The sequence below is a fragment of the Cannabis sativa genome, chromosome X (genome assembly GCF_029168945.1).
Source record: "Cannabis sativa cultivar Pink pepper isolate KNU-18-1 chromosome X, ASM2916894v1, whole genome shotgun sequence".
NCBI lineage: Eukaryota > Viridiplantae > Streptophyta > Magnoliopsida > Rosales > Cannabaceae > Cannabis > Cannabis sativa.
The window spans coordinates 10,176,320-10,248,408 of NC_083610.1; the positions used below are offsets into that span (position 1 = coordinate 10,176,320).

Consider the following 72,089-nt stretch of genomic DNA (forward strand, 5'->3'; position numbering starts at 1 on the left):
GTGGGCTGGCCTCCTCTTGGTGAAGTTACATGGGGGTCTGGCAGGAGCATGGCCTGCCAGACCCTGGCATGAACATGGGTAGCCAGGATTAACCTGGCAAGACTATGTACTGCCCAAAACATGGACAACAAGTCATGGGCTGCGAATTGGGCCCTAAAAGCCCAACAGAATGGCTGAATAATATCTTAATTCAAGGGCACTTTCGTGTAATGTAATTGCCTAACAACGTATGCAAATATCTAGGGATTTAATCTGTTATCTAGGGTTTTGGGCCTCCTATAATAAGGTCCTAACCCTAGCCTAGAAACCTAAGTTATTTAGCCTCCAAATTTCTCTAAGTCTTAAAGCCCTATTCTCTCTCTCTCTCTCTCTCTCTCTCTCTCTCTCTCTCTCTCTCTCTCTCTCTCTCTCTCTCTCTCTCTCTCTCTCTCTCTCTCTCCTCTCTTCATCTATCTCATGCACCTCTAAGGCAATCTCACTATCTCATTAGAGATCTGCCTACTGATTCATATTTTTTATCTTATAGAGAGTTATATCAGATCCCACCTATAATGATCTGAATAGTATTATCTCTAGGTATCAATACAACGAACTGGGAAGTAGGTCATTACCCGCTATCACAAAGGGGTCGAACCTCTATAAAAAATCTATGTGTTTACTAATTTTCATTCATGTTTGTGTAACACGTGGCAAGCACCAGATATATATGACATCCCTGTCAGTTGATCACTTTTTGAGGTCAACAGTTTGGTGCTTTCATTGAGAGCAAGAATATCGTATCTGATCAAATGTCATGGTTAACACAAGAAGAACTCATGTCACACCATTTGCATCTTTGGGTCTCCTTCAAGACCGATAGATTGCAGATCTAGATACTCAAGTTCCAATCACAACTGGAATCTGTTGGGTTTTATGCCCTAAATAAAACTCTTTACAATCTGATTAGTTATCAATATAAGAAATTTGAAGTGATTTATGTTTGCATGAATTTTACATGCTAATGGTTTAATATGTTTATTACATTTACACACAAAATCAGTTAAATCCATATCATATGTTTATTCACAATTACAGTATCGTCAACACAGTGGAATGTGATTGTGATCATATGAATCAAAAGACTAAGTCCCTGTTTCATCAGTGTTTTGGATTTACAATAATGTGATAATCAGCGATGATGTGTACTTGCACTTGGAGTAAGTGTTATGTTCTTTCCAGGACATTAGTAAAGTATATTAGTTTCGAATGTATGGAGTATACATTGGACTAGACCGATATTGCAACTTAGTTAAGATATTATAAACTTACCGTCATATCTTTCGAAGTCAATATCAGTAGTTGATCTTAAGATTAAAAGAATCTAAATCCTGATATGCTTAGGCTCAACTCAGGAGTACCATTCATGTTCTTTGATTTATTAGTTAAGCCTACTTTTGGATCAGGGTGATACGTATATTATGGGAACATGATAGTATGATTGAGTGGGAGTGCTGAACATAAATATGGAATCTATAGCTTCTAATGGTGTATAGAAGTTAAGTGATGATTCCCTTCGAGCTTAGCTAAATAGAAGTAAATGGATGAGCTCTTGTTTAAGTGACTAATTCTTAGATCACTAAACATCATTTACAGGTAGCTAAATGTTTTAAGGGGCAAAATACGTTGAGGGGTGAGAACGGTAAAATTATCCCGTCTCGATGTAAATCATCTATATAGAGGATCTTTGATCACAATAAGATTATAACAATGGTTAAATGAGATAGCATATTTATATCGTGGAACATATAATATGCTCTATATAAGTCTGAGAGTGCAATTCTAAGTTCTAAGAGTGGATTCAACGAAGAATTAATAAGTAGGAATTTACTTAGTAAATTCGGTTCACTTATTGGAAACTCAGCATATAGATCCATGGTCCCCATTCTAGTTGAGAATATACTGCTTGTAAGACTCAATAATTGATTTGTGATTAATCAATTATAATTCTAAAGTTAGACTATGTCTAATTTGTGAATTTTCACTAAGCAGGGGCGAAATTGTAAAGAAAAGAGATTCTAGGTTTATTTATTTATTAATAGACTTTATATGTCTAATTAATAATTAAATTAAATGACAATATTATTTAATAATCTATTTTCGTTATTAAATAATTAGTTTTGACATTTAAAGGGTTAGAATTGGAAAATTAGCGTTTTTGAGAAAATAGAAATAAAATTTGTGAAAACTGCAAAACCAAGTGGGGCCCATTACACACACCATGGCCGGCCACTTAAAGTGGATTTTCAAATTGATATTTTCATTATTTTAATGTCAAATAATTCCTAACCTGATCCTAGTAGTTGCCTATAAATAGAAAGTGATGGCTCAGTCAAATCACATGTTTTGAATAACCTTTTCTGTCAGAAAATTCTCTCTTCAGAAAAAATGAGCCTTCCCTTTCTCTTCTTTGGCCGAAATCACTCTTTCTCTTTTCTTCTTCTAAAATTTCGAACCTTAGTGATAGAGTAAGTGCCCACACACAGCAAATGGTAACTTAATCATAGATTGGAAGACTGTGAAGGATCACACACAAAGAGAAGGACATTCGGGCTCAGATCTTGATAATACTCTGTGACAGAAAGGATACAAGGGTTAGAGATCTGAGTGGAAGGAGACATTAATTCCGCTGCATCAATGTAAGGTTTTCTTAACTTTATATGTGTTTATTTTATCGTTTTAGAAAGTTCATATATAGGGTGTCAAACAACATACTTGTGAGTAGATCTAAGTTCCTGGTAAAATAATTCCCAACAACTGGTATCAGAGCCATGGTAATTGATTTTCTTGCAAGAAATTTAGACTTTCAAACGATTGTTTGTTATTTGGATGGTTTCATGTTGTATTGAGTGTTATATGATGATTGATTGATGTTTGTGAATTTTCGTAAAAAATAATTGAAATTCTGTTTCTGGAATTATTTTTATTGGATAGTATGGAAAAAATTAAGCAATTTACTTTTTTACAGAACTTAATTTCGATTAAATTTGAATTAGTTATGATTTTTTGAAGTTTCAAAAAATATCGGGATGCAGCCTCATCCACGCGCGCGCGGAACCGAGTGCACCTCGGTCATACGCGTGTTCGGACAAGATTTTGTCCGAGCAACACGCACAGGGTGTCTGAACACACCCCATCCGCGCGCGTATATGCTGTAAATCCCCCCTGCGCCGAGTTTTCTCGGCAGGCAAGCTCAACGTGCGCGCGCGGACAGTATGCTCAGCATACTGTCCGTACAGCTCGCATTTTTTTTTTGTTTTTCTTCGATATTTCATGCTATTTCATGGATTTAACTTCCGATTTTTTGTGTAGTTTTCTATTTAGACATTTACTATTCCTATTTCAATTATAATTATCATAATTAAATTAATTAATATTTTTTTTAATTTAATTCATGATATTAGTGTAATTTGAATTTGAAAATAGAAAATATCGATCTTTTTGCTTAATTATCTATCTTATTTTTAAATTTGATTATATCTTATCTTATTTTTAAACTTAAGGTCATATATTAAATTTTTAAATTAAATATTTTTTAAAATAATTTGACCTTATTTAAATTTAAAATAAGATAACTATAATCATGATATTTTAAATAGATGTAAGATATTTTGCTAACTTTTAAATTTTGTCATTTTATTTATTTAAATTAAATTATAAAATCTGAAAAAGATATTTATTTATCTTTTTTAATTTTTTATTTATAAAATAACATTTAATTTTTAAAAGTAGTTAGCAAATTTTGAAATGATATTTAGGTTAGTTGAAACTTAATTTTTCAAAATTGTAAGTTTAATTTTAAATTTTTTATTATTAATTTCGAAATATAATATATATTATTTAAATTTAATTTTTTTTCGAAAATTAAATATTATTTTTATTATTTAATTATTTTTTCAAAATTTAATTATTTAAAATTAAATAAATCCTACATCCAACTATCCAGCTAACCTTGTTGCAGGAGTATGTGTTTTAGCTTGTTTGTAAGTTTTTTAAAACCTTTTATTGCTTGATTGCAAATAGCCATGGTTAACTTGTTGACAGATCCAATGATCTGATTTTAACTCATGGCTCCCTTGGTCAAGTAAATAATTTGTAACAGGTAATTTTCACAATCTTCTTTCATCGGTGTATGACCTAGCAACATGATAGGATCCATCTAAATGTGTGTCTGTGTGAGCCTATATGTTTATTTTATTATATAGATGCATATAGGTTGTTGTTGCTAAATAAAATGTCACACCCTGATAGATTTTATTTAGGTCCATTTAGTTTTTGGACCTATTCAATTAATAACAGTTATTTATTTTAAGGTTAAATTCCTCTCTTTTGGGCCTTGTGTGAGAGTTGGGGGCCAATAGAAGTGGGTACGACATACTGAACCCAGCTCCCCCTCACATGAACTACCCCAATTGTGAAGGCCCATTTGCCTGATTTGAATAACTGTGCTAGGTTAATTAAATTAGTTTAACCTAATAAAATTGAATTAGCAACATAATTAACTTTTAAAATATATGAAATTTATTTTCATTTAAATATTTTAAAGTTAATTTTAAGAAAAATACTTTTAGTTTTAGATATTTTTCTAGACAAACTATTTGTATTTTTCTTGTATTTAATTAAATAAAGAATTTTAACTAACTAGATTCCTTCTGGAGCTTATTTAATTAAATATTCCTATTTAAGTTATAAATTAGTTATTTTAACTAATTTTTCATATCTAACTTAAATTTGAATATTTTATTTAAATCTAAAATTAAGTTGAGGAATCCTAGGCATTAGTTATTAAAGATTCTTAAGATATTTTTTAAGTTAGTTTTAAACTTAAAATGGAATATTTTTCAAATTAAGTGGTTACAACTTAATTTTTGATATTTAATTAAATTTAAATTTGAAAATATTTAAGTTCTAGATTTTTTCTATAACAACTTAAATAAGATACTTTTTCAAATTTTTTGAAAAGATACTTAGTCAAATAAGATATTTTCTAGATAGTTATTTTTAGACTACTTATTATTTCTAATATTTAAATAGGAAAATGTTATACATTGTGAAATTAATTATTTAAATAATTAATTTTGGTACAATTTATTTAAGTATATTTTTTCCTAGTATTAAACTAGAAATTAATAATTAAGCTTTCTCTACACTTAATTATTTATTTCTTGAATTTAATACATTTAATTAAATTGAAAAATTTAAATATCTAAGTTGATTCTCATCATGATACTTAAATATTTATTTTTCATGACACTTAATTAAATAGAAAATTATTTTTTAGTTGAAATTTAATTTTTTCAACTTTAATTTAAATAATTTTCAAAATATATTTTTTTCTTTATTTTATTAATCAATTTCGAAATTGCATTTTAATTATGCAAGGTGATTTTGAATTTATCTTGAAAAATAGATTAAGTTGTAAATTAATTATTTATTTTAATTAATTCTTGGACCAACTTAAATCAATGATTTTTTCATTTATTGATTAATTTAAAATAAATGAATTAAAATATATTATTAGAAATTGAATTAATTAGTCAAATGAAAATCTAGATAGGTGATATTTTTGCTTAAAGTATTTTTTTTTTCTAAGTATTTATTATTTTCGAAAAATTAGTATAATTTTATACTTTCTTTTTCAAAATACAATAAATATATTCTCATGAAAATTTATTTGAGTTGCAATTTAATTTAAATTAATACAACTTAAATTAATTTTCTTAATATTTATATTCAAAATTATTTCTAAGATGGAAATAATTCATTTTATTTCAATCACCATCTAAGTATAATTTTATAAATATTAAATTAAATTCTAAATTAGAAATTTTTATTCTAAATTTGAATTTAATGAATATATTTTATTAGAATAATAAAGAAAATATATTTTAAAGAATGAGCTTTATTATTATTAAGATATTCGATCTCCATTGTTGGTTTTACATCGCGTTTGTTTTAGTGAGTAATCCTCCCTAATGGAGGAACGTTCATTAGCAATTTCGCACCGTTTAATCTCGAAAGATAAGTAGTTTGTAAGTGTTTTATATGGTATGGATCACCCTAATGGTGGCGACCATATTTGACTTGAAAATTATGAAACAATGGTAGAAGCTCATAAGATAGAATAGCCTTGACTCTCGCTACGTTGGATTCCAATCTTGATCGAATAAAAGGTTGCTAGAATGTTTAACATTTTAGATGAGCTAACAACTCTATTCAATAGATGGTAGCTTTGACTCTCGCCTAAAAGGGACACTGATATCAGTTTGTTGAAAAACCTTGGAAATTATTTAGGATTGTATTTTTTAGTATTTTCTCTTATCATTCCTACATGCTATGTGCTTATAATTTCTGAATTGATTTTGTGTTAAACCATTATTGATGTCTATTTATTATTTTGTAGTATCCTGTATAACCGTGATGAATTCCATGTTATCACTGTTGACTGAAAATAAGCTAAATGGATCTAACTTTCCTAAATGGAATGAGAACATTAATATTGCTCTCGTAGGAGAAAGTGCGTTGTTTGTGTTAACTGAGCCATCTCCAGAAGTGCCGGGAGATAATGCATCCAAAGCTGTGAAAGAAAAGTATGAGCGTTGGCAGAAAGCAAATGACAAAGCTCTATACTTTATGCTTTCCAGCATGGTTGACACCCTTAAAACTCGGTTTTCTAAAACCGAAAAGGCTGCTGAAGTAATGACGAAGTTAACTGAGCTATTCGGTAGGGCATCTCTTTAGTCTCGCTTCGACGCGACTAAGAAATACATCAATGCACGGATGGAACCCCATCAAAACATGCGTGATCATGTTCTCCTCATGGCAAGTTATTTCCAAGAAGCCCAGGATCATGGTGCTGAAATGGATCACACTACTCAAGTAAGTCTTATCTTGAATAGTCTGACTCCAGCATTTCTGCCATATACATCAAATTATGTCATGAATAAAAAGGACATAGACTTTCATGAGTTAGTCAATGACCTTCAGACATATGAAAATTTGATTGGAGGACCCAAAAAGAAAGGGAGTAAGCCTCAAAATTCAGGGAATGGTAATGGGACGGTCAAACCTGAAGCAAATGTTGCCTCTGCTTCTAAGCCCAAATCGAAGAAGAAGTGGAAAAACACCAAGAAGCGTGCAAAAGCCATGAAAAACAAAAAGGTTACCGCTTTTGGTGATGCTACACTCAAAGGAAAGTGTTTCTACTGCAATGAGAAAGGTCATTGGAAACCCCAGTGTCCTAAACTTCTTGCAAAGAAACAAGGTATTTCTTTCTATAAACTTTAAGAGTTTTAGTGAATTATTATCCAATTGGATTTATGATTCTGGACTAACTTTGTTTATTTGTTTCTTCTTCTTATAGGCCAAGCTACTTGAACTCAGATGTTATCTTCATGAGGTGGATCGGAAAGCTGTACCAAGGGTGAAGCCGTCCAAGTTGAAGATAAAGCTCAATTATCTAATTTTGAATTAATTGTTTTAGTTTAAAGACAATTTGGATTTCAAATTTTAGTTAGGGATTTTTATCCCTGTTGTTGTTACTAGAATTTCACAACACCAAGAAGTGTAATTTAGCTGGTAAAAGATAGAATTATTTGAAAGATGATAAATGCGAGTATTCAAATAGGAATGCGAGAACAAACAACAAAGCTGGAAAAAATACAGAAGACAATGAAATATAGTGGTTCAGTCAGATTTTGTTCTGCTTAGTCCACTGTAGCAAGGGATTCGTAGGTGCATTTTCACGGTGGATCACCCCTTTATATACAAAGCAGGTGCCCAATCGGTTACATGAGGATCACATTTATTGTTAATCCATTATTTACACATTAAATTGTCATGATTAAACTCAGACAACGTTAACATTAATAAGTATATGACAGTTACTGAACTCATCAACGTATGCGTCCTTCGCATCTGCGAGTTGACCGTTCGTGTTCCGTCTGTTGAGTTCGTAGGGTCGCACGTACGTTTGGAACGTCTGCGTCCTTAGGTGATCGCTCGTTACAGACGTCGCATGCTGAAGTTGGTAGCATCTCGGACATGCGAACTCACATTGGTCCGTTAGGGCTATTGGGTCATTGGGACCAAAACCGCATCATAGGGCATTGGCCTCTATACTCACCGCGGAGGTATAGAGGGAGTGCGCCGCACATGTTCTGACATATGCGAGTTGGGTCTACCCTGTATGATGAGGATTACGGTTATGCGGTGTGAATTAAGTCGCATCCGCGATACCTCGCTGGTTTTATCCTGGGCGAGGTCTAAACTTCGAGAAGCCTCTCCTGGACATTTCAGCCTTCACTGGAAGTCTGGATACACATGTCCTTCAAAGAGGGGTCTGGTCTCGAGTTTCTAGGTGAGAGAAATCTCACTATAACACATGCCCCTAGTTTCGCGATGTGACTTCGGGAATGGTCACCGAGGGAAACTGCTCGCTCGAGAGACGGTGAAAGGTTGTCACGAGGAGGTGACCTTTTGGTTGTCCCATCGAGGGTTTCGAAAAATGACGGCTGTAATGATTAATTTTCATTATCTCTAGGATGCCACGTCACGAAACTCTTCGGTTTTCGTGTAGGCGTGGCCATGGCTGGCCGTTAGATTGGGTGACCTTAGGCATTCTGATTGCCACGTGTCACAATCCCAATAAATAAGGGATATGGGTATTTAAACGCTTTGATACAAATCAAATATCCCATTTTTCCCTCCTTTCTCTTAACTTCTCCCCAGTATATACACCCCAGAAAAAAGAAATTCATTCCAACTTTTCTGTCATTTTCCACAGAATTTTCATTCTCAGAAGTGATCGAGAACATCCGCAGGAATCGAAACTAAAGGTTAGCTTCTAAATCCCTGCATTTTCGAGTTTCTGTTTTTTTGGGGAAAATGTGCTTTCTTTCTGGTTTTGGGTGCTTATGGAAAACTCTTTTAGGAGGGTATGCTAGTGGGTATTTATGTGTTTTGGTTAATGATACTGGGTAATACTCATAGTGTAGGGCCTGTAAATTGACATAACCGCAAAAAACTGATCACTACTGATTCACGTCTTCGAATGCTCGCGGATATTCGGATGAACAATTTGAATACTCGCGAGGGTTCGGTTGAACAACTTGAATAATCGCATGTTTCCAAACTTATTTCTGTTTAACTGTTGATTAGACCTTTTAGGATCTTTTCGTGTCGCGGGCTGAGTGGTAAGAGTATTAACTGCCATTTCAAATGGTGGGTGTGTCACAGTATTCTAATGGCCATATACGCGATTATATGTCCCTTGAGATACTGTGATACGCCCAGCCATTTGTTGACGTGCGTTAATGCTCGAATGATCGTACTTTTTGGTTGGTAGGTTGTCTCGAAACGGTGGGTGTCTCCCAGTAACTTCAGGGTTATGCTCGAAAATGCATACTTCTTGAGTCACTGGGAAACGCCCAGCCGTTTCTGGAGGTATACCGCACAACCGAGGATGCGTGAATTACTCGCCCAAAGATAGTTACATTTCTTCTCGCATATCGATAGAAGGGTCAGTTTTCGCACAGAGTCTGACTTTCTTGCTGAATGCGACTTTTATAGTTTACTACGGGTGAGATCACTTATCTTTATTTTTTCACACATTCATCACGCTGAAAAGATCTTGTATCTTTCAGATGAGCGATCTATCGGATAGCCAGCAGCTCGGATCAGGAGGTCGCGCCTTTGACGGGGAATCGGACCAGGAGAGGGACAGTTTTCTCCCTACGGACATCTCCGAAATGGAGGCTGCGGAGATAGAGTTAGGTCCGATGTCTTCTGTGGAGATCGAGAAGATGGTACAGGAGCTTACTGAACCTGGGGCAATCGATATCCGAGATAGCGAATCCACAGTGTCAGCACGCGACTATCTCATCCGTACGAGGCAGGCTCCTGACATCGAGGTCGAGGAGGTGGAGGAGGGATGGACTACTCCAGCCCGCGAGTCAGGTGGGGAAGAAGAGGAAGCGGAAGGGAGCGGGACGGACTCGGTTGACGACTCCCAACTGAACGAGCCTTTCTCATGCGAAGACCTAGTCTCGAGAGTCGTAAAATCTGACTTCACCACTTTCGTGAGGTTAAATCTGTTGCGGCTTGCGTTTCAAAGTCCCAAACCCTCCCAGAGAGCGCATCTTCCGTTCACCAACCCTGCGATCATCCCCACAGAGGACGTGGTCATCTCAATACCCATTCTTCGATGTGGTGTATCAGTCCCATTTCATCCTTTCGTCGCAGCCATTCTTAGACGCTATGACGTATCGCCTTTTCAGCTAACACCCAACAGTTATCGCACTGTTCTAGCCTTTTATGCGATGTACATGGAGTACGCCCATAGAGCTCCGTCAGTAGAGGAATTTAGTTATTTTTATGATATAAAGAGCGTGGGCCTTCATAACGGCTTCTTTTGCTTTAGTAAATGGGCGACTTCTGAAATCAACGGGGTTGAGGGGATGGTTTCGATAATGGGTGACTGGAAGTCAAAATGGTTTTACGTTTTTAAGGTTCCTAGGATCAGAACCGACTTTAATCGCAGACCCAGTATGTCGCATATTTGTTGACTTAGATAAAGTTTGTTACTCTGTTTTTCGAGATCTTTTGCTAACTCGTTCTTTTGTTGTCATCGCAGATAGACCAGCTCGACCAACGCTTAGCGCTCATAAGAAGGGGGTAGCTGAAATTCTTGGGAGTCTTCCGGTACAAGATCGCGACTAGCGATTGCTGTGTACGACTGCTAAATTGCGAGAACACAAACTGATCCCCGAGAACGCGAGTCTTCAACGGGAGCCAGTATATAAAGAACCATCTGAGAGACAGCAGGAGCGGATAGATAAACGGCTTTCCAAGCAAACTCCTCGAGAAACTTCAGGTAACTCGTCCTTTTGCTATAACGTGATGGGTAGAGTCGTGATTTTTACTTATCTGTCCTTTATGCTTGTAGACATGACTTTCCTGAAGTCTGCCCCTGTCCTGAAGATCAAGCAAAAGGGTGGGACACCGGCATCTTCACCAGTCGTCGCCCAGAAGAGGAAGAGCGATGTGATGACTTCGCTCGCTGCAGATTCCTCCAAGAAGTTGGCCAAGACCACTCAGGATAAGGGGAAGAAGGTTGTCATTGATTCTCCGGTTCGCCCTCGCGACTTCCTGGCCATGCAGGAAAAATTACTGGCCGAGATTCCTTATGAGGAACTTGTTTCTCGATCTACTGAACTGGCCGTACAATCTGTGGCCTTGTTTATGAAAGCCGCGGCCACGCCTTCGAAGGAACTTGACTCGCTGAAGAGGCAGAACGCCCATTTTCAAGAAAACATAAAGAGGCTGAAGCAGGAGGTGGCCAAGATGGAGGAACTTCACAAGGAGCTCGAGGAAGTCAACCGGGCCAAAGAACAGTTGGAGCTCGAGCTCAAGAAGTCGCAGGACACAATCGCTGAGATGGCTCGCGACTTGGAGGCTGAGAAAGAGAGTGGGAAAAAACAGTATGATCAGGCTGTGTCTGATTACATTTATACTACTCTCTCCAAGGTCCCTGACTTCGACTTCTCGCTGCTTGGAGATGAAGCTGCTGAAATGGCTGAAGCCTTTCGCTCGATGTCTCCTACCCGGACTCAAGGCAACCTTCCAGATGAAATCGAGGGAGTGCAGGCTGAGGAGGTCGAGAATGAAGTTGTGAGCAAGATCGTGGATGAGGCTGCTCCTGATGAGACTACTCCCGCTGCTTGATTATTTTCTATCTTAGTTTCACTCTTTTTTTTTTTATATATGCGGTACACGGGTACTCGCACTTTTGTACTTAAAGAATTTTATCTTACTTTTTGGACAAATTTCTATCCTCGCGGGGATAGTATGCATTTTAATATTTACGCAGTACATGGGTACTTGCGATTTTATTTTCAACTTTGATCACAACTTGGTGTGACCGCGATTATATATATATATATGCGACTTTAATTACAAATTGGTGTAACAAAGTAGAAAAAACTTAACAGGCACTTTTATTCAAACAATCAGTAATACATGCGGGTATACATGCCCCTATACTTAGGAATTATGTTGAATAATAAATGTCTAAGTATAAGTACTCGAATCAAAGGACGCGAATATTACTGATAATAGAATTTCAAGCTCTCGCTATTCCATGCTCGTGGGATCGCGGTCCCATCGAGTGTTGCGAGTCGATAAGTGGCATCACCAATTTGATCTGTGATCATGTACGGTCCTTCCCAATTGTCTCCGAAGACTCCGTGGGATTGGACTTTGGTGTTTGGCATTACTTTTCTTAGGACCAGGTCCCCTACTCGCAGAGGTTTTATCTTAACTTTCGCTAAGTATTCTCCACTAAGTATTCTCCACTTACTTGACATACCACGATTTGAGAGTCGCTAAATGCTTGTAGGTATTCGACTTTCATCTCGAGGGCCAATTTCAGACCTGCGATTAAAGCCTCATACTCGGCCTCATTGTTAGATGCAGAGAATTCGAAACGTAGAGCAGCGTGTACCTTGAAATTGTTGGGACTGATTAACAATATCCCACTACCAGAACCTTCATTATTTGAGGCCCCATCGACATACAATGTCCATATGTCCTTGCCTGTCATGACGACGTCATTTCCACCGTCTACAACCGCTATCTCTGTTCTCGGTAGCTCAAGTATAAAATCCGCGAGGGCTTGCCCCTTGATCGCAGTTCTTGGTTTATACCTGATATCGAACTGACTCAATTCCACGGCCCACTTTAATATTCTCCCCGATGCCTCTGGCTTCGCTAAAACTTGCCTTAAGGGGAAGTTTGTCAGAACTTCAATGCTGTGAGCCTGGAAATAAGGTCGCAATTTTCTTGACGATATTATTAAGGCAAAGGCTAGTTTCTCCATCTGAGGGTAACGTGTCTCGGCGTCTAGTAATCGCTTACTGACGTAGTACACAGGGTGTTGATGTCCTTGGTCCTCGCGGACAAGTACCGAACTGACCGCATACTCGGAGACGGCTAAATAAATTGACAAGACCTCGCCGGGCAACGGTTTTGATAGAATTGGAGGTTGCCCCAGATGCGTCTTTAACGCCTGAAAAGCCTGCTCGCACTTCTCATCCCATTGGAACCTCTTGTTACCCTTCAAGATCTGAAAAAACTCTTTACACTTGTCAGAGGATCTGGATATGAAGCGGTTTAGAGCCGCGACTTTGCCTGTGAGGCTCTGAACCTCCTTTGGCTTAGTCGGTGATGGCATTTCTACCAACGCTTTAATCTTCGCAGGATTGGCTTCTATTCCTCGTTGATTTACCATAAAACCGAGGAACTTTCCGGAACCCACTCCAAAGACGCATTTTAAAGGGTTTAGACGCATCTTATATCTTCGCAATATGCCGAACATGGCTTGTAGGTGCGTGACATGATCCTTCGCATAGGAATGCGAGTATTCAAATAGGAATGCGAGAACAAACAACAAAGCTGGAAAAAATACAGAAGACAATGAAATATAGTGGTTCAGTCAGATTTTGTTCTGCTTAGTCCACTGTAGCAAGGGATTCGTAGGTGCATTTTCACGGTGGATCACCCCTTTATATACAAAGCAGGTGCCCAATCGGTTACATGAGGATCACATTTATTGTTAATCCATTATTTACACATTAAATTGTCATGATTAAACTCAGACAACGTTAACATTAATAAGTATATGACAGTTACTGAACTCATCAACGTATGCGTCCTTCGCATCTGCGAGTTGACCGTTCGTGTTCCGTCTGTTGAGTTCGTAGGGTCGCACGTACGTTTGGAACGTCTGCGTCCTTAGGTGATCGCTCGTTACAGACGTCGCATGCTGAAGTTGGTAGCATCTGGACATGCGAACTCACATTGGTCCGTTAGGGCTATTGGGTCATTGGGACCAAAACTGCATCATAGGGCATTGGCCTCTATACTAACCGCGGAGGTATAGAGGGAGGCAGTCGCACATGTTCTGACATATGCGAGTTGGGTCTACCCTGTATGATGAGGATTACGGTTATGCGGTGTGAATTAAGTCGCATCCGCGATACCTCGCTGGTTTTATCCTGGGCGAGGTCTAAACTTCGAGAAGCCTCTCCTGGACATTTCAGCCTTCACTGGAAGTCTGGATACACATGTCCTTCAAAGAGGGGTCTGGTCTCGAGTTTCTAGGTGAGAGAAATCTCACTATAACACCTGTTTTTCTCATATTGTTGCAATATTTTATTTATTAATAAAGTTTATTCTATTTTTCTATTCAGACAAATTGCAATTTCTGAGATTGAGCTTCATTTACTTTATCTTTCAACACAATTACCACATTATATCTATATGTTTGTATGTGTAAGTGTTTTTATTATTGATGCAAATTCTATAATATTTACAACTCTTCATAGAGTTATATTAAATAAACACTAGAAATTACTTCTATGTTTATTAATAATTGTTATTCCTAATACAATTATTAAGAATTTGTTTAATAAAAGGATCTTTTGATCTGATAGGGGTGGAGAAAAGTTAAGAAAACTATGCAGTTCAACGATCTTTTATATCTAATGAACTCTAGATTGTTTTTTAACTCCACAAAAATTCTATAACACTTAGAGAATCATGATCTTTACAACCTTTAGAGGTGGATCATAATCTCTATATACTTAGGGGTGGAGTTTATCCACACTACCCTATATGTATACACTTAGGGGTGGAGTTTACTCCATAATACCCTATGTAACACATATTTTCTTTAAACATGGTAGTAATATAATGACTTAGCTATTATTAATATAAATCCTTGATCTTGATTGTATGTTCCAATTCGTTTTACTGTTGTAGTAAAAATTGATACCTATAAAAGTTCTTTGATAATGTTTCACACTACCTTAATTGAGTGGGAGAATTTTAAAATTCTATACCCATCTTCATTAGGTTGATACTTGTGATAGGAACTTAAGAACACTACTGAAAAGCAAATCTAACCATTCATGTGGATAGATATAACTTATCAGAATTATGAGAATTAGATAATAGAACTCTAGTTCAGTCTATTCGAATGACTTGAACTATGAATTCTTAATCCTCATAAAATTTTATGGTGTCTTAATTTTGATTACTTAATCTCTAGCAAGTATTTTTCACTTCAAATACTAATATGCTATGTTGATGACTTAGTATTAAAAGAAACTTAATGTTTTGGACTAATACAATAAGTCACAACTAGATAACTCTGCAAACAATAAAGAGGTTAAAAGTATCATTTAACCAGACATCTGCTATTGAGTGGGAGCTATCTGAGATGTAATCCAATATGGAACATTAGAAGATATTCAAGAAAGATTTATGAAAGTGATCTATATGTTAGATATTAAGGAACTGTATATCAGTTATCCTTGTATCTTCACCAACTCATTCGAAATTATGAGATGGTGGTTACTTTGGGGGTGGAGGAATTATTCTATAATAATTCAAGCTCTACCAGAGAAGAATTATAACTTTGTAAATTCGAAATTACCAGAAAGTTATATTACTGAAGAAAAGTCTACACTGTATTATCTCAATTCCATATTTTAAAATATGAGAGATATGTCTTCTGTTCATTCAGATGTACTTTAAAACAGTAAAGGATTTCAGTATCCCTTGATGAGTAATGCATATAGTAAAGGATGTTTCATAAATGTTTTTATGAACTAGTTTCCAGAAGTTTGGGTGGATTCAAATATACTGCACTTGATCTAAAGATCAAGACATCAGATTGACTTATTTGCACACTTTGTTTTATGTTAGTGCAAGTGGGAGTTTGTTGGGTTTTATGCCCTAAATAAAACTCTTTACAATCTGATTAGTTATCAATATAAGAAATTTGAAGTGATTTATGTTTGCATGAATTTTACATGCTAATGGTTTAATATGTTTATTACATTTACACACAAAATCAGTTAAATCCAGATCATATGTTTATTCACAATTACAGTATCGTCAACACAGTGGAATGTGATTGTGATCATATGAATCAAAAGACTAAGTCCCTGTTTCATCAGTGTTTTGGATTTACACTAATGTGATAATCAGCGATGATGTGTACTTACACTTGGAGTAAGTGTTATGTTCTTTCCAGGACATTAGTAAAGTATACTAGTTTCGAATGTATGGAGTATACATTGGACTGGACCGATATTGCAACTTAGTTAAGATATTATAAATTTACCGTCATATCTTTCCAAGTCAATATCAGTAGTTGATCTTAAGATTAAAAGAATCTAAATCCTGATATGCTTAGGCTCAACTCGGGAGTACTATTCATGTTCTTTGATTTATTAGTTAAGCCTACTTTTGGATCAGGGTGATACGTATATTTTGGGAACATGATAGTATGATTGAGTGGGAGTGCTGAACATAAATATGGAATCTATAGCTTCTAATGGTGTATAGAAGTTAAGTAATGATTCCCTTCGAGCTTAGATAAATAGAAGTAAATGGATGAGCTCTTGTTTAAGTGACTAATTCTTAGATCACTAAACATCATTTACAGGTAGCTAAGTGTTTTAAGGGGCAAAATACGTTGAGGGGTGAGAACGGTAAAATTATCCCATCTCGATGTAAATCATCTATATAGAGGATCTTTGATCACAATAAGATTATAACAATGGTTAAATGAGATAGCATATCTATATCGTGGAACATATAATATGCTCTATATAAGTCTGAGAGTGCAATTCTAAGTTCTAAGAGTGGATTCAACGAAGAATTAATAAGTAGGAATTTACTTAGTAAATTCGGTTCACTTATTGGAAGCTCAGCATATAGATCCATGGTCCCCATTCTAGTTGAGAATATACTGCTTGTAAGACTCAATAATTGATTTGTGATTAATCAATTATAATTCTAAAGTTAGACTATGTCTAATTTGTGAATTTTCACTAAGTAGGGGCGAAACTGTAAAGAAAAGGGATTCTAGGTTTATTTATTTATTAATAGACTTTATATGTCTAATTAATAATTAAATTAAATGACAATATTATTTAATAATCTATTTTAGTTATTAAATAATTAGTTTTGGCATTTAAATGGTTAGAATTGAAAAATTGGCATTTTTGAGAAAATAGAAATAAAATTTGTGAAAACTGCAAAACCAAGTGGGGCCCATTACACACACCATGGTCGGCCACTTAAAGTGGATTTTCAAATTGATATTTTCATTATTTTAATGCCAAATAATTCCTAACCTGAACCTAGTAGTTGCCTATAAATAGAAAGTGATAGCTCAGTCAAATCACATGTTTTGAATAACCTTTTCTGTCAAAAAATTCTCTCTTCAGAAAAACTGAGCTTTCCCTTTCTCTTCTTTGGCCGAAATCACTCTCTCTCTTTTCTTCTTCTAAAATTTCGAACCATAGTGATAGAGTAAGTGCCCACACACAGCAAGTGGTAACTCAATCATAGATTGGAAGACTGTGAAGGATCACACACAAAGAGAAGGACATTCCGGCTCAGATCTTGATAATACTCTGCGACAGAAAGGATACAAGGGTTAGAGATCTGAGTGGAAGGAGACATTAATTCCGATGCATCAATGTAAGGTTTTCTTAACTTTATATGTGTTTATTTTATCGTTTTAGAAAGTTCATATTTAGGGTGTTAAACAACATACTTGTGAGTAGATCTAAGTTCCTGGTAAAATAATTCTCAACAGAATCCCATGAACACTGCAGATGTAGTGAGTCATGTCACCACAACAGGCGCCACAAGTCTAGCCTCTCTCTTGGTGGAGCTATAGTGACCTGCCAGGTCCTACAGGCCTTGGCCTGCAGATCCTGTAGGCCTTGACCTGACAGATGCTGCAGACCATGGGTGGCCAGAGCTCCCCTGTTGTTGCGATATTTAGCATACATAAATCAATTCAATTACTAGAAAATTACCTAATATGATTCTATGTTCTTTTAAGTATAAAATAAAAATTAGTCAAGAATGTAATATCACCAAGCACATTGAGTTTCGAAAAAAATAAATAAACTTTTCAAATCATGCTGCCTACCTACTTTCAAATTGACTCACATTAAGCAAATTGACTGACAACAATAAAAAACTAAAAATTGAAAATTAAAAGACATAAAACTTAAAAACTCAAAATAAAAATTAAGTCACTCCTCCCCCAAACTAAAGTGACACGTTGTCCCCAATGTGAAATTAAAGAAAAAGGAAAGGAAACTTACCTGGGTGCCACATTAATAAGCGGTTGACGCCCATAATAAGCATCATGCAAGACAACTTGAAAATTGTTATTGTACTTGCCTTCAAGCTTGGCAAGCGATGAGTTTGAACCAAAGTTAGCACCAACAACATAAGACTTTGGATGATGTGCTTGGGGAGAAGCCTTTCGTAGCTCGCAGAGGATATAATATGGTGTTGATGAAATATATGGATTCAGTGGTTGTTTATTTGTCAATATCATTGATGAAGTCGAATAAATGATGCCATGTTCTTCCTCATCCTCCAATGTCACAGTATTTACACTTTCATCTAACAACCTTTCTTCTTGTTGCTCACTCTCCACTTGGCTATCCATAACCTTGCTTGTGATTTCATGTTCAATGAGTTCCTCTTCACAAGGATCTTGATCTTCAATTGTAGGCTCATTATCTTCCTTGTATTCAACTAATGACCCTTCTTCATTGTAGCAATAACTCTCATAACTTTCATTATTGGAGTTATTACATTCTGAATCATGAGCCACTGAATTATCACATAAGGATCTCACCATGTCTGTTAAGCGATTAATCTCTCCTGGAAGTGATTGCATAAGTGCTAGTAGTTGCTCCTCTTCTTCAGATTGTTGGGATGAATTTGGGCAATAAGGTGGGTATTGGTGACTCCAACCCTGAAGTGATGGATCCCAATGCCAGTCGTAATCAAAATCTGCCATGTTATTCAACAGATTTATTACATCATAGCCTCTCATTAATAGAGGTGCTCCAGTTGCCTCTGCTCCATAATCAACCCAGCTTCTTGTTTCATTATTAAGTCCATTATAAAAGAGCCACGTAAAACACCCACTTGAGAAAGTGGGATAACATCTCTCTCCATACTCTTTAAATCTCCTCCAAGCAGAATAGAATGGTTCATTGTGTTGTTGGACAAAATCCTCAAGATATAGCATCTGGATTTATCTTGCAGGTCAAGCTCATCAATAAAACATTAGTAAAATAAAAAAAATAAAATAAAACTAAATTAGTACTAAAAAGATAAAAATTAGAAACAAAAAAAAAAACTAATACTAAAACTAAAAAGAAAAAGAAAAACCAAATTAGAACAAAATTTAATTTTTAATAATATTAACTATCACTCCCCGGCAACGGCGCTAAAAACTTGTTGCGATATTTAGCATACATAAATCAATTCAATTACTAGAAAATTACCTAATATGATTCTATGTTCTTTTAAGTATAAAATAAAAATTAGTCAAGAATGTAATATCACCAAGCACATGGATTTTCGAAAAAAATAAATAAACTTTTCAAATCATGCTGCCTACCTACTTTCAAATTGACTCACATTAAGCAAATTGACTCACAACAATTAAAAACTAAAAATTAAAAATTAAAAGACATAAAACTTAAAAACTCAAAATAAAAATTAATCATATTAAACCATAAACAATGTTAAACAATATCCATCTAACCCTAATTAAAGTGTTTAGCTACACATGTTCATTGAAGCACAAATACGCATATTAACTGATAGAAAAGAGATGAAAAATAGAGAAGAGAAGAAAAGAAGAATGCTGAAAATCCTGAGCAGTATGTCTCCAGTATTGCAGTTGATCTCTCTACTCTGTATCTGAACTCTCACTTTTTTTTTTCTCTCTAAAATTGCTTGCTGAAATCAACTCCCTTCTTCCATTTATATAGGCATTGAAGGCCTAAAAAGATGGAAAAAACGCACATGTTTAAATTCCAATTCGAATTTAATTTTTTGGGAAACCTCAAACGAGATATTTTTTCTGCTGCGTCGACTGATAGTATTTTGGTCATAACTCTCTCGATATTGCTTGGAATTGGACGATTAAAGATGTTCCGGAAAGATAAAAGAGAGATATAGAACTTTTATGTTTCGACCTTTTCCAAAATCTAATCAAAACATCGTCGAATTCAGGCTTGAAGTTTCGGCTTTATTTCCTTGCACAATTTTCTCTATTTTAAATATCATGATATTTTTATCTTTTTCCCATCTTTTTCTCTGATATTTTTCTAATCTTCTTCTATTTTAAATCTGCAAAAATAAAAGATTCATAGCGTAAAAATGCTCCAAACACGATTAAAACTAAATTAAAAATATACTAAAATTAATCTAAAATTAATACTAAAAATAACCTAACACCTGTAAGTCTATGGGCGGCCAGGATTACTTGGCAGGACTTTATAGTGGCCAGACTGATACAGGTATCCCGGTGGATCCAAGTGGCAGGCTCCTGCCTCCAAGGGAGGATCCTCCACAGGCGTCTCCAACTGAAGGAAGAATCCTTGGGAGAAGATCTCAAGTTAGCCAAACTTAGAGAGGTCGTCTGCCAATCCATCCTAATTGAAGAACCACGCGCTGCTGACTGCAATGTATTCGCTCAATAGATATGTGAATTCCTTAGAGAGCCACACATTGTTGATTGTGATGTGCTCGCTCAGCACAAATGCACAAACCAAGAAACCCAAGAACGTAAGAACTCCGATCACTTGATTTAATGGTGGATCTAGGACCCTGAACCTTCTCTCTCACTCCACTAGTCTCTCTCTCTCTGCTCTCTCTTCCTGTCGATGATGGCAAGCAAGGCAAAAATCCTTCTTGTCGACGATAGCTCAGGTGGAGCCCAAGTGGTTTAGGCTTTCAGATCTTTTTTTTTTTTTGGTATTTTGGTTTATTTTTTGCAATTTCAAATGCAGAATCGAATGTAGATTTTTATTTCTGTTTAGGGGTTTCGATTTGTGAAGAAAATTTTAGATCTAGTATTTTTTTTTTTTTAGTTTTTGTTTGATTTAGGATAGTGGTGGTGGTGGTGGTGGGAAAAGTGGGATAGTGGTGGTGGTAGTGGTTTAATGGTGGACACAAAAAGAGAAAGAAGAAGGAAAAGAACGAAGAAGAAAAAGAAAAAAAAAATAAAAAAATGAAAGGAAACAAAATAATTATAATTATTATTATTATTTTAATTTTTTTTATAATTTTGAAATTCAGATTTTTTTTATTTTAATTTTTAATTATTAAAATTAGGTGGACCAATAAAATTTCACTACGTGTACACTTGTATACACTGTGGCAGTCTACTTTGGCACTTAACAGACCAAAGTAGACGAAAGGAGTAGAGAGCAAAATGATTGCAGAGGTTGGGGAGTATAGCCATAATTTTCCCAACATGGGGTTAGATCATACCAAACTTAAAAATCTAGAGAGTTTGGTTGCAAATTGCCCTTTTCAAAAACTTGTTTTAAAAAATTTGACCAAACAAACCTCTATTAGTTTTTAAAAGTTGTATTCTGTTTTTGTAAAAAATTAGAAAAAAAATTTAAGTTTTAAAGCCAAACAACCCCTAAACTTTCTTCTTTAATAAAAATGAAAAAGAAGCCCTAAACTTTCTATATAAGCATAAAATAAGAAAAAAATGTGCATAAGCAAACTTTGATTGAGATAATAAAGCTTTAAACTTCTCTGGGTGCTTTTGGCACCCCCTAAAAAAAAGCTTTAAACTTCTTCTTCATTTTCCAAATGCTATCTGTTTATTTTTAGCTAGTAAAGTTCCATACATAACGAGTAACAAGCTATCTACCTTATTTCTGCATGTTATGGTTTGTTGTCTATCAAAAAATCAGATTTGGAAAAAAAAAAAAAATTATTGTCGTTGTGGTTTTAATTAAAAAAAAAAAAAAGGTTATAGGAAAGTATAAGCAAGAGTCTAGTTTTAAACTTTCTACATGATTTTCTAACTTTTGATAAGATAAAATACTATGTAGATAAAATACTATGTGGGATATGCAAGTACTAAACATCACAATTCACTAACAAGCTCTTCACTTCATTTGCACATGTGCTGTTTGCAAGATATGAGAAGGCCTTCTTGCTCTGGTGGCTTGTTCAAAACCATGAGAAATCTCAATCAACTTAGGCTCGGTACCCTCTAATCCCCTAAATATAACCCGAATGGCATTTCATTGCTTGATTCGAACCCAGCCGGAACAGAAATTACAGGGTAACCTCCAATTGCCAGTACCGTAGAAGCAGCCCAGCCTAGTGTCACCATGGCATCCAACTCACTCTCCTTCATCAGTTTCTCAAATCCATCTTCTGACAGATGCTTTAAAGCCTCTATTGCCTTCAATGCATCTTCTCCTAAGGCGCTTGTCATATCTACCATAACAAACTGCTCCTGCCCATATTTCTTAGTCATTTCCTAATATGATCAGCAAGAAGTGAAAACCATGTCAAACAATTGGAAATGAAACAGAAAAAAGACAGCCTTTGAGAGTGTTACATAAGATAAATTACCAAATCAAGGTTGTCTGAATTAAAAGCAATAATGTCTGCAAGAGATCTCACAGGAGAATCTATTAGCTCCTCGAGGTATTTTTTATCTCTAGCTTGAACTCAGTTACTAGTGCAAATGCTTCGCCACTTTTGAAAGGATCCAGAATGATATCCTTATTCGCTACTTCTAAATGATCAATTATGGTTGCACCTCCATGCCTTGAAATTCCATATCAGATAGCTCATGGTAAGATAGAGATGAAGTTTATTAGCTTAAACATAATTAGTTCTTTCTTCCCCATACCTTAAAGTGCTAAGGTGAGTCTCAAAAATTGAAATAGCAGAAGATCCATTATAAAAGGCTAAAAATGCATTCCTTACAACTCCCAATCTCTTTCCTTTTAGCCCATCATTTTTTAAGAACTGTTTGTAACCACCTTTGGGAATGAACTTAGCTGCAGCTTCTATTGCATTATGGTCTCTCGAATCATAGCCCACAATTGCATCAAAGACATAGACCGCATCAGATATTGTCCTGCCCATTGGCCTGCAATATCCCGGGGACAGACTATTATATGCCAATGCAAATTGCTTGAAACAGAATTGGCATGAAAATGAAAAAAGGCCAATAGCAGCATGGACTGAAGTTTGTTACCCAATTGAGTCCTGACGTGGGGAGATTGGGACAACACCGACGCGACTAGTGAGGCCAACGGTGGGTTTGATTTCGACGACTGAGTTATGATCAGCAAGGCAGATTAGGGAACCATATGTCTCGGTTCCAAGGGACACTGCTACCATGTTTGATGCAACGGATATGGCAGGTCCACTGCTTGATCCACATGGGTCTCCCGACTCATTGTATGGGTTCTGTTTACGATTTCTAAAATAATTAATTAGGCCATAATTTATTGCAAGTTTTCTTAGGATGAACTTGATTATACTTATATGCATTCATGTCAAAAGTTTTTTGACAAATTGCTTGAGCGCAGCTGCATCCAAATGAAAAGTTACGTTTTCAGTAAATGATTGTGATCTTTTATGGGGTGTTTCAAAATAATTTCGTGAAGAAACTTATTTTTTTTAATAATAATAGTAATAATAACAATAATTTTTTTTTTTTTTAAAAAAAAAAGAACAAATAATACCTATTTGAAAACACATGTAGAATATGTTAAGAAAATAGCAAGTTTTTTTTACAGAGATCAACTTGGACTATTCCCGAAAATGTTTTGTGATTCCCTACTTCGTTTCTTTGTTCCCAGTGATTGGTCTGCCAGAGGGGGACAGGCCATGGTTCGCTCACTTTCACCTTTCTATTTTCTTTCCTTATTAGTTCAAAATACGTTAACAAATTTGTTAACGTATTTTGAACTAATAAGGAAAGAAAATAGAAAGGTGAAAGTGAGCGAACCATGGCCTGTCCCCCTCTGGCAGACCAATCATTGGGAATCAAGGAAGAGCGAGTACGGTACCATTCCGTGAGAGTAGCCTTACCCAAAATAACAGTCGCGGCGCCTCTCAACCTCTCCAGGACAGTGGCATCCCTCTGCACCTTCGAACCCAATAGCGCATAAGACCCCGCCGTTGTGTTCAGCGCGTCCTTAGTCGATATATTGTCCTTGAGCAGCACCGGTACTCCATGGAGCTCACCCAGCGACGACCTCCCGTCGCGCCACCTAGCTTCCTTCCTCGCCTCGCCAGCCTTGTCCGCCTGACACCGCGCATCCGGGTTGACTTCAAGTACATCGTGGAGTTGGATCGAGCCTTGAGATCCGGTCAATGTAATAGTCAACTAGCTGCTGGGAAGTCAGTCTTCCGTCGGCAAAGGCGCGTTGGATATCAGCAATGGTGGCCTCTTTGATCGAGAAATTTGAGCCATTAAATCTGTTGACGAAGCTTAAGAGTAGTAAGATCAACGGCGAGGAGAGTAGTTTTGTTGAAAGGTTGGCCCGCATTTTCTCTTAACCATATTCCAAAAGCCAAACTTTCTATAATATATTTGGTAAGTATTGGAAATAGTGACACCAATGCATGTGTTTATCTATTCAAGTGGCCAAACCACTAAGGCTAACTTAGTGGTGAGGGAGGGATGGGAAAAAATGGGAGGTCATGGGTTCGAACTCAGGACCCTTAAGTTATTAAGCTAATGTATGATTGTAAAAATACCATTACGCTACACTCAAAAAAAAAAAATCTATTCAAGTGGCCAATTTTATGTCCTAATTAATTGTGTTTGAAAAAGGTAAGCTTTACATGATTTAATAATTGTGTTAGATCTATACTTGTTTTTCTTTTTATTTTAACATTGCCAAGCATTTGATATTGAACAAATTGACCACTATAAAGTTATAAACTTCTTCATTGCATTTACATTGGTCCCATTCGCACGATTGGAGGTGGCCTTCGAACCATGGTAGCTTGTTCAAAAGCATAAGCGATTTCAATCAACTTAGGCTCAGTACCTTTCAATCCACCAAAACATATCCCAAATGGCATTTTACTGCTTAATTCATACCCAGCCGGGACTGAAATTGCAGGATAACCTCCAATAGCCAGTACAGTCGAAGCTCCCCAGCCTAGTGTCACCATAGCATCCAACTCATTCTCCTTCATCAATTTCTCAAATCCATTTTCTGACAGTTTCTTCATGGTGTCCACTGCTTTGAACACATCTTCTCCAATACCATTTGTCATCTCCGCTGCAATTAACTGCTCTTGTCCATATTTCGTCATCAATTCCTGAGATTCGGCAAGAGAAACCTTGTCAAAATAATGAAGCAAAAAAAATGATGCGATGATATGCTTACCAGTTCAGGGTTCTCTAAGTTGAAAGCAATGATATCTGCAAGGGATTTCACTGGAGAGTTTACTAAGTCGTGGAGATATTTATTCAACTCGACCTTGAACTCTGTTGTTAAAGCAATTCCTTCGCCGCTCTGGTTAGCGTCATTAATGATATCAATATTTTCTATCTCCAAATGATCAATTACGGTTGCACCTCCTTGCCTTGAGTTTCCAGATCAGAGTCAGATCATTAAGAATTTCGAGTACTAATAAGTGAAAAAGTTTTCATGTTTGTTTTAGTTCACACCTTAATGTCTTAAGGTGACACTCGAAGGTTGAAATAGCAGAAGACCCATTATAAATGTCCAAAAATGGATTCCTTACAACTCCAAGTCTCTTTCCTTTGAGCCCTTTTTCCTTTAGAAATTGTTTGTAACCACCTAGAGGAATGAATTTTGCAGCAGCATTTGTTGCTTCATGATCTCTTGGATCATATCCCACAATTGCATCAAGCACATAAACCGCATCTGACACTGTCCTGCATATGGGCCTAAATATACAGTAGAAACTTGGACCATTCATTAACTTTTGCATGGCCAAGTATTTTAACAGGTTCTTCTCAATATATACAAGTAAAGTTACCCGATTGTGTCCTGACGTGGGGACACAGGGACAACGCCGGCATTTGGTGAGACCAACGGTGGGTTTGATACCGACGACGGAATTGTGATTAGCTGGGCAGATTATGGAAGCATCGATCTCGGTTCCCGGTGACACGCCACCATGCTTGCCGCAACCGATATAGGCCCGATCCACTGCTTGATCCACACGGATCCCCTAACTCAACGTAAGGGTTCTGCATATATATTGTACACACAAACTTCCCACTTCATTATTTTAGACTTAAGATCTATTAGTTGAAAGAAAAGATTTATGTGTTTTATTCAGAAGAATTAAATGGTCGATGGTAATGAAGCTAACAAAATAGACTTTCTCTAACTGAAGTGAATCAAATTCTCTATTAAATTCGCAATATTAAGATGGATGATGAGAACCCAGCTTAGTTTTCTCTCAATTGTATTTCTATAACTCTCACTAGGTTTTGAAGAGCCCTAGACAATCAGACTATCATAATATCATCAATTCAATAAATGGGAAAACTAGTATTAGAAATTAGTCATACCCCCAACCAAAAACTCATTATCGACTCCAAAGTTTTAAACCTGCTTAAAATTGTTTATCCAAATTGAACCTTTTAGCATGTGTTACGTGTTGTGTTACAAAATATCAAATAGACAAAGTGACAAACCAACCACGCCTTGCCCACCCCTCCCACACCAACCGTACGGAATCAACCAAGAACGAGCCCCATACCACTCACTGAGACTAGCCTTCCCCATGATCACAGCCCCAGCCCTTCTCAACCTCTCCACGACGGTGGCATCCCTCGGCGACACCGACCCAAGTAGCGTGTAAGACCCCATCGTCGTGTTCAGCGCGTCCTTAGTCGCTATGCTGTCCTTGAGCAGCACCGGAACGCCGTGTAGCTCTCCCAGCAACGATTTTCCGTCGCGCCACGTGGTGCTCTCCCTCTCCCAGTCCGCCTCGTCGGCTAGAGACCGCGCGTCTGGGTTGATTTCCAGCACGCTACGAAGCAGGGGATTGAGCCTCTCAATCTGGTCGATGTAAAAGTCAACTAACTGCCTCGACGTCAGCCTCCCGTCTGCGAAGGCGAGTTGAATATGTTAGAGATTTTATAACAATGGAAGAAAATCAAGATTTATTACAACTCTATTGTAATACAATACAAGGACCAACAAAGAGATTAAATAAATGTTACAACAACATAATATACAATATATATATATACTATATATGTTATATATATAAGAAAGGTAGAAGAAGATAGATTACAACACATATAAAATAATATATATATATATATATATATAACAAGAGAATAATATATATAACAAGAGAATAATATATATATATACTCACTCACAACCTTGAGTGTAGAATAGTGGGGATCACCATGACTTGAACAAGGTATTACACCTTTGTCCAAAAGCTTATTTCCCCCTATCTCTAAGCACTAAGGGAACTCTCTAGGAAATAGCTTTGGGAATTATCAAGCCTTAGGGTTTTCTAGCAAAGTGCTTTCTTGGTAGAAAACTTCATCTCTCAATGAGCACATTAGACTCCTTTATATAGTGTTTAGGTGATCACTCTTAGGATTCAAACACACCATCTCATTTCTCTCATAAAATGAGCATTAATATAGTTTGTAACAACTATATTTCAAACCATTTGAATCCTATCATCAAATTGTGTAACATCTCTTTTATTACACAATATTATGATCAACCAAAAGAAGTTACAAAAGCAATTAACTTTGTAACTCTTCTCCATGTTATAAAGTGTAGGTTACAATTTTAGGTTAAATAAATTATATGTTACACAATTTATTTACCAAACACCTAATACATATTATTCACATAATAATATATATTACTACATTTTAATCTACACTTATTATATTATAAAATAATATAACAATCCCCCACTAGATTAAAATGTGTAACACACTTGTAACATTTATTTAATCAATCAAAATATTATATCAAAATATAACATTCCCCCACTTTGATTGAATAAATACACACTTTCAAAGAAGTCTTGCTTAGCTGCATTAGGTAAAATGTCTTTCGACTTGAATTTTACCTTAGTGTAGTTACCACAAAGTTTGATGAAATTTTGGTTGCCGTAGCATTGAACCACTATTTCTTTAGTACAAACCGGTGATAACACACACACCCTCGCTAATGCTCACTTGAGACCGCGTGTCTCGCTCTTGCACCGTTAATGGCCATGTGCAAAATTCCAATTCATAGACTCTCTAGAGAATACTCCCAATTCTCATAAGAGGCGGCACCACCTCTAGTCCATATAGGTGGAGTTTTAGTGTCTCACCACTCGTTAGACACTTCTTAAGCTTAAGTGAGTTTTCTTAAGCTTAAGCTCCATTAAAAAACCTTTTGGTTTTAACCCTCAATTTTACAACATGTACTCATCCATAGATGGGACAATTGAGTACCACATTCACTCTATTGACTTGTTATTACCTATTGAACTTAAGACTAGATTTTTACTAGTGTTAAGATAGGTTACCATCAATGAGCAAAACGCTAAGGGAGTTTAGGTCCCATCCCTCGAAAATTCATGCTTTAATCTTGTACGGAGATTAAGCGATTTGTTATAACCTCTCACTATTGATTCCATGTGAGTCATGCATGCCAAAAATATAGTGTTCACTTTGTGACCACTTTTCTCCTTAAGTACTTAAGCTTTGAAAATTCAATCATAAAAGATTAATTTTCGCACAAATTCTCAATAATTTTGATACCAAGCATATCAAAATTAAACACTAATTTAAACACCAAACATGTCTAAATTACACTTTATTTTGAGACACTAAACATGTCTCAAAAATACACATTTTAGTTTTAGACACCAAGTATGTCTAAACTTTCTCATATTGGAGTATGCACCCCCACACTTTTACATTTCATTATCAAGACAATATCTTGATTTTAAAATATAGAAGACCACTTTGTCTCTATAATTTTTTTTTTTAAAAATTTAATTTTCTTCTTGAAATTATTTTTACCAAAAATATTTGACACCAAATATGTCAATATTTTCACTTATGCATAGCCAACTTGATTTAGAATTTGAATTCAAAATCAAATAAATTAATCAACAATGTCTCAACACATTTTGATTAAATTTGTGGTTCACCCCCACATTTTTAGCATAAAGTGTATATAAAATATCACTTTTGTGTATTTCCTCTTGAAATGACTTTTTAAGGTCACTTTAAATACCATTTGATATTTTAGTTTTCTCAACAAAATTATAATATCAAACTCACATCACCCCTTACAAAATAATGTGATTATTCTTACTCATAATTTTAAGGTTATCTCCTCATTGAGATTAGCCCAAAATTATACAAAAGTTAACAAAATTCTCATCAATTTTGTTTACAACTTTGATTATTTAAGATTCAAAATTGCTTCACCAATTTTTGAATCCATATTGATTCATTTACTTTTGAGTCCAAAATTGCTCTTCCAATTTATGGCTCATTTCACAAATTTGGATCCACTTTTAATCCATTTGTTCTTGCTATGACAAGACAATTCTCATAAGTGTAACTCTCATATAGTTCACTTTTCTTATCTCATAACATGAGATGATTATCTCTTATAATCCAATAAAAGATGCAACTTCTCAAAAGCCATCTTTTATTATCTCATAAAGTAAGATGTTCACCACCAAATTAAAAAAGAATTTAAAATATTCTTTATTCACAAAATAGATGATAATAATTTCTACATCAATAGCAATAAACAATATTATATTATTACTATCAACATTATTATCATACTATATAACATATATATTAATATAATATGTATGTTACTAATCAACATCTATTATATATAACATACACATAATGTCAATATTAAATTCACAAATAAATATGAAACATATATATTTTAATATATATCATATAAACATAATATATATTAATTACACAACTATATATGTTACATATCTCACACATATATATAACATATATACACTTTAATATACATAGATGATATATATTATATACACATAATATATATTATATATACATGTCTCATATAAATACATAGAAAATAAGTATTTCTACATATTTTATCTCGCAATATATATGTATATTATATTATATCTTATCATATATATATAATACACATAACTTATATTCATGCTATATATTATATATCTCATATATATATATACATATAATAACATGATATAAATTCAAATATCATATTATATATCACTATATATCTTAATATGATATAAATACATGATCATGTATATGTCACATATATATAACTCATATATATCATAAATATATATATTACTATCATATATAAAATAGTAAATCATATAATATTCATGACCACCATGCTCACCCATGAATGGTTTTCACATAAAATCTCTTATCCTTGTATTTTCAAAATCTTGATTTATCTCCTCTTCCATTGAAAAAGGAATAAGCTTTTGATTGTTAGAGATTTTATAACAATGGAAGAAAATCAAGATTTATTACAACTCTATTGTAATACAATACAAGGACCAACAAAGAGATTAAATAAATGTTACAACAACATAATATACAATATATATATATACTATATATGTTATATATATAAGAAAGGTAGAAGAAGATAGATTACAACACATATAAAATAATATATATATATATATATATAACAAGAGAATAATATATATAACAAGAGAATAATATATATATATACTCACTCACAACCTTGAGTGTAGAATAGTGGGGATCACCATGACTTGAACAAGGTATTACACCTTTGTCCAAAAGCTTATTTCCCCCTATCTCTAAGCACTAAGGGAACTCTCTAGGAAATAGCTTTGGGAATTATCAAGCCTTAGGGTTTTCTAGCAAAGTGCTTTCTTGGTAGAAAACTTCATCTCTCAATGAGCACATTAGACTCCTTTATATAGTGTTTAGGTGATCACTCTTAGGATTCAAACACACCATCTCATTTCTCTCATAAAATGAGCATTAATATAGTTTGTAACAACTATATTTCAAACCATTTGAATCCTATCATCAAATTGTGTAACATCTCTTTTATTACACAATATTATGATCAACCAAAAGAAGTTACAAAAGCAATTAACTTTGTAACTCTTCTCCATGTTATAAAGTGTAGGTTACAATTTTAGGTTAAATAAATTATATGTTACACAATTTATTTACCAAACACCTAATACATATTATTCACATAATAATATATATTACTACATTTTAATCTACACTTATTATATTATAAAATAATATAACAGAATATCAGCAATTGTGGCTTCGACGATGGGGAATTGTGAGTCATTTGCTCCGTTGATGAAGCTTGAGAGCAGTAAGATCAACGATAGAAATGAGAGTAAAGGCTTAGTAAGGCTGACCTTCATTTTGTTCTCTAGAGCTATCGGCTAGGCTGACCTTCATTGTAATATTATCGTATAACAATAATAACAAATAAACAAATTACTTAATTAATAATAATGATGATGATGATGATAATGATAACAAATATAAAAATTAATTAACCTTTAATAATTAATTTTGTCTTCTAGATTTAAGATTAGTAGCTCAATCAAGAAAATATATTATAATTAGCTAAGAGTTTAACCAAAACATAATTATCTGTCCGACACATTGAAAAGCACACGCACTCGCTTTGCTAGAGGGAATTAATTGGGCTCGAGATATAAGACTTCCACTCAATGCTTTCTTCTCTAATATCTTTGAGGTAATGATACTATAGTTAGGATTGTTTTTAATTAGAAATTTGTGGACAAATTCCTTTATATTTGATTTGTTATACATGTTGTTAAAGGATAAGAATATACAGGGGTAATCTAGTTATTAAGGCTCTCCAAGTTTGTTGGAGATTGAGGCAATCCTAAGAGCTTCTTCAAGGAAGCGGCATTTTATACAAGGCTAATTAGTAATTTTTTATTCTGAACTGAACTAAATCGTGCCCCTTGAATTTTTTTGGCCGTTAAAAATTCCCCCGAACTATTGAGATTGTTAAATTTAAGGACTTTTGTCTAATTTTAGTAAAAAAATTCTAACATTAATAAAAGTTCAAGAGGCATGATTTAGTACATATCAAAGTTTGAGGGGCATGATTTGGTAGATATCAAAGTCTGGAGAACATGGTTTAGTACATAAACAATCACTGAAACAGTCAAATTGAATGAAATTAGACAAAAGTCCTTAAATTTAACAATCCCAATAGTTCGAGAGGAATTTTTAACGGCCAAAAAAGTTCAGGGGCACGATTTAGTACATGTCAAAGTTCGGGGAAAAAAATTACTAATTAGCCTTTATATAAATGTCGTTCATTTTTGTTCCAACGAGGCACCATTTCAAGGTTGCATTTTGAGCTTAATGCTAGGCACTGTAGACACCGTATAAGTTTTTTTTTTAAAAAAAAAAAAATAATATTTATATTATTTGATTTATTTATTAAATTAAGAATTTAATTTTGAGAAATTCTACAATGCACTTTTTAAAAAGTAATGTATTGTTTCGGCACCTGACAAATTTTTTTAGTCCAATATTTTTATAGTCTTGCATATTATAATTATTTAAGACATCTTGTAAAATTTTAAGAAATTTAGAAAAATTTAACACGCCGAAAATAATGTATCTTTTTAAAAGTGGTGCACTGATGTACTCCTACCTATTTTAGCATTCAAGAGACTTTTTTAGTCTACTATTATTTCATAGTCGTGTATATTATAGTTATTTAAGATATTCTGCAAAATTTCAAAAAATCGAAGAAATTTAATACGTCGAAAGTAAAGTTCAAACTGTCTATTGCACGGGTTTGAAATAACACTTTGAAGCCACGATCTCTGTCTCTTCCTTGCTCTCTCTCTAAGTTTTTATCTCAATTTGGTAGCTCTAGGGTTCTCAAATTCATAGATTAAAATGTTCTATTTATAGTGCTTTAAAAGATAGATGAATCCCCTTAGAATTAGGATTTTTTTTTAAAAATAAAATAAAATAAGATAAGTACGGCGCTATAATGCCCAACACAATTTTTATTTCTGCACCTGATTAGTATTTTGGTCATAACTTCTTAAATACAACTCAGTATTGGACGATTCAAGATGTTTCGGAAAGCTAAGAACGAGATCTAAAACTTTCATGTTGAGCTCCAAGTCCAGTTCTGCCTCTAAGGTTGTCAAAATTTACAATTAAGCTCCGCCTTGTAAAACTGAGCTCGCCGACTTTTACTATTTTCCACCAAAATATGCTAACATCCTTCCAAATGACTCTAAATGCATGATTAGTTTTTAAAAAAGCCTAACAAATTATAATCACACTAATCAATAGTTTAAAGAATCAATTTAAGAATATTAATACATGAATTGATCATATCTATAAAACAAATATAGACTCATCAAATAGCTCACTTTGTTAAAATTCTACTCTAATGATGTGCTAAATTGTGATGCAAATATGTCACATAACAAAAATTGATCCAAATTTGGATCACAACATAGCATGATGTAAAATTTGCATCACAATAAATGCTATACTTTTATATTTACCATTATACCATTTTAAATATTTTATTATTAATTTTAGTTAACAAGCACCTTTACATTAAATTAAATGACTTACATTATTGTTATTAAATTTTATATTTATCTTTGCATTATTAGTATTATTTTATATTTTTTCTAATAAATTATTAAGTGGACATTAAATGATATATTAAATTTTACATCGAAAATTACAATTATGCATTTGAGCACAATAGTAAAAGTTAATGTAAAAATATCACAAAAATACTTTTTGTGTCAAATATAGCTATATTTTTAATCTCCCATAAGAGATGGTCTTATAGTTTGCTAGAGACATGATGAAGGGAAATAATAGGAAAATAAGACAAAGAGGAGACAAATCTTTTAAATTAAAAAGGGGAGATCTGTCCCGCCATTTATGTTTAACTCTATTAATTACAACTTGGCAATCAGAAACAATACAATCAATAGGGAAATGCAGAATAGAACAGAACACCAAGTAATTGCCCTGAAAAGAGCTTCTGCTTCAGCGAAATCAGAGGAAGACCACTAGGGATTGAAGAATAGCATCCTGCTACAACTTCCTCGCGACAGTTCTGAACCACTGCTCCAAAACCAATTCTTGAGCTTTGTTCCCTAACTGAAGCATCCACACTTAGCTTGAATCTCCCAGGTGAAGGCAATAGAGTGTCTTGAATAGTTGCAGGCATTGGATGATTAGAAGAAGAGCTTGCAGCAGTCATCTGATTGCCATTCCATCCAAAGATGGATCTGTTTTGAGCAGTACAATAATCCTGCAAGTATGAGCTCACCAAAAAAATAGAGGTATTTGTTTTCACTCTTTTGTATGACAATTTGAAGTCCATATAAATATAGTAGGTGCTGCCACTGTTAATTACTCAGATTTTGTTTCCTTGAATTGAATCAAAAGCTACAAAAGGTGGTAAGAAAGAAATATGTATGTGTATTGTGTGTCCACAAGTAAAGTAGGTTTTATATTTCTTTTAGATCTTCACTTTTTCTCATAGATAGTTAAAATTATTACCTGTTTAAGAAGGCTGCTAATGATGGAGTTTACAGAGATAAATAAATAATAAATATTATAGAATTAAAATAGAATACTTGTACAGATTAAAATATGTATCTATTTGGTTGTATCAACACAGATGAGGATTAAATTTCATCAATCGATACCAAAATTTTAACCTCCCTCTAGAACTCTTATTCAAGAAGATAAACTAGTACATTATAATCACTGTTGGGACAACAATTATCAACTATATAAAGATTGGTACATATATATCGGATGATGTGGGCTCAGATTAGGCAAAATAATCACTTGCATGGTGTGAAACTGCAGTTGACAGTGCCATAACCCGAGTTGGCCCTCATAAACCGCAAGCCTGTAAGAAGTACACTGCGTGTAGATCCCATTAATGCCCAATCCAAATGTTGAACAACACCAATTGTGTTGTAAGGAAATCGAAGAGTGTTGTAGGAGTTGAGAAATGAGGTAACCCCTTCTCTTAGAAGAGTTCTGTAAGGGTCTCCTCTCCCTTGTAAGGCTTGCATCATTGTCAAATCTGTACCATACCGACTAGCTGCAAGTGATCCAAACACAACAGCCACCTTAGTCTCAGGATTCACCATCCTCCAGTAGCACCTGTATTCAGGCATTGTCCAACTCCTGCCAATTTATAATTTAAGACAAAATCATGAGTTTCCAGCAGTTTTTGTTATGATCCATCAAGTTTCAACTCAAAAGTGACATATGCTCTCTTAAAATGGTAGTGCTACCTCTTTTTGAGCCCCAAATCACCGAATCTCTAGTGGGTTTTAACTTTTTTATTTTTATGCTTACTATTGTTTGTATGCTTATTTGAGTTATTGGATTCTCATACCATGTGAATGTTGTACCTCTATTCCAGTTGGGACCTTATAGTTAGTTAGGTGATAGTGTATTGATGTACAATAGAATTGTGTGAGTAATAAGTAGCTTACTTAGATGGGCATGCTGAGGCTTCCAAAAAGGGAGCTGGTGGCAATGGAGGCAGAGGAGGCATTGGCGGAAGCCTAAAAGCTGGTGATGGAGGAGGAATTGCTGGTGTAACAGGCGATACCACAGGTTGTGGCTGAGCAGGTGGAGCTGGTGTGGCCACAGGCGGTGGCTGCGCTGGTGGCACTGGTACTGCCACAGGAGGTGGCTGTGCTGGTGTTACTGGTGCGGGAACAGGATTAGTGGACTTTGGGCAGTTTGGCATTGGCTGGGCAGGCTGTGAGAGCAATGAATCGGTTGCATACATCTCCATGTCGAAGAACCTAAACATTAGCCTGAGTTTCTGGGCTGGTCCAGCAGGAGCCGAGCAGCCTGATTCAGAGCCTTGTCCACTGTCGGACACCTGTGAAAAACAGCCACTGAGATCTGGCGCACCATCAAATTTCACCGCATAGTTCCCAAACCAATTTGTAGTCTCTTCCCTTGACATTGTGATTTGGCCATTGCTGTCTGTACAGGTTACTTTGACTTTAACTCCTGCAATTAGAAGTAAGTTATGTACTTTTGTAGATTAATTTAGTCCACTCCAATCTCATTCAAATTAGCTATAAGATCAAAAGACATAGTATTAGGACAATGAATGAACATCTTGGTTGCGTTGGTTATTTATATAAATGGTCAAAATAAACTCTTCATTGCTAACTAAGAAACTCAAAGCTCAAATGGTACATGATACAAGTTGTACAGCACAAAGCAAAAATTGCACATTTAATGGATAAATAACATAGTTAAACTCTAACCAGAAATGGGATAATCAAACCAGGATCTTTGACCATCTTTGCATTGATCACAGAAGACTGTGCCAGTAACCATGGCATCTCCCTGAATTCCATCAATGGCTGCAGCAAAAATAAGAAAAGATACAAAGAAGAGTTGTTGCGGCAAACCCATACGGCCAATAAAGGAAGAGAGTAAAAGAATAAGAGAAAGATTGGTGTGAAGTGATCAGAGCCAGCAAAAACCAATGAGATGTAAATAAAAAGATAGCAGTGAGTTATAGTTACTTATATTTAACGCTCAACTGCCTCCATTTATGAGTTGGAAATAGAAAATAAAAAATGTATACATTCAAACTAAAGCGCTGAATCAGTACGGAGTTGCATTTAAGACTGGTAAGTGGTAACCAGTAAGGTTGAGTGGTCTAGAAAGATGATCTTAACTTTCTTCTAAATCTATAACCCCTTTCACACGTGAGAGAGATACATAGTTTTTTTTTTAAAATTAAAAAAAAAAAAAAAAGAAAATAGTAAACAATTTTGTTGAAAATGTTCTTTAAGATTTTGCTAGCTTTATATTATCTTTTCCAAAAACAGGTGAGATGGAAATAAATATGGTTATTCAATGAGACCACTACTCACTAACATTAAAACTCTGTTAAAAGACACTTAAAATGATAATGTTTCAATCACAAGGGTTAGTAAGAATCGATTCTTACATGGCCAAAGTGGACATCTCATGGTAGTTCAACTCAACATTGGTTATGAATTTTCTTTCCCACTGTCGAATACGTAAATCCAAACAAATGCTTTGTAGCACAATTAAATTATAAAAAATAGTAAATTAAAATCTCATATTCATATATCACTAGGGAAAGACCATAAATTATCAGAGTTATAATAATCATTATGCATATCAATACAAACATCAAAAGAATCTTTCTTTAATTTATGTCACTCACATTTGGTAGAATTTTCAAGTGACACCATTGCTTAATTACACTATCAGTGACACGATAAGCTAAATATAAGTCGAATTGGCATTTATACATGAATATCAAAAGTATTTAAAGGGTCTTAATCAACAATCAAGACCCCAAAACCTTTCTACAATGACTTAAAAAAGACTATGCGGCCGACCACCATTTCTATACAGAATTTATTAGTATAAACAGCTAAGTTAGACCTAATATTGATTGTACTTGGAATTAAATGCAAAATCTTTATTAACGTGTTACGTTAATTCCAACTGTTTGTCCCTTATTATGCATTGTTCACAGACATGTATAGTAATAAGTATCTCAAAGTCTCAACCAATTTTTCAAGTCAATTCTTTTCCAAATGTCAGAAACATTGACATGGTGATCACTTATAACATAATATCATTATTGGTATATGCTTTTGCTGGTAGCGGGTATTAGTTGGCCGTCGAAGTAGATGTGTGTACTCAAAAAAAAAAAAAAAAAAAAAAAAAAAAGGTAGATGTGTGTGTCTATATATACACACACATATGTTATATATATTATCTACCCCAGTGTGCATTAATTAGCAGTGAAGGAAAGGTGAGTTTCAAATTTTTTCTTATATTTAGCCACTAAAGTTTGGTTACAAAATAAAATAGAATGGAAATAGTAATAGGAGTAGGCATGAAATTTTTATTGTTTTGTTTATAAAGATTACAGAATTAATAACTGAATAAAAATTATTATGTCTTATGTAGTAAGAATAAGAAGTTTATTTAGTCCCCAATAATAATAAAATAGAAGCCAAAGCTCTCTTCCACAACATCAACTGGATCCTACAATTGGAAGTGACAATTACTCATATCGAAACAGATGCACTCATAGTTTCTAATGCTTTGACTATTTCTTGTCCTACGATTTTTTCTTCCAAAGACTTAATTGTAGACATATATTGTCTTTTATCTTCTCTCCCTAATGTATCTATTTGCCATGTTAAACATAATGCTAACATGGTTGTCCATGGGTTAGCTAGATATGTTTTAGGGTTGGATGAAGCTTGTTTTTGGTTGAGTAATATCTCTCCACCGATTTACGATGTTATTGTAAACGAACTACCTTTTGTTTTATGATAAAATAGTATTTCTCCTCAAAAAAAAAAAAAAAAAACGCCTTATTATTATAAAAAAAAAAATACACTTAAATAATTTTTAAAAATTACTCATAATTTTTTTTTAAAAAAAATATCTCACATTATTTTATATTAATTTCAATACTTATTTTAATTTTATTTTGATATTTTTTTTCAAAACCATGTATATATTATTTTTAAAAAAAAATTAAGAAAATGTCATATAATTTTTTATTTTAATTTTTTTGTTATAATATTTAAAATTTAATTTATTTTAGTTAGATAGATATATTCTTTAAGAATATGAATTGAAAGAAAAAAGTTAAAAAAAAAACTTAGTATAATTAAAGATATAAATTTTATATAAAATAAAAATTATTAAAATAGGTTGTCTTTAAAAGTTTTTGGGATCTCATTCAAAAAAAAAAAAATTGGGATGTAAATAAAATTTTTCTAATATAAAATAAAATAGTTTTTATTATGTTGTTCAAATTGCCCTCAACTCTTTTAAAAATGGTTTTTGTTTTTATCAAATACCATTATTGTACTAATTAAACAAATAAATAATAAAATTGTATTTTATTTGATCAAATTATTAAAGCATAAAATTAAACATAAATAGCTTATTATCTATTTTATATTAAATATTTAAGTATACTATAAATATTATTCATATAATTTAATTGTAATATTAAATGTATATATGCTTCAAAATAAAAAATAAAATAAAAAAAAAGTTACACATTATTATAACTTTAATATATAAATATATATTTCCATGAAAAAATCAATATATAAATATATATATGTGGGAAAAAAAAAATAGCAAATAAGGCACACAATTTTTTATTTGGTATATGGAATGAGTTTTCAACTAATTTTATTTAGGAAAATTAATTTCTTAATTTATATGAATTATAATTTTTATTGGAATGGATTTTCCAATCATAATAAAGAAAAGTAAATACTCCTTTTGGAATAGTAATTTCTTCCCTACTCCTATTTATGTGAACCAAACACTAACTTGAATACAGATAATAATTTATTCAATTTCCTTTTCAACTAAACTACACAGCTCATGCCTGGAGTTTTCTCGTGCCCACACTAGACAAAAAGTTTCACATTTTTATGTGAAAGTTTGTAAAACAAATAATAATATGCCCAACTTTCAAACCCAATGACATCTTCTCTTTTTTGGGTAATGAAAAAAAAAAGCTCTTAATGAATGACTTAAATCTTTTGAGGGAATAATTTGTTTATTATCATAATTAGTTTAAAGGGCAACAGATGTCTCAATACATTTTGGAGTCATAACTACAACAAATTAGACCTCGTTTAGATTTTAATTTTACTTATAACTAAAAATATACTATACCCTTAATATCTTTTGTAATGATCATAAGATCTAATTTCAGTTTTATTTATAAACATATTTTTCAAAAAAAATATAACTAAAAATATAATATTAGTATAAATTTTATCTTATTTGAATAACTATTATATAAAAAAAAATTAATGAAAAGCAATTTTTAAAGTGTTTAAATACTTGCTACGAAAAAAAAATGTTTTAATACTATAAAAAATGATTTTTTGTCAGTAAATTAGAAATTATGTAAATTATTTTAATTTTAAAAATAGTTTCTCAAAAATTATTTTGAAAGAATATTTTTTATCCAAACACAAAAAACTTTTTTAATTAGATTTTCCATATCACATAAATTTTTTTACTTTTTTTTTTATTATTATAGGGTGGAATTTTTTTAAAATGTGTATTGTATTAAATTTCTTTTGTTGTTCCTGATTTAATTGTTTATATTTTGTATTCCACTATTGTTTTATAAAAAAGATAGTATATTAAAAAAAAAACTGTATAGCAATATTTTCATAAAATTTAACCCAAATTATAATATTTTTTATAAATTTCTCTTTTTAATTCAAAAAGCTAAAAAATAACTTATAGAAATTAAGCGAAACCGCCGAGAAAATTTGAAGTGGATCAAATCTTTTTTGTATCCATTATAAAATGAGTATACAATAATTTTCTCAATTTATTCATATTCATTATAATCAGGACCACAGTAGTATTATCGATTGAGCTGGATTTAGTCCCCAAGTATATAAATTATTTAATTCGTCGGTTTTAATTTGAATTATCATTCTTTAAATAAAATGTTTATTAATTAAATTTATACAAATAGAGCATCCAGAGTTTTTCTTTTTTTCCTGAAAGTTTCCCAACTAAAGTTGAGAAACTAGTTAATATGCAGTTATGCACCATATGTCACCTGGATTGAGAAAATGTTAAGCTCTCTAATTGTTTAGCGCCCGCCACATCAAAAAAAAACAATGTTTACAGGAGAAAATCAAAAGATAAATTACTTAATCTTAGAAAAAGGAAAAAAAGACTCAGTTACTTCAAAAGATAATCTCACTAACAAAACACAATAAGAATGTCGACCAAGACAGCTCTAAATCAAAAAAGCAAACCTCAATCATTTCATCAATCAAAATCATATAAACTCATGGGTTTGTCCAACAATGGAAAAGGTGAATCAAACCTCCAAATATGTCATTCAAGTATACAAAAAACACACTAATATGCACTCTTAACAAAAAATCATATAATTTGAAGACACCAATATAAATTATTAAGGTGACAAGTATTTCTCAATTCCACAATTTTATCAGCTCCAACACAAAGTACAAAGCAAGCCCTCGAGACAAAACTCCTATAACTAATTAAGCAGCCTACCAAAATTGTCAAATACCAGTTCAATGTTATATGTGACAGCCAAATATATAGAGAACAAACAAATAAACAGCAGTCTCAGGGAATCCACAGATCTAACAACTTCAATTTTTTTCCTTTTTTTTTTCTGGCAATTGGCGAATGCCCTCAATTATCTTCAGCTGATGGGCCATCCTCCTCGCTCTTCTCAGCACTGCACCCCAGAGAACTAAAGTTAGTTTATCGTGTATAAATCATAAGACAAACAATTAGTTTCTTTAAATGATTCACACAATTCTAAACCAAAACAATAGAACCAACAATTTTATGGGCTCATCTCAAATAAAATTCTACAGTATATCTTCCAAATGAATCCCCTGAATTTCATTGCAAATCGCAAGCTTTCAGTGACACAAAGTTATAGTACTTTGATTGTACCTTTTAATCCACAAACAGAATAATGTATCTACTTACAGACATAAGACATGAAAAGTTTTATGTATATTCTCTTGAAGGCAAGAGAGGGGGTAGAGGGGTCCTGTCGGGTTAGATTCATAACAACAAGCAACCACATTTCTTTCCTTGGAAGAGGCCAAGAAAGCTCAGAAAGTACCACAAACTAACACATAGAAAAGTGTAATAATTACTTTGCAAGATTCTTTGCTTAAGTTATAATTTAAATTGCAACAGTTCATAAACATAACAAGTATTAATGCCTGCCAAGTCTTCAAAGAAGGTGATAGAGGAGAAACTCAACAATGAACAAACTTTCCCAAAAGAAAATTTTCTAACATGAATAAAAAGGTATGGGAGACGAAAAAACTAGAGCCGAAGGAGTACCAAAATCAGAAAGTCCAAAACCTCTGTTAAGCCAATAAAAAGTAAAGCATTTGCCTATGCGAATCATGATAATGAATCTGATTTACGTCATCAACAATCAATATTCATATTAAGAACTAAAACATAATCTAGCAACAGTGAATTTTATCAGCAAACAATCTATTTAACTTTTCATATCATCATTCATCATGCAAGGAAACGATCAAAGTATCAACCTTGCTGAATTTCACAAAGTAAAAAGTAAAAACTAGAGCATATTTTCACATAGCTGACAATACAAACCTTTGGGAACCAGTATCCTCCTCCGTGTCAGGCTTCCTCCAACTCTTCTCAATGCGGTCATCAGATCGCCCATTCCCGATTCCAAAACTCCTTTTCCCAAATGAAGATCCACCCTCTGGCTTCTCATTCACCTCCTTAATCTTCAACGATTCAAGCTGCTCATCGATCTTTTTCCAGTCCTGCCCTTTTTCAGCCAAAACCTCCTCTCTCGGCCTGGCCTCTCCAAAAGGGTTTGAGCCCTTTGGCTTCGTCACAATAGCCGCCACAGTTCCCGTCACAGAACCAGGCGAGCCTCCATCACTAACCACGGGCAGCGTTCGCGGCTGCAAATTCAACCTTGGCCTCCCTCCACCCACAATCCCACCTTCATTCCCAGTTACACCAGTACTCTCCTCCCTTCTCTTACCCCAGAAGTCCCCATCTGCACCACCACCATTGGAGGTGAATCCAACTTTTCTCTCTCTCTCAAACCCACCACCGCTCGACCCAAATCTTCGTCCCTCGGACGGCACAAAGCTCTTATTTGTGACCCAGCTATCTGAATCATCGGCTTTCGATTGAGAATCGGGAAAGAACCCTCTTCTTTCTCTTCTCTCGCCTCTATCGAAATCATTACCACCCCCAAACGATTTCTTCGTCGATGCCCAATTGTCGGCCTCGTCAGCCCGAGAAGGCCCCGAATCCCTAGGCGCATCCTTACCAAACCCATTGCTGTTCCTATCAGAACTCTTCCACCTCGAATTCGACGAGTCGTCACCGTTCCTATCACCTCGATCAAACGACCTAAAGCCGCTATGACGGGCCCTTTCAATCTCTTCGGCGGTACGCTCGCGAGGGCCTTTAGGGAGTGCCATGCGGTCTTCATGGGTTAAACCCGCAGGCGCAGTGGGTTGGGCAACTGGTTTGGGGCCTCCATAGGTGGTGAACTCGGCTAGGGAAAGAGTCTGACCTTTCTTTTTCTTAGGCTTCGCGGTGGCGGCGGCAGAAAGCGAAGGGAAATCATGAAGAGGTTCCATGGCTGCCTTCTTCTCCTGCTCCTTAAGAAGTTCTGCATCTTGCTCCTCCGAGTCTAGGGCCCAAGCCCCAGGTTTGGACCATGGAGAGACTGTTGCCGCCATAGTTTCTCGCTCTGTTCTCTCTCTCTCTCTAAAGTCTCGTTCTCTACAGCACTCTAGATATCTTCCTTTCTATGCAAAAGGGGTTGCGTTGGTTGGCAGCTTAGGGGAATATATAGCAAGCAAGCAAGTGGAATTGGATTTGATCCAACGGTGGAGTCACTCTACAGATTTTCCTTCTATGGAATTTTCTTAGATTCGATTTAAATGGACGGATGTGATCGTGTCTTGATGACTGGCGCCTTTCTGTGTTGGTTTAGGGCTACCAATATTTGAGTAGGATTAGTTCTTCTTTAAAATGATAATAATAATAATAATAATAATAAATAAAAAAAGATTATGATTAGTTTTTGGGAAAGAAAAAGATACTAATATTTTGGTCGTTATTGCTGCCAAAAAAAAATATATATTTTGGTGGTTATCTCATACAAATTGCTGTATTAATGTTTTGGTTAATTTTCTATTAAAACCTATATATTTTTTTTTAGGTTAATTAGGATTGTTGCCCCTAAACTTTGACATGTATCAAATCATGCCCCTGAATTTTTAAGATCGTTAAAAATACCCCTGAATTATTGAAATTGTTGGATTTAAAGACTTTTGTCAAACTTCACTCAATTTTACTATTTCAAAGATTGTTTATGTATTAAATTATACTCCCAAAGTTTGATATATACCAAATCATGTCCATCGAACTTTAACATGTATTAAATTATGTCTTCTGAACTTTCATCCATGTTAAACTTTTTTACTAAAATTGAAAAAAAAATATTTAAATCCAACAATCTCAATAGTTCAAATGGCATTTTTAACGACCTTAAAAATTCAGGAGGCATGATTTAGTATATGTCAAAGTTCAGGGACAAATAATTAGAAAAAAGTAATCAAAACACTAAATTTTGACTAAATTGTCATTTTAGAAAAAATATAATTATTTTTTATTTATAATTTTTAAAAAAATATATTTATATTTTTACATTTTAATTAATAAAATAAAAATAAAGGAGTTAGGGGAAGAAAAGGTGTGACAATCTAAAAATACCTCTATTTATTTATTTTTTAAATTTTTTTATTTTAGTTTTTTTATTCTACTTAAAATTCTCTCTCTTTAATTTTCACTTTCTTATATTCTTTTTTATTCTACTAGAGACCATTAATTTTGTATAACACATTATTAATTAATTAATTTTTTTAAGAAAAATAAACTATATGATTGTATATGATAACTAATAATCCAGCTAATTAATTTATAACAGTTTGATAGACTTATGTATAAAAGTGAGTATTAACCGATTATTATTTAATTTATTTTATGTATAAAACAAACTTACTAAGAAAGATTTTAATGATACAGTGATAACATCAGGTTTAAATATAGTAGTGACTACAAGTGAGCTACTATGATAACAATTGTTTTCAAGGTATTTCTTTCTGTACTTTTTTTATATAAGAAATTGTATGATGAGTTTCTTTTCTAGAATTCTTTAGACTAGTTCTGTAAATAGGTTTATTATTTTTTTCAATAAATATATTTTTAAAAAATTATACATAAAAATATGTTTGAAATTATTTAGTATGATTTTATTGTTTAATTAATATTCATATATGTAATTTAAATTTTTATAAATAACTGTACGTGAAACACGTCCTGTTTACTTCTAAACAACTAAAATTAACATTGTTAAATCAATTATTTTTCTTAGAATATTCTTATTTTATTGTTTATTAAAATATAACTTATATAATTATTTAAAAGTGCTAAAAAACTAAGGACACATGAAATACAATTTGTCAATAATAAGACAAAGTCACCATACACGACATGTCAACTGTCAAGAATCCTAAAGCAATCAAGCAAAACTGTCAAGCAAGAATAAGCAAAAGGAGTTAAGCAGGCCATCAAGACCTTGGTCGACCATGTTTGGCTGGCCAAGGGAAGCTAGTAGGCCAGCCAAGGGAAGCTTGTAGGTCGGCCAGGTCTTGAGAACAAGTTGGTCGACCAAGAACGGTTGTCAGACTAAAGAGGTCTGTTCAACCAAGGAGGCCAAGCCTTTGCAAGGAAAGTTGACCGGCCAAGCTGAACAATGAAGATGTGTGGAAAAACGCTGGCTGGACCATACATGGTTGACCCATGGAAGGACACATGCCGACCAAGCCCTAAAATAAGGCTGGCTGGCCAACTTGTGCAAACAACTCTGAACAGGCTGAATGAATTGCGAGACAGGTCCAACAACCCACAAAGATAGGGATATTCCCTCAAGATATTAGTCTTATATTCTAGGGATTGAACTATTATTTTTTGTAATTTAAATAATAGATAAAAAAATGTTAATGTCCCTATTTTAAAGGAATATCTTTACCTATTTTAATGAGAATCTCTTGTAAGCCCTACACTATAAAAAGGCATTAGATCACTCTATTGGGGGCAAAGTCATTCTACATGCACTAGGGGGGCTCCATTAAGCTTCTCACACGCCTAAAGCCTCCCTCTCTCTCAATTCTCACATTCTATCAATGTTAAGTCAAGTCTCTTCATAAGTTCTTCACAAGATCTCACCAATTCTTTATCTGTAACACTTGTTCTCACAATTGTAATACTGAAGAGAGCCATAGCTAGAAATTATAAAGTCTAGGCCTGTAATCTGCATGGTATTATCTCAAGAGTCAATATAACAAAAAAGGGAGGTCATTACTCATTTATCAAGAGGACCGAACCTCTATAAATTCGTATGTTATTTTTCAATATTGTTATTTACACGTGGTGATAATCAGAAACTAATAAGGCTCCACAATCAGTTGACCAAATTTTGAGTCAACAAGTATCAAGGAGATGGACGGAGTATCCATTTTGTATCTATTGAGATAGGAGCTATGACCTTAGCGACTGAAAAAAAAAAAAAAAAAATTAGATGACCTTTCAGGTGTGGTATTCAACTAGAATTATTAGGGTAATGAAGTTTCTATTGGAATGGAAATAAGACTGATAAGCTTACCGAAATGTTTGAAAATAAAAGATGTTTTCCTAGATGAGAAGAGTGAGTTTAAATTTATTTCATGTAGGATATTAGACCATGTGATGTATTGTTAAGAGAATGAGGTACGTTGTTGATAACTCTATGGTATAGAGTTAATTTTTATGCTTTTAAACTAAAGTATTGTGAGGAGAGTAATGAAAATGTGCTTATTTTGCTTAATTTTAATTAGTTTTAGTGTTATTTTCTATTTAGTAATCTAACCTTTAAGTTTTGTAAATATTGATATTGTTGGGTGTGTTTTTCCAATTAACTGTGCTTATTTTGTTGAAAAAGGAGGAATTAAATTGATAGGTAAAAGAAAAAGAAGCAAGGAAGAAAAGGAGCACAAGCTGAAACTGGGCTGATTGCTGAAGCAATGCCAAAGCAATGCTGAAGTGAATTCAAACATCCCGGCGATGACGTGGAAACACGAATTTCACTTATCCACCTCAGCAACTTCGGTCCAGTCACTCAAATTGCACCAGCCAGCTGACGTGGAAGAAAGGGGTCTAACCCTAGTGGGCCAAAGTGGAAAAGTTTGGGCTTCTATTTTGGGGTAGGAGGTTGGTACCCTAAAAACCCAACAACAAAAAGAAAAGGAAAAAAGAAGTACAGGGGAGTCATCTTCATCAATTTTCGTACTTGAGCAGCTGCCATATTTTCTGGAGAAGTTTTAATTCACAGCAGGAAGTACTACAAAGAAGAAAGAAGAGGGGACCAAGCCTTAGTGTTTGACTTTTCTTTTACCCCTTTTCTTTAGTTTTCTTTCTTTACTCTCTTTTATTGTTGATTGTACTTAGTATCAAAAAATTCTTGAGATTGTAAATTTGGGCAGCAGCCATGGATGATTTGTTTTTAGCTTGGATTTTATCTTCTTACTTGAATATGAGCTAAACTTTTGAGGCTTGAATGATTATGAACTTCTAAGTTGGGTATGATTAAATTTTAAGCTTACTTTAGCATTTGTTTGCCTTTGTTCATTCAAGTGAGTTTCATTTTAATTGATTGTTGTTTCTTGGCCATGAATAACAATTTGCTAAGCTAGATCTTGTACTGGAAGGGCTAGATCTAGTAGTTCAACTTGAATGAAGCAAGTGAAAACCTAGATTTAGGCTTTTCTTTGTAAGTGGGATAGGAATATTTCATTTACCTTGCATAACTTACCAAATTAATGTTTGAATAGTGTTCTGCTTGCTGGTTTGATATAGGAATATATTGAGCTAAATGGTAGAATTAAAGTTGTGAGTGTTGGAAAATTCTCACAAGCCTAGAGGAATTTGTTGTTATCTCTGTGCAGAATGCTAGAGCAATGCTGAACTGATGTTGTACTGACTGAAAAAAACCTGACTAGAAGGAATTAGTTATTCAAGCCATTTTTACCATATTACATTTTTTATCTTGCAGCCAATTTATTTTCTTAGCAGCAGTAGTTTAATTCTAACAAGATTAATTCATGTCATTTCTAATTTTGAATCATTACTCAACCATTTGCATATTATTTCTTTTTATTTTAAGTTGTAATTAGTTGGATTTACAAGATATTTTTTTGTTTGCAATCCCTGTGGAGACGATCTTACTTATCACTGTATTACTTGTGTGACTGCGTATACTTGCGTACATTTTAAAGAATTAATTATCTTGTGTCAGTGAGGTTAATCTCTCTAGTGCGTATAGAGAGCAGAGAGTAAACATATATGGGTTGTTTTATTGGATGACCGAAAGTATTGGGTTACTTTATTAAGTAACAGTGAAAGTGATAGAGTTATTACTCTATAAACCCGTTGTAGGGTTAATATGATTATCTTATTAAAAAATAGAAAATAATTAGTTACTAAATTAAGTAACAATGATTATTGGTTATCTTATTAGATAACTGTTGTCCCTGATTTTGCCCAATATATGTGGACCAATCAGACAAGGACACGTGGATCAAGCAACTTATCATCCAAACTATTTGCTAAGTCCATATGTAATAAAGCAGCATCCGGGACATGCCTCCCGGAGAAGACATAAGGAGCCCCATACGCTCCCGGAAGCCCAAGTAATGCTAAGGCATCTCCGCGAGGTGTCAGGCTTCCCCTGAGCGATCAAGTCGCATTTAATGTCGCATGGGAGGAAGCGTGTTGGGACTGCTACACGCAATAAAGTCTGACGGCACAACCTCCAACCAGCAGCTACAAAGTAATGATCATTTAAGTCTATCGACGGCTACACTGTGAAGAGTCATATCAGTCAAAAGACAATAAGGACAATCCACATAAAAGCCCTACAGCACCTAGGGATTTGACCGTGCATTGCCCATGGTATATTCATTGGGAATGCCCAACTTTACGGATACTTTCAGATACACTTGTACAATAGTTCTGGGGATCACCCCACCAAAAACACTATAAATACCCCCTCAAAACTCATTAAATGGGGTTGAGAATCTTGGGTTGCATAAGAGCAAGAAGAGTAAATACTCACCAAGAACATTCTCTGTATTTTATAAGGGTGAAACACTCACCAAATACATTCTCTGTATTAAATATATCCATAAATAAGATAGACTCGTGGAGTAAGGCTCATTAACGCCCCAACCACGTAAAAATCCTTCTTTAATTTTCTTACAGCTCTATAAACTTATAATATTTTATTGGTTGCCGAAAACCTCGGTCAACATTTTGGTGCTTTCATTGAGAGCTGAAGAAAGCTACTGCAAACATACACTTCACTTCACAAAAATGGTGGAGACTAGAAGTACTCGTCAACCTCGCCCACTAGAAGATGCTCAAGATCCAAATGAGGAAGATGTAGCCTCAAGAGCAGCTGAGGGCTCTGAGGAAGAAGAAGGAATTCCTGATGATGACTACGAGGGAAACCTCGATGAGTATGCCTACGACGAAGGTAGCTACTCAGAGTTGGTGCTTCTCAGGAAAAAAGCTATCGATCACGAAGCCGAGATCGAAGCCCAGAAAGCACAAAACCAAAAAATGCAAGAAGTGATGCTGGCCATGCAAAAGGCCATGGAGGCGGCTGGCATTCACGTGCATCCCAAGGCAATGACTGCTGGACTCGGCAAGGAACCAGAGGAATCCTCGCCTAGTACCCAACAGCAGAAGTCTAGGGAACCTAGCCCCATAAGGTATCCCGCTGAAGGGAACCAAAAGAAAAACCCTACCTCTACTCCTGGGCAAAAGAAAAAGGCACAGGATCCGCAAAAGGTCCGCTCAGATTTCCCTAAAGGGAAAGGTCCGCAGAGGGGAAAGCTCTAAAAAGGGAGTCTTGGCCCTCAGGATCGAGAGGACCGAAAAAGCATTTTCGTGCACCAAGAGCCCAGAGGTAGAGGAAGAAGAGGATAGAGATGTCCTCCCGTTGATTTGAGAAATCAAATCAATGGGAATCAAGGTGACCTCCGGGATCGCCTTGACCAAAAAAGATACGGGCCCGCGGTCTCCACGGGTACGTTGAATGAAGGAATTATGGCGGAACTCGCCATACTTCGAAAAGACATTGCTCGAGTCTCCCAAAGACAAAAAGGGGATGACTCCGACTCAGACTGCGAGGACCGGGAGCCATGTGCTAAGCACATCCTGGAGGCGGAGCTCCCCAAGAAATTTAAGATGCCCGAAATGGTAGCTTATACCGGGAACTCCGACCCAAGCGACCACTTTTCACGGTTCAACCGTGTCATGACGGTCATGAGAGTCAGCAATGACGCAAAATGTCTGTGCTTCCCGCTTACTTTAAGTGGGTCCGCGGAGGAATGGTTCAAGAAGCTGGAACCAGGATGCGTGAGAACATTTGTTGGAACAAGTTACAGACCAACTTCCGGAGACAGTTTGTCGCCGCAAGAAAGGTCAACCTGGAGGTCAGTGCCTTGACTAACATCAAGCAACTGCCACCGAGACCTTGAAAATCTATATAAAGAGGTTCCGAGAGGAGGCCTCAAAAACCAAGAAAGTTGATGACGGACAACAGCTTGCGCTTCTCTAGGCAGGCATCAGTACAGGGACTCCCTTCTGGAACGAATTACAACAAGAGGGGGCTGCTAGCCTTCAGGACTTCCAGAAGAGAGTCCAAAAATATATCAACCTTGAAGAAGCCCAAATAGTGGCCTATGGAGGATACTATCCCACTGGGATAGCAGGGTACATGCCCGGAGTACCGCCCTCGGGTACTGCCCCCACTGCGGCTCCGCCAATAAGCGGCATACAGTTCTCTGCGACCCCCGGGTATAGTTAGGGCCAGGCTTTGGCGCCCGCATCATCCCATTTTAGAAATTCCTCAGGGATGAATGGACAAGCTCCCTCGTACTCCGCTCCAACCGCTAGCCTGGCAGGCCCGTCCCAGGGCTCGAGGAGTAAGAGATCCTCCAAAGGCAGCACCCGGACGAGGGAAAAGCGCCAGAAAAGGGGGTACACTCCCCAGTACACCCAGTACACGGAGCTGACGGACTCCCAAGAGCGTGTGTACTTTGCTACTAGGAAAAATACGCACTACCGGAGACCGCATCCTTTGTACAAAGACAGCTCCCGGAGGGATCCAAGCAAAAGATGCGAGTACCACAACGACATTGGTCATAGCACCAATGAATGCAAGAATATTAAGGACGAGATTGAAAACCTGATCCGATTGGGCCACCTCTATGAGTGGATCAAGAATAGGCTGTCTCACCTCAATCCGGGCCAGGTGACAAGGGTTGTGCCCCAGGGAACACCGGGGGGTGCAACAGGAGTATTGGCTCCAGCTGCTCCCGCGGGCGATGCCCATCACATCCCCGGTCTGCCGCCCAGACCCAACGAGAGGGTAGCCATGATCTCCAGAGGTCCCCTTATTGGAGGAACTACCTGCAAGGAGCTAAAGCGGTACGCGGGGGCCGTGAAACACAATGAGGTTTGGGAGGTCACTGAACTCCCAGCTCAAAGGCCCCGGGTGATGGATCAACCCATCACATTCACGGAAGAAGACGCCAAGACGGTGCGCTTTCCTCATCATGACCCGTTGGTCATAGAGACCCCCATCGGTAATAAAGTGGTGGCCAGAGTCTTGATTGACAACGGAAGTTCCGTGAACCTACTCTTCAAGGAGGCCTTCACTGCAATAGGCCTGACGGACCGAGACCTCTCACCCAGTGGGTCCCAACTCACAGGGTTTAATGGAACGACGATTATCCCAATGGGAAAAGTAAGACTTCCAGTCACCTTGTGTCCGGACACCCCCCCAGAGCACATTCAAGTACTGCACTTTTGTGGTGGTGGACTGCCCGACCGCTTACAACGCGATCCTCGGCCGACCGGCCTTGGTAGATTTCGGCGCGGTCACGTCCATTCGGCACCTGTGGTTAAAGTTCCCTACCCAGGAAGCTGGGATCGGGACAGTGAGAGGAAACCAGGGGGAAGCAAGGCAATGTTACAATGTTGCAACCCACCTGCCCGTGCTGATGGTCCGGGAAACCATCGAGCCAAAAATGGCTGAAGAAGATGAGTTGGATCCCCGGGTGGGGTCCGAAAAAATTGTGGAACCAATGGAAGATGTCGAGGAAATATCAGTGTGCAACCTCGACTCCCCCAAAGTACTCCGGCTGGGAAAGAGCCTAGATCCGGAGGAAAAAGAAAAAATAATAAAAACACTGAAGGGCGCCATCGACATTTTTGCATGGCGCCAAGAGGACATGACTGGCATAAGTCCCCACGTCATCACCCATGTCCTCAACGTCAATCCGGACATGCCACCAGTCCAACAAAAGCGACGCCCTCTCGACTCGGTGAAAGCCGAGGCTCTAGAGAAAGAGGTGGATAAGCTTCTGGCTAACGGCATGATCCGTGACGTATATGTTGGGTTTTATGCCCTAAATAAAACTCATTTCATATAATCAGATTTACTTATTAATAAAGATCAGAAATAACATTTTATGTTGCATGGTTCACATGATTTATTTCATGATTATAGGTATATAATGTATGAATTCTTTTTAAGTCCAGAACATATGAGTTGGTTAAAGATTATAGTGTTGTCAGCACAGTGGAATATAATCTTTATTATATGTTCAAAAGTAGATTCCCTGATTTGTCAGAACACTGGATTTAGACTGACATGGTATAATCAGCGATAGGTATTCTTACACCTTGGAAAAGTGTTATGTCCTTTCCAGGACATTGGCAAAGTTTACTAGTATCGGATGCATAGAGTATGCATTGGAATGGACCGATATTGAACTTTGAATTAGATTTTGAAACTTACCGTAAACATCTATTCAATTCAATATCATAAGTTGATCCTAGATCACATGATCGAAATCCTGATATGGTTAGGCTCAATTTCAAGAGTGTTATTCGTGTTCTTTGATTTGTTAGTTAAGCCTTCTTCTGTATCAGGGTGATACGTACATTTTGGGAACACGGTAATACAATTGAATGGGGGAGCGCTAACATAAATATGGAATCTATAGCTTCTATTTGGCAAATAGAAGTAAAGGATGATTTCCTTCGAGCTTAACCAAACGAAGATAAAGGGTGGAGATCTCATTTCACTTAGGTGAAATATCATTTATACAGGGTTAAGTGTTTTAAGGATAAAATACATTGTAGGGTGTTACGGTAATTTAATCCTGTACAGTGTAAATCATCTATATAGAGGATCATTGATCACATTAGGGTTATAACAATGGATAACTGATGACGTGTCTATATCGTGGAACATATAGAGCGTTTCTATATGACTGAGAGTGCAATTCCAAGTTCTAAGTGTGGATTCAATGAGGAATTAATAAGTTAGGGAATTTACTTGGTAAATTCGGTTCGACTTATTGGAAGCTCGGTTATATAGACCCATGGTCCCCATACTAGTTGAGGCCATACTGCTTGTAAGACTCAATTAATTGATTTTAATTAATCAATTATAATTCTAAAAGTTAGACTATGTCTACTTTATGAATTTTCACTAAGCAAGGGTAAAACAGTAAATAGAGAGTTTAAAGGGTATATTTATTAATTGGGAAACTTTGATTAGTATTTATTAATAAATAAAATAAATGACAATATATTATTTAATAATTAATTATAGTTATTAAATAATTAGATTTGACATTTATGAAGTTGAAAGAGAGAATTGGCAATTTTGAGAAAATGGGAAACTAGAAATGATGAAATAGGAAAGTTTGAAAAGTGGAAGGATTTGTTTCCCTCAATGAATGGCCGGCCACTTAATGCTCCTATTTCTCATTTTATTTTTCATTATTTTAAATACCAAATAATTCAACTTTAACCCTATGTGGTATTCTATAAATAGAAGGTAAAGGCTTCAGTTTTGATATAGACACTTTACAGTTTATTCTCTCAAACACTATGAAACCGCCACTCTCTCTCTTTCTTTCTTCCTTCTCTGTTTTTCGAATTCCCTTGAGTGATGAGTAGTGCCCACACACATCAAGTGGTATCTCAATCATAGTATGGAAGACTATGGAATTTCTGCATCAAAGGAGGAGAAAAGAAGATACAGGTTCAGATCTTGGTGATGCTCTGCTACAGAAAGGAATCAAGGGCTAGAGATCTGAACGGAAGGAGTCATATTATTCTGCTGCACCCACTGTAAGGTTTTCTAACTTTATATGTGTTTATTTTCATTGTTTTAGAATTCATATTAGGTTGTTAATCCAACATACTTGTTAGTAAATCTAGATCCTGGTAAAATAATTTCCAACAGTATACTATCCGGAATGGCTAGCCAATCCGGTCCTGGTGCCCAAGCCGAATGGAACTTGGCGAGTTTGAATAGATTTCACTGATCTAAACAAAGCTTGTCCGAAGGACTGCTTCCCGCTCCCCAGGATCGACCAGATGGTAGATGCCACTTCTAGATTCAAATTACTATCCTTCATGGACGCCTATGCCGGGTATAATCAAATAAAGATGCATACGGCGGATCAAGAGTGCACTAGCTTCAGGACCGATAAGGGGGTATACTGTTACCTAGTCATGCCTTTCGGACTGAAGAACGCCGGAGCAACCTACCAAAGAATGGTCAACCGGATGTTCAAAGGCCTCTTGGGACGAAACATGGAGGTATATGTAGATGATATGCTCGTCAAGTCCAAAGCATGCAACAGCCATGCGGACGACTTAGAGGAGTGTTTCTAGGTAGTCCGGAGATACGGCATGAAGCTCAACCCAAGGAAATGCACCTTTGGGGTCAAATCAGGGAAATTCCTGGGCTTCATCGTCAGCCAGAGGGGAATTGAGGCAAACCCGGAGAAAATCCAAGCACTCCTGAGCATGACATCCACCAAAAAGCATAAAGATGTGCAGAGCCTAATCGGAAAGGTTGCTGCCCTGAGCCGTTTCATCTCACGGTCTACAAACAAGTTCATCCCCTTCTTCAACATACTGAAGAAGTGTCAAAAGTTTGAGTGGTCGGATGAATGCGAGGAGGCATTCAAGAAGCTGAAAGAACATATGGCCAAGCCTCCTATCCTGTCAAAACCTGTTCTCGGAGAGGACCTATTTCTATATTTGGTTGTCTCCGAGCACGCGGTCAGCGCTGCCCTAGTCCGGGAAGAAGAGAAAACTCAACACCCCGTGTACTATGTTAGCAAGGGCGTGATAGGAGTAGAAACGAGGTACCCCATCATCGAAAAGTTGGTCTTTTGCCTCCTGATGGCCTCAAGAAAATTGAGGCCATACTTCCAAGCGCATCTGATCAAGGTACTAACCAACCACCCGCTTCGGCAAGTCCTCCAAAAACCTGAAGCATCCGGAAGGCTCCTCAAGTGGGCAATGGAGTTAAGTCAGATCGACTTACACTACATTCCCTGAATCTCCATAAAAGGCCAAGCCTTGGCAGACTTCATTACCGAATGCAACGAAGCCGAGGCAACCGCAAATGTGCCAGCACCATCGGTCCCCACATGGAGAGTGTTTGTGGACGGAGCCTCCAATGAAAATGGATCCGGAGCAGGAGTGGCAATGATATCCCCGACCGGACTACGACTCCAGGCGGCCCTACGGTTCGACTTCCCAGCTTCGAACAATGAGGCAGAATATGAAGCCTTAATAGCAGGGCTGAAATTAGCGAAAGTCGTAGGGGCCAAAAGAGTGGAAGTCTACAGTGATTCCCAGTTGGTCGTAAACCAGATATCAGGAGAATACCAAACGCGCGGCGAGCAAATGGCCGCATATGTAACAATAGTCCGGGAGCTGCTCCACGAGTTCACAGACTACAAAATAGAAAGAATCCCCGGGGAAAAGAACGCTCATGCGGACTATCTGGCTAAGTTAGCTTCAGATAGTGAAATCGAAGGGCTGGGGGTAGTACCAGTGGAACGCTTGGCAGAGCCAAGCATCAAAGTAAAAGAGGCCATAATAACGGTTGGGTAAGAACCCAGCTGGATGGTCCCCATCATAGAATACATAACAAAAGGTGAGTTGCCCCAAGAAAGGGCACTGTCTCGAAAGATTCAGTATCAGGCTCATCGTTATGTAATGATGGATCAAATTCTCTACCGAAGAGGACTTAGCATGCCTTATTTAAGGTGTGTATCGGACCCTGAAGCTAGGCAAATTATGCTAGAGGTCCACGAAGGGTTCTGTGGAGATCATACAGGAGGACCCAGTCTCTCAAAGAAAATATTGAGACAGGGATACTTCTGGCCAACAATGAAAAAAGATTGCATAGACTACGTCCAAAAGTGTGATTCGTGCCAAAGGTTCGCGAACATACCGAGAGCTCCTCCCAATGAAATTACCCTGATGACTAGTCCCTGGCCCTTCGCGGTTTGGGGAATAGATCTTATTAGGTCCCTGCCAACAGGAAAAGGATGAGTAAAGTATGCAATAGTAGCAGTAGACTACTTCACCAAATGGACAGAGGTTGAGCCCATGAAGACTATAACTGCTAAAAAAGCACTAGACTTTGTTATCAAAAACATAGTGTGTCGATATGGCCTGCCTCATAAAATAGTCTCTGACAATGGAAAGCAATTTGATTGCGAAGAATTTACTGACTTCTGCAACCAGCACGGAGTAGTGAAAAGTTTCTCCGCGGTGGCAAGACCACAAACAAATGGTCAAGCAGAAGCGGTCAATAAAATCCTAAAGGTTACCCTGAAGAAAAAGCTGCTGGCCTGCAAAAACAATTGGCCCGAAGAGTTGCCAAGAGTGTTACGGGCCTATCGGACGACCCCTAGAACCACGACCGGCCACTCGCCTTTTTCAATGGCGTACGGTTGTGAAGCAATGGTCCCGGTAGAAACGTTATTCCCATCCCACAGGAGAACGACTTACGATCCAGTCACGAATCAGGCTTTGCTTCAAGAAGCTCTGGATCAAGTTGAAGAACTCCGGGACGAGTCTCAAATACGGATGGCAGCTTATCAAAAGAAGGTGACCAAATATTTTAACTCCAAAGTTAAAAACAGAAAGTTCGCTATTGGGGATATGGTCTTAAGAAGAGTCTTCCCAGCCACCCAAGAACCCGGAGTGGGGGTACTTGGGCCAAATTGGGAAGGACCATATGAAATCGAGGATGAAATCGATTCGGGCACTTACAAGCTAAAAAGGATGGACGGAACCATTGTGCCAAGAGCCTAGAATGCCGATCACCTCAGAAAATTTTACCAATAGCCAAAAATGTAACTTAGATTTTGTTTAAAGAGTTTGTACCGTCTAACTGTATACAGCCTCCACATGATAAATAAAACTGAGTGCCTTAAAAACAAAGTTTCTATGCCACTCAGGGGGGTACTAAGGTATACCACACAGACAGACAAAAAACAAACTAAGTAAAGTATCCTGACCCAAAGGGCAGGTCAAAATATCCTGACCCAAAGGGCAGGTCAAAATATCCTAACCCAAAGGGCAGGTCAAAAAAGAGTATGCACAAAAAAGAAAAATGAAAAGCATATGTATAAACATCCTGACCCAAAGGGCATGTCCAAAAGAAAGATATGTGCATCCAAAAAGATCATATATAAATATAAAAATCCTAGCCCTAAGGGCAGGTCAAAATATACACAAATGGCACGGGGACAGGCCTTAAAAATTGTCTCCCCTTTAAATAAAAAAAAAAACAGCTATGTAAATATTGTCTTAAATACAAGAAAATTGGCTGTAAATAAAAAAAAAAAAGAGAGAGAGAGAGAGAAAAAGAGTGAGATCCTAGTTGTAATGGGTTGAACTCGAAGCGGCCTAATCAATGCGAGGAGGAAGGCGAGGACCGATGCGCGCCTCCACCATGGCATCAAGCTTTTTCTTCTTCTCCCGGAACTTTGTGATCATCTCCTCGGGTTTGGGGTAGAAGGTAAGCTTGATATTCTGGTCAGTTGTAGACCAGGCCATGAAGACGCCATCATCAAAACGCTTGGCGCACCGGCTGCAGGAGACGGGAGAAAGGAGCTCATCTCTTTTTGCCTTCTTTAAGGCTTGGTCTTTGAAGTCTTTGAGCTCCTTCAGCTCCACGGCCAGGTTGGCCCTGGACTCCAAGTTTGCCTGGTGAGCTTCCTCTAAGGACCTCACCTTGGCAGCCATTTCATCCAACGCTTCCCTGGCCTCCCGAAGCTCTCGTCTGGCCTTAGCAGCGGCTTCGCCCTCCGCCCTCAGCTCCTCTTGGTGCCTGGCCCCCAGCCTATCTCTCCGAAGGGCCTCCTCCCGGATCATTTCCTCCGCTTGCGCTTCCCTCCGCTTGGCATCTTCCTCACTGGCCTTGGCAAGGGCCTCCCAGCGCTCAGCATCCTCCTGATAAAGCTGTATTTCAGCAGTCAGGTCCTGAAGGATCTTCTTAACTTCGTCCATGTCCCCAAAATTGGACAGGACGAAGCCATGATTAATTATGTTCTTGGAAAGGCGGCCGGCCTCAGCAACAAGCTGGGAAAGGATACAAGTATAAGTAAGAATCTCCAAGAAAAAATAATAAGGAGAAAAGTAAACTACAAAATACTTACCACAGTGAGGGAGTGGCTAAGATCCTGGACTTGGAAGATAGAGTTCAAGGATGCACAAGCAGCGAACCGCCTGGGTGCACACCCGGTAAGCTGGGACGCAAACTCGCCGGTCATCTTCGCGGCAAAGGGAGCTAGTGTGGGCTCGAGGAAACGACCGAACCAATCTGACAAGGGATCCAAATTTAAATCCCACAGATTCTGGTATTCCGGGTTGTTGAGAGTATTTTGCATCTCAACTCGTAAAATCCTCTTCAGAGCCTCCACTTCAGCATATTCCCCGGGAGTATTCATCCATGGCGTAGTTGTGTTTAGCTATCCGGAGTTCCTGTCTCGCCTCATCTCCAGGAACCGGAGTCAGCACAATGTTGGGAGGGGCTGTGTGTTCCTCCATCTCGAGAAAGATCCCGCCATCAAGACTATGGGCCAGAGTATCAGCTCTCCGTTGCCGTTTGGGCTCCTCCTGGGCAACAATTTTGCCCTTGCGCTTGCGAATCAAAGCAACTTCTTGCTCTTCTTCACTTTCTTCAACTTCCTCAGGAAGAGCCCGTTGCTCTTCTTGACCTTATTCAACTTCCTCAGAAAAGCCCCATTGCTTTTCTTGACCTTCTCCCGGAAGCACCTCCTCATCCACTAGGTCAATAGTGTCTGGAGGGGCACTGGAAGAAGCCTTTAAAGGGGTGGCCATCTGGGAAGAAGTTAAAGGAGGGGGAGCTTCAGGAGTGTGAACCCCGGTAAGTTCGGCCAAAATGGCATCCATAGAAGTACTTGCTACAACAAAAGAAAAAAGGCAAGTGTTAGAACATCCATGGAAAACAACAAACACTCAGATGTAGCAATCAAGCTAGTCCTACCCTAACTCTCTAATTCGGCCCTAGCAAAGTTCTGAATCTTAACGCTGGCAGCATCGTCTCCGAGATAGCTGTCCGAAGGCCGGAACCAGCTGGATGAAATATAAGCCGAAGGGTCTAAGGGAACAGGCTCCGGAGGACCAGAACCCATCCGGGACCGACCTAGGAAATCTCCTAAGTTGGAAAAATAAAATTCCTTCATATGGTCTCCCCACCGGGTCGAGGGCATCCTAAACCTATAAAGACGCTCATCGAACCCTACAGGCCTAAGACTGGCATATTCGCCAACAGAAGGGACGTAATGTACTGCTAAAGGAGACTTACCGGAGCCGGAAGTGCTGGCGCCAAGAGCCCCAGTGTTCGGCTCCTGAGCCGAAGGATTTGGCCTAGGAGCCCTTCTCTCAGCCGAGTCCCCAATACGAAGGGGCTTCCCAGCGATCGCCTGGCTTCTCCTCTCGACCGGGCTCCCCACGCGAAGTGGCCTCCCGGAAGCTGCTTGAGCCTTGGAGTAAGCTTTCTCCTGAGCCTTCCGGTAGAGATATTCCTGGTACTTCTTCTCGGCAGTGGCGATGATCTCGTCCCGGAAGATCTTCTCCGCGGCAGGCGCCCTCACATTGGGACAGATAACCCTAGAGAGGTTAGAGTCCTCCACTGATTGGTGCGGCAGGATGATTCCGGCAATTCTCCGTCGTGACCAGGCCTCCGACGTCAAGTTCCGCCCGGTCATAAGTTGCAAAGACCTGGGCCCTCCGGAGAAAGACCTGAGTAGGCGCGGTCCACTCATAGGGAGGAATCCTTACCCACTCCGTGAGAACCTCCGGGTGCTCCACTGCTCGGAACCCAGAGGAGAAGAAGAAATGATGGCGGTACTCCTTAACGTGATTTTGCCTATTATAAGGGACCACCCCATCATTGGCAGGGTGGGCCCGGAATCCATAAAAATCATCTTTAAATTTGTCCCCCTTTTTGGGGACAGAAACAAGTTCGTAAAAATACAAAATCTCCGCCGAACTGGGAGAGCCCCATCCCCGGGCGGAGTAAAAAATAAATAAGCCTGAAAGCATGCGGTATGCTTGAGGAATCAGTTGGTATGGCACAAGGCCGACAAAAACTAAAAAATTAACAAAGTAATCCTGGAGAGGAAGCATAGCCCCGGACATCGAGTGCGTCTGGCTCCAAGCCCCGAAGCCGCCATAGTTATGGTTGGGCGTCTCCGCATCTCGAGGCGGCCGGTGGTACGTCCCGGATGTGGAAGGCTTGATTCCAGCCACCTCCACGATGTTCTCCAGCTGATGGGGGCAGGTTAAGGTGGAGTGAAGCTCTGCCGCCTCCCATCCGGTGGCCCGGGACTTATACCCCTCCTGGGCAACGGGATCTAGGGAGACTTCTTCGAGGGTGGCTAGACGCTTGCCACTCTTCTTGGACGACTTCGAACCAGATGCAGACATGTTTTGATTCTGAAAAAAGGGTTAAGATTCCAGCAGTTAGGCCCCATACCAAACCCTAAACCAAGAAAAAGGGAATGGGGGTCCCCTAACCGCTGGAAAGAGGTCCCCTCAGGACATCTGCCAAATAGGAAACCCTAGAAGGATTTCCTGGACAAGAGTCGGGTGCAATAAATTCACAGAAGACGACATTGCGCATTAAAGAAAAAGAAAGGGCAGAAAATTGAGAAAAAGCAGTCTCCTCTATGCCCTAGACGACCAGTATACGAAGAACGTATGGTCTTTTGCAAAAAATAGTAACAAACACGTGACAAGAGCAGTCCTAACACCAGAAATGGTGAATCTAGACCTGTTACATGAAAAATCTAAAAGAATGCATTCCCAGAAACTTCAAATACCAAACCCCAGAAAAGATGAACAGATAAGTAAAGCATGCCATGTACATCAACAGTAAGGCAAGGGGTGCAAGAAACTTACAGTGAAGTGTTGAGACTGAGGGTTCTGCTGTAGATCAAACAAAGATAAGAAGGATTGACAGTAATGAACGAAGGTGGACTGGGAAATTTGCAGAGTGTTCGAAAGTGTTTTCTTGATCTGAGAATTTTTTCTCTCTGGGAAACTCGAGCAAAGTTGGCAAGAAATGGGAAGTAACCGAAATGAAGGAAAGGTGGTGGCTTTTATAGGCAAAAATGCATGAGGAACAGGCACTATCACCTACCAATCGAACGGCTGGGGAAACGCACGATTCGAATTGCCAAAGATCAACGGATTAGATTGATTTATAATTAAGGTGGTGGAAACGTTTGAGTGTCCGTCTGACGCCATTAATGCGCCGTATCAATCAATGGGCGTGAAACGAATCGACTGCTGCAAAAAGTGAATCGCTGCATTAAAGGCCATCATTAAATTCACCCTCACGCGCTCAAAGCTCGTGCCAGGAAACCGAGGAGTCAACCGGAGGCACTTGAGCAAGCCTTGTTTTATTTTTCAAATAAACAAAGCTTGGGGGGTAAATATTGCCCCTGATTTTGCCCAATATATGTGGACCAACCAGACAAGGACACGTGGATCAAGCAACTTATCATCCAAACTGATTGCTAAGTCCATATGTAATAAAGCAGCATCCGGGACATGCCTCCCGGAGAAGACATAAGGAGCCCCATACGCTCTCGGAAGCCCAAGTAATGCTAAGGCATCTCCGCGAGGTGTCAGGCTTCCCCTGAGCGATCAAGTCGCATTTAATGCCGCATGGGAGGAAGCGTGTTGGGACTGCTACACGCAATAAAGTCTGACGGCACAACCTCCAACCAGCAGCTACAAAGTAATGATCATTTAAGTCTATCGACAGCTACACTGTGAAGAGTCACATCAGTCAAAAGACAATAAGGACATTCCATATAAAAGCCCTACAGCACCTAGGGATTTGACCGTGCATTGCCCATGGTATATTCATTGGGAATGCCCAACTTTATGGATACTTTCAGATACACTTGTACAATAGTTCTGGGGATCACCCTACCAAAAACACTATAAATACCCCTCAAAACTCATTAAATGGGGTCGAGAATCTTGGGTTGCATAAGAGCAAGAAGAGTAAATACTCACCAAGAACATTCTCTGTATTTTATAAGGGTGAAACACTCACCAAATACATTCTCTGTATTAAATATATCCATAAATAAGATAGACTCGTGGACTAAGGCTCATTAACGCCCCAACCACGTAAAAATCCTTCTTTAATTTTCTTACAGCTCTATAAACTTATAATATTTTATTGGTTACCGAAAACCTCGGTCAACAATAACAGAGTAGGTAGTTTTATTAAATAACGAACTATATAATTGGACCTTTTTACTGAGATTTTCAAAAAATAAATATTTGAAAACTAAAGAAATAATAAAATACACAAACTAACTAGATGAAGATTTTTACGTGGTTTAGGTGTTAATTAAACTTAGTCCACTAGTCAGTCTATTAGCCTCTTAAGGGCGTGTTTGATGTGTTTATAATATTTTTACACGAAACCCTAACCGGGTGTTCTTAGTTTCTCTTAAAGAAGATGAAGACTTAAAACAATATTGGCAGAGCTTCGATTATTTTGGTTGTGATCTCCCTTTCATATAGAAATAGAAAAGTATTTATAGGCTAAGGGCGAGTATGGACATGCCCATGACCCGCGTAGGGTTTCTACTAAAAGCCCACTAATGGGGTGAATTACATGCAAGAGAGAGCTGACTATTAGGCCCTCTGGAAATAATTGTGCTCGTGCATGCTGCAACTAGACAATTGGGAGCCATTGTACGTTGTGGACACGCGTTGCCCCAAGGTTTAACCTTTAAAAGTAGAGAGCACGTGTCACCAAAAGGTTTCACCTTTAAAAGTAGAGGTCTGGTATAATCGTTTTGCAAAAAGGTGCATGAGGTGTGCACACTATTATGCCTGGACACAGGGGATAAGATCTAATTCTGTGTCTGAAAAAGCAAAATTGTCACTACGCGATCTAGATTACACCAAAGGTACATGTCTGCGACACTCTTGGGTGGTCAGTCTTCGCGATAGGCCCTTCGAGTACCCATTCGGGTATTAGTTGAGTAGGCTTCTGCATTTAGACTATCCCAGGTCTTTAAGAGGCAATATGTCTTCTGTACCTGGGAAACTGAGATAAGGTAAGGTGGACTTCTACTTATCTCTTAGTCTTGACTTCTTCCCGATTCAATGAAGCTTCTTCATGATAGGAGTGTAGTGGGGGATTTCAATTAGCAAGATTATGAGGTTAATATATTCCTTTATATGCCACATGTCACTTGTTAGGAACCACAGATAACATTTACCCCCAAGCTTTCGGGACTCTTTGAGTTGCGAGAGCTTGGAGTCTTCTTCCAACTCTTGGAGATAGGTCTTGGACACATGTTGATTGTTGGGATCACGGATGTATCCTTTGAGCTATCATCAATTAAATGACTAAAAATTAAAAGTACCATGGATGTGGCATGCATGTGGCACCTTTAATACATTTGTTGATGGCACGCGCATGCAAGGGGCACATCTCTTGGAATATGCTATAATAATAGCAGTTCGATTGAAATGACCTCTCTTTTAATGAGCACGATACTTGAGGCATGTAATGACAAAAAATAAGTGCCATGGGCAAGTTTTAAATGCCATCTTTTTAACTTCCCATCTATCGGATCAAATTGTGCTTTTTTTAAGAAAAGATTTGGACTGTCCATTTCAAATCGCAAGGATTTAGCCCAGAGTATAAATGGATTCGTCAAACCCATTTTCCTTTTTTCACCATCTCAGACTTTCAAAATTCTTTGCTTTCAAACTTCAAACCAGAGCCTTATTTTCCAGAAAACTTCAACCTCATCGTCTTCAGTAGTGAATGGAAGAGATATTCGACTACTTGATTCAGTATTTAGCACAATAAGTTTTCGGCGTCGTTGTTGGGGATTGAAATTAAAAATTGTGTATTATCAACTATATTGCAATTTATTTCTAGTTTGGGGTTCTAATCTTACTTGAGTGGGTTGTATTTTTCTTTTTCAGGATTCACTGTAGTACATGAACGAGTACCAAGAATTCATTAATCTTGATTTATTTCCTATTGATCCTGAAATAGAGCGCACATTCTGAGAAATAAGAAGAGCACAACAATGAGCACAAGGGGAAATAAAAAGTATGGATAACTAAGGAGATAGACAGCGAGTTCAAAGAAGGTGGGCCCCTAACAATGGTCAAAATACATCGATCATGGCAGATGATAGAGATCAAAGCATTCAACAATATGTAGCCCCTCTTTTCAATGAGCTCAATCCGGGCATCGTGAGGCCAAAAATTCAGGCACCATAGTTTGAATTGAAGCCAGTTATGTTCCAAATGCTTCAAACTGTGAGACAGTTTAGTGGCGCACCCACCGTAGATCCTCACCTTCATCTTCGTCTATTTATGGAGGTGAGTGATTCTTTCAAATTGCCCAGAGTTATGGAGGATGCCTTGAGGTTGAAGTTGTTTCCCTATTCTTTAAGAGATCAAGCCCGAGCTTGGTTGAACTCCTTGCCCTCTACATCAGTTACAACCTGGCAAGAATTAGCAGAGTAATTTTTGATGAAGTATTTTCTGCCCACTAAGAATCCTAAGCTCCGAAAGGAGATAGCTTCCTTCCAATAATTTGAAGATGACTCTTTGTACGAGGCATGGGAGAGGTTCAAGGAGTTGTTGCAGAAATTTCCTCACCATGGCATTCCTCATTGCATCCAAATGGAAACATTTTACAACAGTCTCAACGCTCATACTCGAATGGTGGTTGATGCTTCGACAAATGGAACTTTACTTGCTAAGTCCTATAAATAGGCCTATGACATTATTGAGAGAATTGCCAATAACAATTACCAGTGGCCTACTACTAGAGCACATTTAGGGAAGAAAGTTGCTAGTATTATTGAGGTTGATGCCATCACCTCTTTGGCTGCCCAAGTAGCTTCTATGTCAAATATGCTGAAAACTATGAGCATAGGTCAACAAATGAATCAAATAATGTTTCATCATTTGCTTTTATTTTTTATTACTCAAGGACGAGCAATACTCTAAGTTTGGAGTGTGATAACTCTATGGTATAGAGTTATTTTTATTGGCTTTAAACTTGATTTATTTGTTGGGTTTTGTGCCCTAAATAAAACTCATTTCAATATAATCGGATTTACTAATTAGAAAAAGATCAGAAATCATTTTATGTTGCATGGTTCACATGATTTATTTCGTGATTATAGTTAATGTATAAATTCTATTAAGTCCAGAACATGAATATATATATTTGTTCATGATTATAGTGTCGTCAGCACAGTGGAATATAATCATGATTGTATGTTCAAAACTTTAATTCCCACGATTTATCAGTTCACTAGATTTAGACTACATGATAATTGGTGATAAGTTATACTTACACCTCTGATAAGTGTTATGTCATTTCTAGAGCATTGACAAAGTTTACCAGTATCGGATGTATGGAGTATACATTGGAAGGGACCGATATTGATCTTGGATAAGATGTCATAAACTTACCGTTATATCTTTCTAAGTAAATAGCAATGGTTGATCTTAGATCTATGGATCTTAATCCTGATATGGTTAGGTTCAGCTTAATTGTATTATTTATGTTCTTTAAGTTGTTCGCGAAGCTAACCAATGGTTCTGGCGGATATTTACATCTTCGGAACATGGTAGTTCAATTGAGTGGGAACGCTGATCATAAATATAGAATTTATAGCTTCTATAAGTATTTAGAAGTAAAACAATGATTTCCTTCGAGCTTGGCTGAATAGAAATAAATGATTGAGGCCTCTACTCAATAATTATATTAGTTTACTAAAATATCATTTATAAGTAGCTAAGTGTTTTAAGGATAAAATACATTGAATGGTAGAACGATAATTTTGTCCCTTTCAATGTAGATCATCTATAGAGGATCTTTGACTATTAGGATTGTAACAATGGATAATCCTAACGTATCTATATTTTGGTACATATAGAGTGTTCTATATAATTGAGAGTGTATTCAATTCCAAATCTATAGTAACGCAAGGCGGAATTAATAAGTTAGGGAATTTAGTTAGTAAATTCTAGATCTACGTATTAGAAGCTCGGTTATATAGGACCATGGTCCCCTCACTAGTTGAGATAATACTGCTTGATGACTCAGTTAATTAGTTTAAATTTATCAATTATAATTCTAAAATTAGACTATGTCTTATTTATGAATTTTCACTAAGCAATGACTTAATTGTGAAGAAAAGAGGTTTTGGGGTTAATTTATTAATAAAGAGACTTTATATGATCTAATTAATAAATAATATAAATAGCAGTTTTATTTGATAATGAATTATAATTATTAAATAAATAGTTTTGGCATTTATAGGATTGAATTAGAAAATATGGTATTATTGAAAGAAGAATTAGTGGCTGAAATAAAGTGGCAAATTTGTAACTAGAGAATGGTCCCTTAAGTGGTCAGCCATTAAGTGAATTTTGTCCAATATTTTATTCTTTTTAATTCATATAATTCAAACATAAGCCCTAGTTGAAACACTATATAAAGAACATGATGGTCTCTTCTCATCCAACTATGGCCTTCAACCTACCAAATCTAGTTTTCATTCTCTGACAACTAGTAGATGAGAGACACCTTCTATATAGTTTTCAAGACTCCTTCATTGTTCTTCATACTTGGGCGTAGAGTGATAGAGTGTCATGCCCACACATATCAAGTCAAGTACTCAATCATAGTGAGTAAGACAATGGTAACCAAACCCGAAGGAGAGAAAGAAATCCAGGCTCAGATCTTGATAATACTCTGCGACAGAAAGGAACAAGGGTTAGAGATTTGAGCGGAATGAGTCATATTATTTCGGTGCAACCAATGTAAGGTTTTCTAATTTCTTATGTGTTTAATTTCATTGTTTTAGAGATATTCATATTTATGATGTTAATCAACATACTTGTTAGTAAATATAGATCCTGGTAAAATATTCCCAACAATATCATGAAAAGAGTAATGAAAGTGTGTTGTTTGTTAAGTTTGTTTAGTTCTTGTCTGCATTTTCTATTTAGTATGCTAGCTTTTGAGTCTTGTGAAATTATTATTTTTTTAGTTGCAGTTATTTAATTAGATGTCGTTTGTTTGTTGTTAAGAAAGAAGAGTTGAAGACTACTTAAGCCACTAAGGCTAGCTTAGTGGTGAGGGATGGATGGGAAAAAGGGAGAGGTCATGGGTTCGAACCCAAGACCTTTAAGCTACAACTTATTCATTGATTGTAAAATACCATTACGTTACACTCAAAAAAAAAAAAGAGTCAAAGTGCCAAGGGAAAAGGAATGATGCAAGGTCAAATTGGGCATGAAAGTTAAAACTGGGATGAATTGTTGCTATAACAAATTTAGCATTCTGGCCAGTGACATGGACAAAGTGCAGCAGAATTTTCTTTAGCTGAACCAGCGTAAAGGTGGTAGTCACTTAAATTTATGCCAACTTGCTGACATGAGAATAGGCGACTAAGGCTGGTGAGCCAAGAAAAAAAAAGGAAATGGACTTCTATTTTAGGGTATTGGTATGTACCCTAATGACCTAACAACTTAAAAATGAAGTACAATCACCATTAATGTAGTAAGTTGCCATTTTTGGAGAAGAATTAATTGCAGAAAGAAAAAGTACTGAAAATCAAGTATCTAAAAGAGGAAGTCAGTCAAGGAAAAAAGAGGAGGACACAAGCTTCATTAGTTTGAATTTCTATTCTTTTTCTTCTATTTTCTTCCTTTCTTTATATACTTGGAGTTTGTTGATTTGTAAAGACTAATTAGCAACCATGGATGAACAAATTTTATTTTGGATTTTATTTACTGGTTTGAACATGAGCTAACATTCTTGAGACTTGAATGGCTATGAACCCCTATGTTTTGGTATGATTAATTTTAAGCATGATTTTAGTAATGTTGACTTTGTTCATTCGAGTAAGCTTACTATTTATTAATTATTATTACTTGGCCATGAGCTAAGTTAGATCTGGTTCTAGAAAGGCTAGATCTAGTAGTTACCTTGCATAACTTAAGAATTGATGTTTAGTTGTTGTTCTGCAACCTAATTTGATATAGGAATATATTGAACTAAGTTGTAGAACTTAATTTGTGAGTTTTAAAAAATTCTCATAAAAACAAGAAAAATTATGTTAACTCTATTCAACTTTACTGAAGTAATGCTGAAAAAGATTTAGTTATTCAAGTCTATTATTCTATAGATACTTTTTTTTGTAGATAATTTTCCAATATTTGTTGTCTTAGTTCGAGTTTATTTTCATTGTCACCAATTTATTTTACTTTCATCAATCATATATATATATATTTTTTATTTTTCTTTCAAAAGACCTTAAGTTGTTAATTAGTTGAGCTTATATTTATTTTAATTAGCAATTCCTTGTGGAGACAATACTCAACTTATCATTATATTACTTATTGTCGATTGCGTGCACTTGCTTATAAATACAATTTTCACAACAAAGTTCAACATGGTAGTTAACACCTAAGAAAATACTAATTTTGAGATTTTGCTGCCAAAATTAAAATTTGAAGATTAATTGCTAATTAGGTGAAACTATTTGAGATTTTGCGGCAATCTATTCTGTTTTCTTTTTTTTTTTTTGAAGAAAAACGTATTTCATTAATAGAATAAGTTAGACCTCACGGTCATTACATAATAAATTTAACGGGATGGTAGATAGCGGGATATCACCAAATAACTTGTGGGTAAACGCCCACTTAGCCACATTATGGGCAACAAAATTACAAGTCCTACTAATATGAGAGAAAATACAACTCGAAAATAAAGAAGAGTGACTATTACAAAATGAGACCTAGTTTCCAATAACCCAATGAGACTCGTTCCCATTAAGAGCATTGATGACTACCCTCAAGTCACTCTCCACGATGACCAACTTGGCATCAAAATCCAAAGCAGCAGAAACTATGTCTATTCTAGTAAGTATTTGCTTGTGCAATACTGTAATATTCATTAGGATTGAATCGATTGATAGGTAGAAGCAGACATAAGACATTGTTAGCTTACAAATATAGATCATTATAATGATTTGGTGTAAATTAATTCTGATTTATTAGTGTGATGTATCTGATTTGGGATCGTTATGTTTATTTTGGTCTAATTTGGTAGATCTGCTTTTAAGATCGTTATTCCCAAATCTTTTGGTTTTGCATGAAATTTAGAGTGGCAACACTACAAGACAAGACAGTTCTTTCTAAAGAAATCTATAAATTGTGCATGCCACACCATAAGACCAGCAGATGTGCAAGTCAATTTTTTTTAATTCCTCGAATCCATTATCATATTATAAGGCCAACAAGTAATGTTTTTTATTCTATATTCCACTACTTAATAAGCTAGAGCTGGAGTGGGAATCAAGTTCTTTTCGTTTTAAATTTTAACATTATTTAGCAAACATAAGGCAATAGAGAAACTTTTATTCCATTTACTTTTAGGAACTCAATTCCATAATAGACACCACAAAAACAACCAAAAATAAACTATAAACCCAATAAACGAATATGGTTAAGCTTCACTAGAAGGAAAAAAAAAAACCAATCCACAAACCTATCCAAATATATGGAAACTACAATACTCTAGTCCTTAAACGAAATAGAGGCAAGAGTCTGAAATAGAAAAATAGGCTATTTGGACCTATGGTCATTTTAGGACACACCAAATGCAATGTAAAAAATTTAAGCAAAATATCCCCATGAAAATCACATGCAGAAATGAAAATGAAAGGACTCCATATAGAAAAGATTAAAACCACACAAACACTATAGATTTTTTAATTTATTGGGACATGGAATGGCCACAAACAACCCATTATGCACATTACTGACCCACACTAGAGGTCCCATCATAGCACATGGAGCATGAACCCTCCCACAGCGATGGGGGCTCGCCACATCTCTAATCACATTGGCTATAAATCGTACCACCAACAATGGTGGAGCCTTAATAAAACATACATATTACTAAAAAAAAATTACTATTTTCTTAGAACAGATTCAAACAGCTTAGGACAACAACACCATTCACCCGTATTCAATATCAAAGTAAACACAACCAATCGTCCTACCAACACTAAAATTGCCTTCAAATACTTCGTAGCTTAGCTTAGAAAGAATGAACTTGCTCAAATTTTGGTACCAAATTAACTTATTTAGCTTGGTTTGAGATCATAAAAGAATATAAATAGAACCCATTTTCAATCGTGAATCATACCCTTATCAACCACAGAACAGAGCAAAGCATATAACAGAAAGGACCTATTTTCTTTTTTTTATTTAAGATAGCTCATTTCAACTGGTAATAAAAGTCTCAGAACCACCAGACCCAGATAACATAGAGAGCAAGAAACGAAAGAAAAAGAAAAAGAAAAGAGAACAGTATCCATGTGGTCTCAGTAAGAGAACCCGTTACCGCCATAGTCACATCCCATAAACCTAAAACAAGATAGGGAGATAAAAAAAGAAAAGAGAAAGACCATTACTATGCTGAAATTAACTATTTGCTGAAAAGACCGACCCACAATAGACTTTGTTTAGACCTCCATGGCTGAGAAATCTAAGAGAGCTGTCCACAGTCAGCGATGGTCACTGGCCTAGAGGTCCTACCACTGCTGGAGCCGACCTTCTCGATGGCCTTCACAATATCCATACCTTCAACGACTTTGCCGAAAACAACGTGCTTTCCATCGAGCCACTCAGTCTTGGATGTACAGATGAAGAACTGAGATCCGTTGGTGTTAGGACCAGCATTAGCCATGGAGAGAATGCCGGGACCAGTGTGCTTCTTAACGAAGTTCTCATCGGTGAACTTGGAGCCGTAGATCGACTCACCTCCGGTACCATTTCCAGCGGTGAAATCACCTCCCTGGCACATGAAATCGGGAATCACACGGTGGAAGGCGGATCCCTTGTAGTGCAAGGGCTTTCCGCTCTTTCCAACTCCCTTCTCTCCGGTGCAGAGAGCACGGAAGTTCTCAGCGGTGCGGGGAACGACATCGGCGTACAGCTCCATGACGATCCTTCCAGCTGGTGAGCCACCGATCGCCATATCAAAGAAGACCTTAGGGTTTGCCATTGAAAGATTAAGGGTTTAGCTTTACTTTGAAGATTGTTTTCAGTGAAAATGAAAGAGATCAGAGTTGCTAGGGTAAGGGCCTAGGGTGCGTGGACGAAGACTTATATAGCGGTCACCGCTGCGAATATCTATGGGGGTTTGATTTTCAACCGTTGAATTAAGACACGTGGCAATATCGTAAGCAAGTTGATTCAACCGTGGTTGGGTTTGAATTGTTAACTAGGGTTAGGTTTTAGGATCCGAGGGGTAAAGATGGGTATATGCTTTTGTCGCTGTTTGATTGGATAAGAGCCTTCATGGGTACAAATTGAGATAAACCGACGTCGTTTAGGAAATAGTGGTCGACTCCTTCCTCGGCCATTTGGGTAAAAAAAAAATTAATAATTTCATAAAAAACACAAAAAAAAAAAAACAACTGAAAAAAATTAGAAAAATACCATTGTATTAAATTTTAAATATTTTATTATTTTTATAATTTTATATACAGAAAATACTTATTAATTTATAAATAATTTTTTGTTATTTATATATTATTTTTTTATTATTACTTTAAATGTTATTTCTTTTATTGAAAAATACCAATATAAAAAAAAAATAAACATAATGTAAAAATAAATTTTATATATTTTATGTAATTATCATGAGAAAAAAAAAAAAGTCTTAAGCTGCAGGCTTTTATCACCAACATTTTTTTTTTTTTTTGAGGGAGCTTTTATCACCAACATGTCGCTCTCTCTTTTTGGATATTTGATTGGTTAAAGTGGACCTCACTTGGTCAGATCTAACGGCTACTTTTCTCAGGAAAAACAAAAATAAAGAAATAAAGAAAACTCTATAAAGATCTGGAATTTCGGATCACGG

General features: G+C 36.5%; 4 protein-coding genes, 1 non-coding gene and 2 pseudogenes across 5 annotated transcripts; 1 reads left to right on the top strand and 6 right to left on the bottom strand.

Moving 5' to 3' along the window:
* The first annotated feature begins 10,782 nt into the window (after window positions 1-10,782).
* Window positions 10,783-11,934, top strand: LOC133032581 (uncharacterized). Its single transcript, XM_061106574.1, has 2 exons — window positions 10,783-10,909; window positions 10,982-11,934. Exon 2 carries the CDS (start codon window positions 10,984-10,986, stop codon window positions 11,758-11,760), a length of 777 nt encoding a protein of 258 aa, XP_060962557.1. The 5' UTR covers window positions 10,783-10,909; window positions 10,982-10,983; the 3' UTR covers window positions 11,761-11,934.
* Window positions 11,935-21,626: 9,692 nt separating this feature from the next.
* On the bottom strand, window positions 21,627-24,479 carry LOC133032007 (probable amidase At4g34880; annotated as a pseudogene).
* Window positions 24,480-24,727: 248 nt separating this feature from the next.
* LOC115704461 (probable amidase At4g34880) lies at window positions 24,728-27,050 on the bottom strand (annotated as a pseudogene).
* Window positions 27,051-34,589: 7,539 nt separating this feature from the next.
* On the bottom strand, window positions 34,590-36,733 carry LOC133031742 (anther-specific proline-rich protein APG-like). Its single transcript, XM_061105359.1, has 3 exons — window positions 36,301-36,733; window positions 35,506-36,037; window positions 34,590-35,191 (listed from the first exon to the last, which is right to left on the bottom strand). The coding sequence occupies exons 1-3, from the start codon at window positions 36,449-36,451 to the stop codon at window positions 34,840-34,842; spliced, it is 1,035 nt and encodes a 344-aa protein (XP_060961342.1). The 5' UTR covers window positions 36,452-36,733; the 3' UTR covers window positions 34,590-34,839.
* A 4,233-nt stretch (window positions 36,734-40,966) lies between these two features.
* LOC115704449 (eukaryotic translation initiation factor 4B3) lies at window positions 40,967-43,427 on the bottom strand. The gene is made up of 2 exons (XM_030631660.2): window positions 42,218-43,427; window positions 40,967-41,309 (listed from the first exon to the last, which is right to left on the bottom strand). The coding sequence occupies exons 1-2, from the start codon at window positions 43,333-43,335 to the stop codon at window positions 41,264-41,266; spliced, it is 1,164 nt and encodes a 387-aa protein (XP_030487520.1). The 5' UTR covers window positions 43,336-43,427; the 3' UTR covers window positions 40,967-41,263.
* Window positions 43,428-64,690: 21,263 nt separating this feature from the next.
* Window positions 64,691-64,797, bottom strand: LOC115703455 (small nucleolar RNA R71). The gene has a single exon (XR_004009217.2). It is a non-coding gene; the product is annotated as a small nucleolar RNA R71 (small nucleolar RNA).
* Window positions 64,798-70,398: 5,601 nt separating this feature from the next.
* On the bottom strand, window positions 70,399-71,374 carry LOC133031743 (peptidyl-prolyl cis-trans isomerase). The gene has a single exon (XM_061105360.1). The coding sequence runs from the start codon at window positions 71,226-71,228 to the stop codon at window positions 70,710-70,712; it is 519 nt and encodes a 172-aa protein (XP_060961343.1). The 5' UTR covers window positions 71,229-71,374; the 3' UTR covers window positions 70,399-70,709.
* Between the last annotated feature and the right edge of the window lie 715 nt (window positions 71,375-72,089).

Coding starts and splice junctions, on each gene's coding strand:
- LOC133031743 (XM_061105360.1), bottom strand. CDS start 71,228: ATGGCAAACCCTAAGGTCTTCTTTGATATGGCGATCGGTGGCTCACCA.
- LOC115704449 (XM_030631660.2), bottom strand. CDS start 43,335: ATGGCGGCAACAGTCTCTCCATGGTCCAAACCTGGGGCTTGGGCCCTA. Junction 41,310..42,217: donor GAGGATACTGGTTCCCAAAG/GTTTGTATTGTC, acceptor TCTGGGGTGCAG/TGCTGAGAAGAGCGAGGAGG.
- LOC133031742 (XM_061105359.1), bottom strand. CDS start 36,451: ATGGGTTTGCCGCAACAACTCTTCTTTGTATCTTTTCTTATTTTTGCT. Junction 36,038..36,300: donor GTTTGATTATCCCATTTCTG/GTTAGAGTTTAA, acceptor TTCTAATTGCAG/GAGTTAAAGTCAAAGTAACC. Junction 35,192..35,505: donor GCCTCAGCATGCCCATCTAA/GTAAGCTACTTA, acceptor ATAAATTGGCAG/GAGTTGGACAATGCCTGAAT.
- LOC133032581 (XM_061106574.1), top strand. CDS start 10,984: ATGACTTTCCTGAAGTCTGCCCCTGTCCTGAAGATCAAGCAAAAGGGT.